Below are 72,089 nucleotides of genomic sequence, written 5' to 3'. Positions count from 1 at the left end.
TTTCCACTAAATAAATGTCAAGCTTATTTACGTTTTGGGGGGCATATTTTCAGTTAGCAGATGGTACTGTTTGAATCGCGATTCAATCTTCTACTGCCGGTAAAGTCGTAGAATAATCTTCAAAGGGGGTTCTTTATTCATGAATGAATGCAATATGAGTAGGCTAAATGCTTGAAAATATCACGAGAAGGGAAAAACTTAAAAGGACGTTTAAGTCATAGAGATTAGGTCAATTTTTACACCGGTCTGCCAAATTTATTCGTTTTGATTCAACGATGAGGCTGCCTCTTGCAGGGGAAATGAGAAGACATCTATTTCATTCTACACTTCACTCGTATTTTCAGTTGTAAATGAGCAGCAAAAAAAAATGCTTTTAAATCTATGTAATCTTTATAAATAATAAGTATGCATTTTTATATGACATATACAGAAATATCAGTTGTAAAAATGTCATTCAAAAACGGACCCCTGTGCAACCGACGCAAGCAAGCACACCCTACAATTTCCCCAGAAATTGTACCCTCTCTAGTTATGTTTATTTTACCGATTTTATTTTACCGAATTCTGCATTAGCAAAACACAAAAGAAGTGGCTTCGTCCCAATATCTCTACAGACGATGCATCTAATATCATGCTCAACACTTGAACGGGGCTTATTACTTGAAAGAGGAATTATTTACTGTGTCATCTCAGTTACACTATCAGGGCTTTGAAATACTGTGACTTGCTCAAGTAAGCAAATGGCTAGTAGAGCATAACATTTCATAATAATTCCAGTAAATCAAGCAGTGCTGTAAGACCCAGTGAAATGTTATACAGATAACAAACTAACATTAGCTAGCATCACTACGACATTGGCTAACTCTACTTCGGTAGGCTATCCTCAGTATTTGCAAGCTAGCTAAATTTATACTGTATCTAAAATAAGATAAATAGCCCCGAGACGAGCTTTCACGGGTGTTTGCGCGTCTATTTGCTTCACTCCTTTGTGCCTGTGCCTCGTCCATTACTGTTTACAACATTAGCAGGACTACTTGGTTGGCGTTGCCTTCTTAGCATGAGAAGTACAAGGTTTGACGTGAGAGCGTGTGAACTGGTTGAATTGTGTGTCTCAAGGCCAATGCGTGAGCGTTGGCAGCCCTGTATTAAAAGGTGTATAGCCTACTTTACAGTTGAATATGTGCTGATATTTAACTATGTAGACATTTAACCGATACAAATGCTGCTAATGCTTGCTAGGTACACAGCTGCCGACGCTAGCTAGCTACAAAACGTCAACACAATGTTTTTTTTAAAAATACAATTATAAATCTTTACCCGGACAAGTGACTTTTGTGCATGGACAAGTGAAACATTAATGTACTTGTCCAAAGGACAAGTGCCTCAAAAAGTTAATGTCGAGCTCTGGCTCTGGCACGTGAAATTGATGAAACATTTCTCTATATCACACAAGAGAGCTATCTGATGCTGTCTGAACCGTAGGAGGACACCGGTGAGGTTGTTTATCATATCTGGCCCTGGAAGGAGGTGTTCGTTGAGGCTTGTGCCACCACACTTCGCAGAGCCGTCAAATACAACACGCAACTTGTCTGCTTCTTAGGGTGGTATATGCCGTGATGGGGAATGTACCATTGTTCTCCTGGAATTCCATCTTCTTGCACCTCTTCCACATCACCTCTCTCTATGATTTCCTTCATGTATGTTGTGTAATCCTTTTTGTATTTCTCATCTCTGTAAAACTTCTTCCTCAAGTGATTCAGTCTGGTTTCAGCGATGTTCCTGTTGTCAGGTAAGTGTGTCCGTTGCCTAAAGGGTAATGGCATCTCATAATGTCTGTTCATTTTGTTTTATGCCTTCTTTCAGTTTGTTCTGGAAAATTAGATCTTCTTGTGACACTGTTTTGTCATGTCCTTTAAAGATCCTGTAAAGTGGAATTAAAAACGAGTTTCAAGTTTACCACACCACAGAATTATGTGTTATTAACTACCCATCCAAATTCGAATGAAAAAAATACACCGACAAGTATGTTGAATTAGGTTTTGAAATCGTAAGAAAATCAGCAGTTTTCTCTGTTCGAGACTGGGGGGCGTGTCGCATGCCTGAAGGAGCTGAAGCTCGGCCCCCTCGCTGGAAGGCGCCGCCTCTCTCAAGTAAGCTACCTACGAACCTAATGGACGCTATGTCAAGCCGAACAAAACAGTATAGAATTAGAATGTATTTGTTCAATGAGTGAAACATACAGATGCATATAAATGAAATATTCCCCTGAGCTGTAACACAAGAGTAAACATTTACAGCAGAGACAGCAGACAGTGAGCTCTCCAACTACTTCTAGCACATTAGCTACCATTTCACCAAAATACCATCATTCTACACAGAGTAGCCTAATATCAAGTTAGCGGTTTGCACTAATTATAGCAGAGATACCTCTGGAAAAGTTATGTAGTATAATTATAACAAGCACACAGAACTGAGTGATGAACTGCAGGTGGCGGTGGATGGTCCAGGTGCGACCGGAGGATGAACGGCCGGGGGGGGCGATGCTCGGTACGGCTCCGCGCTGCAAGAGAAGCCGTGCGTTGGTGAACCCCGTCTGTCTCTGGTCCATGTTAAAACTGTCCGCCGTGAAATGGTCAGTGGCGCAGAGGCGGCTGTTAGAGTTTATCCGAAGCTTTCCATGAGCGTGGCCTTCACAAAATCTATCCACCTATTTTTCCTTTCATTATCAACAGGGAACCTAAATGGCGTTGCAGCGCAGCTGGAGTTCTTGCATCCAGGGAAGATGCAGTTGCGGGTGGTGGGAGACATCCTGAAGCTAGCTAGCTAGCTGATGTAAGCTACAATAACAGTACAGCAGGAGGAGACATTCAGTGATCTGATGTAGATGGGGCGAAATGACGTAGATAGGGCATTTTTTGGCTCCGCCCATTAAAACCTGATCTGAAAACGGAAGAGAAACTGTTCTTCGGTCTAACTCCACATTTCAGTGCGACAAAGTTTTAGCGCTTTGCACATGCTTTCAGGAACTAATTTCACACGTATATAATGTACTAAGAAGCAAAACATGGAATTTACTTTACAGGATCTTTAATGTCCTTGAAGTCTGACTCGAGGGTGCTGATTACATCCATGGGCGTTACTGGAGGGAGTTCCTTTACAGAGACTTTGTTACACAGGCTGGTGTCTGTTATGTCTAGGGTTGATGTCGAGCAGCTTACAACACTCCATCCTAAATCTGTACGAATGGCGTAGGGCTCGTCGTCTTTTCCTGTGATTACCTGTCGGGGTGTCAATGCTCTGAGACAGTTGTATCCAATCAGAAGCCCAACTTCACAGGTAAGGAGGGGGGCGACTTCGTCTGCGATGGATCTTAAGTGAGACCATCTTCTAGCTGTTTCTTGAGTGGATATATGATCATGGTTCCCCGGAATACAGTCCCCAGTATATGCAGGGGGGAGGTCATTGTGGATGTATGAGTTGTAGCCTCTCACTCTAAGTCCAGACACCCTTTCACATTTCACAATCACGTTCTTTCCAAGCATAGTGGTGAGTTTCAGCTTCACAGGTTGGGTATGTGCTTGCAGCTCATTGCTCACTTCATTGTCGATGAAGGTGCTGTCGCTTTGAGTGTCCAGTAATGCATATAAAAGCTGTTCTTTAGATGGATCCGTGGCCACGGACACCCACACAGGAACGACTATGGATGTGCTGCGTGATTGGCCCCCTCTAGTGACGTTGAGTGCCGTGGCTTCATTTGGAGTGCTTGAAGGTGTGGATTCTTGGCCTTCTCGCCTTCCACGTCCTATATAATTCTCATCATGGAGACAGGTTGGATGCTTTCCCTTGCATGCGTCACAGGTGTGGCGGTGACGGCATTCTTTGGCGTTGTGACCTAGTTTGAGACACCCATAACAAAGCCTGTTCTCCTTCACGTGCTTCTGTCTATCATTTAATGACTGTTCCATAACTTTTTGACATTGAGGAAGTTGGTGATTGTCATTTTTGCACCACATGCATGGAGGTTTGAATTTTCATTTCTTGTGGCTGTTTGGATGCTGAAGACGTCGGCTTTATTTCCCTTAAATTCGTTTGTGCCTTTCCTTTCGTAGGAAGGGTGAAGAGCATGTGGTGAAGTGATGGGATTACATGCTATCTCTGCTTCTAGAGACACAACGTTTGTAAAGTCCTTGAAGGTGGGAAAATCTTTACCGTCCATGAGAGCCACTGTGACCTGGTGGTTCCAACAGGATGCCAGCCAATCAGGAACCTTAAGCATCAGCTTTTGATTTTCCTCGCAATCATTTAATATTTCCAGGCCTCTCACATGGGGCATAGCCTGTGAGCAGGCATTCAGGAAATCCAAGAATGTTAGCCCCTCTGCATCCTTGGGTTGTATTTTCGGCCATTTTGATATCTTGTCTCTGAATGCTTGTTGAGTTATAAATGGCTGTCCATATTTTTTGTTGAGTTTTATCCATGCATCTCTGTATGCTTCCTCATCACTTCTGAAGAAAGTGCCTTCAAGACAATTTTGAGCAGCACCACTGACATATTTCTTTAAGTGATAAAGTTTATCAGCAGAGGAAATATTATTTTGGTCTATAAGAGACTGGAATGAGGATCTCCATTCGATGTAGTGGATTGGGTCGCCACTAAAGATGGTGGGTGTTGGCATTGGGAGTCTACTTGTGGCTATACTCTCTTGAATAGCTTGGGCCAGATAAAAGACATCAGTAGGGGTGCTGGCATGTCAGAATGAGGATATCGGTCATTTACAGGTGCATTGAAGGTAAACTGTCTATCGTTCAGTTGCATAGGATGATGCTCATGTTCTTGTTTGAATTCCCGATCATATTTTTTAAACCTAGCACGGGCCACCTCAATGTCTTTTTCTGCTTGCAGATGTTCCAATTGCGTTATTTTGTACAGAGCCTCTTTAGCAGCAAGATCTGCGGCTGCCTCAGTTCGTTTTGCCGCTACTTAGGGTGTCAGAGTGTTGGCTGGCTTGCGACTGAGAGGCAATACTGCCATATAGAGTGAGCGTAGTCATGGGGTGGTAGCTGATGAAGACGGTGCCTTTCATTTTCCTCATTGAATTCTCCATATGCTTCTGTTATACGCTCTGTAATAATTTTTACAATGTCTTTCGATACAGCCTCACACGAATCAATTCTCCTTCTAAGTACAGCGAATGGTGTCACTCTCTCTTAGTTCATCATAAAGTTTCCGTATTTCATTCAGTCCGTTTTCAATTCCATCTGCCATAGCAGCCAGTTCACACTCGGATATATCTTTTTCTGATTTTAATTTTCCATTGTTCATACAAGCTGAGCAAACGTCTTTCCCTCTATTTACTTCCTCCATCTGATATGCTAGCTTTTTCTCCATAGGTTTGAGAGGGCGGTCTGTACGACGGGGCAAAACTACCTCCTCATCGTCATCATCCATTTCGTCTTTAAAATCAGATTCTAATTCCTGCCGCGCTAGACATGGTTTCACAGTCGCCTTGGTTTAGTAAGTCTCCTTTTCCTTTTTTTCCATTTGTAGAGTCTTTATAAATACATTGACTTCATCCATTTCATTTAGCGGTAAGCTTTTCTTACCGTCTTCGTTGACCATCATTTACATTTACATTTTTTCATTAGCAGACGCTTTTATCCAAAGCGACTTCCAAGAGAGAGCTTTACAAAGTGCATAGGTCACTGATCATAACAACAAGATAGCCACAAAAACATTGCCAGTAGCCAAAACATGAAGCACACATTGTGAACAACCAAAGTAAGTGCCAAAGGGAAGAACCATAAGAGCATGTAGTTAAACAAGTTACAATTAAACAACATGAACCGCTATAAGTGCAGGTGTACCTGTGGAAAAAACAAGCAACAATAATAAAAACTATATATCACAGCGAGTACAAAAAGTTTAAATCAGCTACCACTAACCACAAGAGCAACAAGTCTCTAAGCAAGAGTCATTGTGATCCTTGAGGAAACTAACATTGGGTCAAGCGAACCATTCCTAAGTACCGTTGTACTCCTGGAACTCCTGGAGAGACATTCAGTGTCTCTGATGGAGGTGGGGAGTTGATTCCACCACTGGGGGGCCAGACAGGAGAAGAGCTTGTGTTGGGACCGGGCGGTCTTGAGCGGTGGGACCACCAGGCGGTTGTCTGAAGAAGACCGTAGGTGACGGGTGGGGGTGTAAGGCTGCATGAGAGACTTGATGTAGACGGGTGCAGTCCCGTTCACTGCTCGGAAGGTCAGTACCAGGGTCTTGAATCTGATACGGGCCATGATAGGTAGCCAGTGGAGAGAGATGAGGAGCGGGGTAACATGGGAGCGTCTGGGTAGATTGTAGACCAGGCGGGCCGCCGCGTTCTGAATCCTCTGAAGAGGGCGGGTTGCACATGCTGGGAGACCAGCGAGCAGCGAGTTGCAATAGTCCAACTTGGAGAGGACAAGTGCTTGGACTAGCAGCTGGGTGGAGTGCTCAGACAGGTATCTCCTGATCTTCCGGATGTTGTAGAGGGTGAATCTACACGACCGGGAGACTGCAGCAATGTGGGCCGTGAGGGAGAGCTCGTCGTCCATGGTAACCCCAAGGTTCCTGGCAGAGGATGAAGGGTTCACCGTCGCAGATCCCAGGGTGATTGAGAGATCGTGGGAGATGGAGGGTTTAGCCGGGATGATGAGAAGTTCTGTTTTGGCGAGGTTCAGCTGGAGGTGGTGCTCGGTCATCCAGGCGGAGATGTCTGTGAGGCAGGCCTCAATCGTAGCTGAGATCCCCGGATCGGTCGGGGGGAACGACAGGTACAGCTGCGCGTCGTCAGCGTAGCAGTGGTAGGAGAAGCCATGGGAGGTGATGATTGGTCCAAGTGAGGTGGTGTACAGAGAGAAGAGGAGGGGTCCAAGGACGGAGCCCTGTGGGACACCAGTGGAGAGCTGGCGAGGGCCTGACAGTTTGCCTCCCCAGGAGACCTGGTAGGATCTTCCCGACAGGTAGGATGAGATCCACTGGAGTGCAGTGCCAGTGATGCCCATCTCAGAAAGTCTGGAGAGCAGGATCTGGTGGTTAACCGTATCAAACGCTGCAGAAAGGTCCAGCAGAATGATGACGGATGACCTCGAAGCCGCTCTGGCAGACTGGAGGGCAGTGGTGACTGAAAGGAGGGCAGTCTCTGTGGAGTGGCCAGTCTTGAAGCCCGATTGGTTGGGGTCAAGCAGGTTGTTCTGAGAGAGAAAGTTTGACAGTTGGTTAGACAAGCCTTGCTACAACTCACTGGTGCTCTCCCTGTACCGTTGTTGGATCGCAGGCAGCTTGATGAAGCAGGTGCAGGTAAAGTTTTTACTGTAGCTTCCCCCCGATATATGGTCCAGTCTTGAACAGATGTTTTTCTGTTTATTTGTAATCCTTCTTTCTTAGTACATAAACATCCATAAACACCGTAAAAACTTGTGCCTCATCGGACAGTGCTAAAAACAGTAACCCTTTACCGTTACATTCTAACAGTTTTTTAAACATTCCATATATATACACGTATATGATCTTGCGCGAGCAAGGAACTCAGTTAAACAATAACTGTTTCTAAAACCAAATCAAAGAACAATACGGGGCAAAATCAACCAATAACAAAAACAAACACAATGACAACTGTAGAACCTTTATAGAGGTTGGGTCAGTTACAACAAGTGTTTGGAGCTTAGACCCCATGGGAAATAAATTATCGAAAGGGCGTCTGCCCCGCATCCGAAGAGAAATCCTCCACGGAGTCCACACTGGTGGTGGTGGCGGTAGCCTTCGACCCAGGGAGCCGAACAGGTGTTGTGCCGAAATCTCACTCCCTGACAGAATTCCACTCCCCTACGCGTGAACGTGCGCACTGCCTACTACAACATAATTCACATATTACCTTATTCCGAAGATAGAACAGTGCAGCACAACATCAACAGCGTTTCTCAAGTGCAGCTCAACATCACATCATTTTGGTGAAACAATCATTCAGATTTACATGTAGCACGACATACAAATATATATTTAAATGAAACTTGAATAAAATATCCTACTGACAGTTTTCTCAAAGCCTAAGATGAGGGAACCAAGGTTGTACAGTTTACTCGTAACAATCGCCTCAGTTTGCAAATCTATACATAGCAATAGCCTACGCTAGGAAGGCAGTGCGCTGTTCACACATATGGGAGTGGAATTCTGGCAGGGAGTGAGATTTCGGCACAACACCGGAACGAAGTCAACCTAATCGATTGCCTACTGAAACCCATATGAAAGCCCGACATGAGAAGAGGGAAAGAAGAGAGCGTTCATAGCGGAGAGGGTGAATAGTGGAACATATCGTGTGAGCCCGAATGCAGGGTTCGGTCTTGCCTGACTGAACTTGCGCTAAGCTTCATAATTGTTTTTTAATTTTCTGTATGCAGAATTGACATTAGAAATGCGAAAATGATTTCCTATGTATTTTCATGCATTGATGCAGCTGATTTTACTTGCTTTCCATGCGTCTGTTATAACGGTCCCTAGCATGCCTCATCTGATGTGGAGATGATGATCCTCGGTAACAAATGTGACATGACTGAAAGGAGACAGGTGTCTAAAGATAGAGGAGAGAAGGTGAATCTGACTGCATTACTAATGAGATTTTATTTGATTGTGTAATGCACTATCATCTGTATATCTCAGTATAATATCCCTGATTTGTTTATTTGGTGTCCCCAGGTAGCAATTGATTTTGGAGTAAAATTCTTGGAAACGAGTGCTAAGTCAAGTTTAAATGTTAAAGAGGTAAGGAGTATAAAATGTTAGGTAGGCATACACAGTAGCCTACCTAAGTTGTAATTTAGAGCTATGCACTGAACTGTGAGCATGTTGACAATTGACTGCTGTTTTTCCCCTCAGGCTTTTTATACCCTAGGCAGAGACATCATGCATAACCTCAACACTAAAATAGTAAGTTATGGACATAATAAAAGTTAGCTTCAGTATACAGTGACAAATATACTCTCTACCTCTCTCTATATGTATACATACACACACACATACTGTATATACTATCAATACAATATTTCACAACAAAGTTTGTTATGGAGCATATAACTTCCATTTCATGTTATTTTCCTTGTGTCAAACATACTTCCCCTCCTTTTTTTGTCAGACGGACAGCAATCCACCGGGAGGTAGTGGTCCTGTCAAAATCACAGAGAAGAAGTCAAAGAGAATCAAATTCTTCAAATGTACGCTGCTCTAGAGTTTCCTGTCAGTCTTAAAAGCAGCTGTGCTTAGTGTAATTGAGAAGTCCTAATGGTAGAGGCTCAGGGATCTAGCGGTGGTCTCCCAGATTGGATGGTCGTGATCCCATCATAAGTCCCAAACTGCAGAGGAGTTCAAGCTGCTCACACCGTAATGACCTTCACATAGACTCAACTACCAACCCATGGAAGGCTATGATTTGTGTTAACATTGAGTGGTATCATTACTGTCTCTGTGCTTGCAAAATTATCTCTGTGCTCTTGTACAGTTTTCAACTCAAAAGGTCATCATACTTATTTGTTTTTGCATAACTTGGTATTTGACTCAGAGGCGGAGGTTTCATTATACATGTCCCACATGTAAACGACAAATCTGTCCTCCGCACTTTTTATTAAGGAAATTACGTTTAATGGCTGCATCCAAAAAACTGTCCCACGGACATTTGGAAACAAACCTATGCCCCTGGTTTGACTTAAATCAGGCTATATTCAGTACTACAGTAGCTATCAGGGTTGTGCACCCATAATAATGTGCATGTGAATGTATATTCAAGTGTTCTAACAAAGTGTTATGCAGGACTCACGCATTTGCTGTGAGACTCATGCATTTCAACCAGTTCACACACTCTCACGCAACACCTTGGATATCTCACGCAGAGATATATATATAATTAATGTACGAGGCAAAGGCATACGGAGTTAAGTTTTCTGCCGAGTTGATAGCTTTCTCGAGTTATACAGAGTTAAATGCCACCTATCAACCCCCTCCCCCGGTCTCCCATATTTTAGTACCCAAACGTTGACAGTTTACATAACATTTTACATTTATTTATTTGATTCAAAGCGACTTCCAAGAGAGAGCTTTACAAAAAGTGCATAGGTCAATGCTCATAAACAACGAGATAGCCCCAAAAACATTGCGGGTAGCCAAAACATGAAGCATACATTGTGAAAAGCAAATAAGTACCAATGGAAAGAACCAGAAGAGCATGTAGTCAAACAAATTACATTTAAACCACATGAACCCCGAAAAAGCTAGTGTAGCTGGAGGAAAGCAAGCAACAATAATATAATTCACAGCGAGCACAAGTAGTTCAATCAGTTACAACTAACCAACAAGTTACAACTTGCTTACAACTATCTCATGCCAAACCTTTGAAAAAACTTGAGTGCCCTGGGTATGTTTCCATGAAGAGCGACGTAGCTACACAGTTACATTTACATTTATGCATTTAGCAGACGCTTTTATCCAAAGCGACTTCCAAGAGAGAGCTTTACAAAAGAGCATAGGTCACTGATCATAACAACGAGATAGCCCCAAACATTGCGAGCAGCCAAAACATGAAACATACATGGTGGAAAACCAAATAAGTGCCAAAGGGAAGAACCATAAGAGCATGCAGTTAAACAAGTTACAATTGAACAACATGAAACTCCCCACAAGAGTGCAAGAGTATACCTGTAGAAAAAACAATCAACAGTAAAATATTTCACAGCGAGTACAAGAATTTGAAACCGTTAACAACTAACCAACAAGAGAAACAAGTCTCTCAATACGAGTCATTGTGATCCTGGAGGAAACTAACATCAGGTCCAGTTTCAGCTCCTATAGCGAAATGTCAGTTTTTGGGGGACACCATCCTAATCGTTAAAAGTGGCTAATCCATTGTCATACTGTGTTACAGTCACAATTGCACATCTACTTTAAGTTGTGCATACTTGGAGGTCACTAGGTCAAGTTCACAGTCGGTGCGTTAGTTTTAGGGTCTATTTAATGATCTGCAGTGATCTCAAACCCCTTTTCAACCAACAAAGAATGGGTACTGTTCCTGTTATAGCACAACATTTTGAAACATCTGGGGCATTTTGACCAAAAATAAATAGGTTCGGAAAAAATAAATAGGTAATTTTTTCCCATCTGGAACCCAAAAATTGCAGGTTTTTAATAGTGCAAACAATGGTTATGGAGATGAATCCAGTTCTGTGATTGGAGCGGAGCCCCATAGGGGTTTACACCTATTGGTTTACTCCTCTACATACTCGTAGCCAAACACTGAAAGACAAAATGTATCCACCGCCAGGTGCCCCCTATATAAGAGGGCGTCAGCCCGCCATTCATTCTCCCAAAACTAACTTATGTATTCAGCCTGGTTGAACAAAGGTGAGCTGGGAAGGTTCTTTGCTCTATAACCATTGTTCTATGTCGTGGAGCTCCGCCCCATAGGGGCTCTGCTCCTATTGGTTTAGGTGGAGCGAGCGAGGCCAGATATACACCCAGCGAGTCCTGGTCAAAGAACACAGAAACTCAACAGTATCTCCAACAGGCACGTTTTGTATTACTATGCCAAGGTTAGTACCTGTATAGAGACAGCATCACACACATTTTGCTAGCTAGCCTATAACATTTCACTGGGTCTTGCAGCTGTTTGATTAACTGAAATTATTATGAAATACTTTAGCAAGTCACTGTATTTCCAAGCCCTGTAACTGAGACGACACAGTAAATAATTCCCCTTTCAAGTAATAAGCCCCCGTTCAAGTGTTGAGCATTAAATTAGCTGCATGGTCTGTAGAGCTCTTGAGACGGTGACAAAGCCACTTTTTTGTTCTAAAACCGGACTATAAACCGCTTCAAAATGTAAGCCGCACAAGAAAACTGTAAAATCGGAGTACAAGCCGCGGCTTATTTTCCGTAAAATACGGTAGTTGGTGTTGAAGTGGCTGTTTGTCTGCTGCTGCTAGCAATAGCTAAACTTGGCCCAGCAGCACTTGAAATATTATCAAAAATGTCTTCATCTTCCACGGACGCATTCTTTGATTGGAAAAACTGCGTTAGCTTAGGTAATTTCTCCCTCAACTTCTCCCTTTTCTTATTTCTTTTTTCACTGCCACTTTGAAATCGTTTAAAGGTGACATGACATGCTGCTTTTGGATGCTTTTATATAGGCCTTAGTGGTACTGTATCAGAAGTCTCTTTCCCGAAATTCAGCCTTGGTGCAGAATTACAGCCACTACTAGCAGTCCCACAAGGAGCTTTCCTCAGAACGCGCTGTTTTAGTGTCTGTAGCTTTAAATGCTAATGAGGAGCGGAGGGGCGGCCTCATGCGCTAATGTTTACAATGGATGTAGCCCCGTTCCTGTAAGATGCCTCAAATTTGACCATTCTCATCTGATAACCCTGGTTTGCAGAGGTACACACTCAGTCATTTCAATGAGGGGAAAGGCGGATATCGCGCGCGCCATAACACCAACAGCAGAAAGGTTATCCAAATAACAAAGAAGTGTACAACACTCACGTTACAGCATGTATTCACACACATACTTGATGCTATCTACCTTTCCATTAGCGACAGTAACTCCGCTGTTAGCTGCAGAGCTAATGTTACAGCCACATTCTAAGGGTAGCAAGCTAGGTAACCATATACAGTAAAGCTACAAAATTATATAGCGTTAGTTAACTTACTTGTCCGAGGTTAGTAGCTGGACGAAGGAGAGTTAGTACTGATCCAGAATTTAATTTCAGCAAGGCCAGTTTTGTATTAGCTCAAGTTGAGGAAACAGTCGTGGCTGAAGTGTTTGGCGCAGACATACAAAACAAATGCGCCTACAACAGAAGTTGTGTAGGCGCATTTCCAGAGAAAAAATTAAGACACTGGGTCTTCAGAGGCTCGGATGAAGGAACTGTAAAAATATTTTTTTTTCCTTTGTACATCCAAACTGAGCAAATGTAATGCTTCGTTCGTTTGCAAGCCATGATGTCTCTCGAGGATAAAAACACTTGCACGGTCGTAGCTCAGTTTCTTATGGGCGGGCCAGATTCTCTGGGCCGGCCATGCAGAGAGAGGGGAGGTAACCTTCCTCCTTGTGACGTCACAAGGAGGAGGTTTTCAAACAGAGCAATTGAGCCTTCATTTTATCAAAGGCGGAGAAGAACACCCAGGGCTTGGTTTACACCTATCGAAAATTCTAGCCACTGGGGGACCAAAGGCAGGCTAGGGGAACTCATATTAATGTTAAATAACCTCCTAAAGGGAAGTTTTCATGTCATGTCACCTTTAATGTTTCCGCGATCATACACACTCCACCACACGACAAATTATCCTGACAGAAACGTCATGACCTGAATCATATGTTCCATGATGAATTTAAGATAAAATGTAGCTATAAAGAATAGAATTAAAGAATTGTGTTTTCATGCTTAATTTGAATTGTCATTCGTTTGCAATGACAAGTGATTTATTTTAATTATTAAAAATATAAATTGTAAATACGACGAGGCCCCCCTGGTGGCCAAGGCCCTGGGCAACTGCCCGACTTGCCCAATGGAACGCACCGCCCCTGCTGGGAGGGACCGGACGCAGAGCAGGAGGTTGGGACCAGCCCTGGATGCAGGGCATGAGGTTGGGACCAGCACTGGATGCAGAGCAGGAGGGTGGGACCAGCACTGGATGCAGAGCAGGTGAAAGAGCAAGGAGGTAGAAGGCAGCAGCAAGCAGTCACCAGGTGGGATCTGATTCTCAAGCCATCCCTTGCAACAGCAGGAAGCACACTCAGGGTACCAGGGCTTGTGGACCTGAAAGGCAGGCTAAGAAATAGCTGTTCTGCTTTGAGATTTGTGGATGGTATAGTCATAATAAACACTGATAAACATTGGATATGTCCAAGCATGTATTACAAATGTTTACAGATGTTTACATTTATTCATTTAGCAGACGCTTTTATCCAAAGAGAGAGCTTTACAAAAAGTGCATAGGTCAATGATCTTAAACAACGAGATAGCCACAAAAAAACATTGCGGGAAGGCAAAACATGAGCATACACTGTGATAAGCAACCAAGTGCCAGTTGGAAAAAACATAAGAGCAAGTAGTTAAACAAGTTACAAATTAAACAACATGAACCTCAAAAGTGCAAGAGTGTATCTGTAGGAAAGCAAACAACTATAATATAATCTACAGCGAGTACAAGTAGTTAACTCAGTTACAACTAACCAACAAGTGCAACAAGTCCCTCAGTAAGTGTCATTCATTCCTGGAGGAAATAAACTAACATCGGATCCAACAAATCTTTCTTAGTACCGTTGTACTCCCGGAACAAGTGCGTCTTTAGCCTTTTCTTGAAGGTGGGGAGACAGTCAGTATCTCTGATGGAGGTGGGCAGATGATTCCACCATTGGGGGGACATACAGGAGAAGAGCTTGGGTTAGGAGCGGGCGCTCTTGAGAGGTGGGACCACCAGACGGTAGTCAGAAGAAGACCGTAGGTGGCGGGTGCTGGTGTAAGGCTGAAGGAGAGACTGGATGTAGGCAGGTGCATTCCCATTCACTGCTCGGAAGGTCAGTACCAGGGTCTTAAATCTGATACGGGCTGTGATGGGTAGCCAGTGAAGGGAGATGAGGAGCGGGTGACATGGTAGCGTCTGGGTAGGTTGGAGACCAGGCGGGCTGCTGCATTTTGAATCCTCTGGAGAGGGCGGGTTGCACATGTTCCTACATGTAACTGAATGCAAAAAAGTAACAACCCACTAGCTAACAAAATAGGAGAATTCTGACGGCCTTATCACTCATTAATTAACAACTTGTAAACAAATTGCTTGGCAAAAAACGTTTGACTTTAAAAACGAAAAAATTATAGTAATAAAATGTATATATTTTGACAAAGCTTGCTACATAAAGTACCTGTTTTGTTTGATGCCGGCTCACACATTTCCGATTTGCGCGATTGTATATTTCTGAATGCCATGGAAACGCTCAAACCAATGACAATCGATTTAAAGAGCCGAAGTTACACAGACTCTTTTCATTCGGGTACGTCCTGATTTTCTATCCAGTGGTGTCCCAAGAACCGTTATTACTCGCATGGCAAGATACTGGCTCTGCCGGAACTTGAAAGATGGCGCGTTTGTCCGGATGGTCCGTTTCCTTTTTTGTCGTTTTTATTGCAGAATTTAAAAACAAACAAGGCAACATATAATCCACAACTTAAGTATGAGGATATATAGAAAAGAGTCAGAGGAAACAGCTGTTAATAACATGAATAATAATAAGTAATACTAAAAATACAATAAAATTAAATGATTAATAACCCATAAGACATTGTCGTACAAGGGGAGAATTAATTCTAAGTTCAGTAATTTACTTCAGTCAGGAAGTGTTGGATGTAGGATGCCGTATAATTTTTGTTCCTTTGGACCTTTTAGATTTTTTATTTCAAATACAATTAAAATGCATTACAAAAAATACAAACTTGGGGGATGATTTTATAGTTCTACACTTGTGGATAAAACAATTTGCTAGACACAGAATTGTATTGTATTGAACAGAGTTCATTGTCTTTGCTTTGCAATATCAAAGCAAATGTTATGTAGTTTCTGGAAATAGAAGTAGGGAATTAAGAGATATTTTGTTGTATCCAATTGTATATATCACACCAAAATAGATGTGTTGTATAAGAAAAGATTATGGTCTGTAGTTTCAACTCATTTTCACAAAATGTGCATGCATTATCATCAATACCAAAGCAGAGTCTAAGCGAGTCTTTAGAGGGGTAAATGTTGCTCATAACTGCAAGTAAATGAAGTGTGTTTCTTTCATGGGGGGGGGGGGTATAGGAAGTGTTAAATACATTGTTCTTTGTTTAGTTATTACATTTTTATCAAATGTATGCAGGATGGTATTTGTGTTGGGATTTTCAGGGTAAATGTTTTTAGTGAAACAACTTCTAATAAAAAGATTATTGAACTTTTTATCAAAAATTAAAATCCCTTTAATTGATAGTGGAGCCAGTCGTGGCTATATAATCTGGTATGCTCATATACATTTCTTTAGAAAGACTTAATTCTTTGGGAAGTGCTTTATGTAATTTAGTGAAATCTGATTGTGAGGGTTTGAAATTATGTTTAGTGCAAAAATGATCATAGTTTAAAAGATTGCCACTGGCATCCATTAAGTCAGTTATGGACCATATATTCCTCCCAAACCAATCTTCACAAAACTAAGATCTGTTGCTAACCCATACATATCTATTATTCCAGAGTACAGAGGTGTGTGGTGAAAAGTTATGTACATATAACATTTTCCAATATAACAGTATTTTTTGTGGAACTCTGATAATGATATAGGTAATTTGTCAATATTAAAGTCTGCCCTTAACAGAAAAGCCAGACTGACAACTTTTTTGAATAAGTGCTCTGGGATACAGTACCAAAATGAACCGCTGTGTTTGAACCAGGACTACCATTTAATTTTTGAGGTTGCATTATCCCTTTCCAGCCTGAGCCAAAATTCTGAAAATTCCACTTGCTGCTAGAATATGATATTAATATGCATATTCATATTTACATTAATTTTCATATTAAATCATACACCTGAACTGTTTATATGACATTGAAGAAAAGAACTAGGGCTTTCTAATGATATAAATAAATGTATGATTATTTAAGGCAAATCATCCTTTATCAAGGAGATTTCACGCATACATTTTTTTTTTACAAAAATCTTCTCCGTCCACCATATTTCATCAGACAACTTCATTTTTAACCATTTTAATTACAAGATAGAGGAAAACGTAGAGTTGGCCAAACAAGGTATATATATTTAGCTTAAAGGGTACATAATCTAGATAGTTTTTTGTTTGTAAACACATATTAACAAACTTGTCTTTACTCAAAATATCGTCTCCTAGCGACTAGCTGTTAGGCTGCATAGAAGGGAAGCGTATGAAAAAATTGCCAGAAAACGGAATAGCAGTCTAGCCTATCTATTGAAAGAACTGGAGAAGCACCTGTGGTCTTTTGTTAGCAAGCTAGTTTACAGACTACAGTAGGTAGTCTGTTTTCGCTATCTAGCTGTTCTTTCAGCTATCTTCCTTGCAAATCAGCGTTAATAAAAAGCAGATGAGATAGAGCTAGCTAGTCTAACTAACATTGACATTTGCTCGTTGCTTAATTGGTGATCTAGAAGACTGTTCTAGTACTGTTCAAACTATTTAAGAACATTTAATGTAGCGAACTAACACGTTAGCATCCTAGCACGGCTAGCCTAGAATACCGTATTTCTTCGATTAAACGCTGCCCTCAAATAAACACCGCCCTCGAATAAACGGCGCAACAAAAATGATGGAAAAAATTATGTGTAATAAATTTAATAGAAGAAATACGGTATTTAAGAAAAAATATATATAATTGGCGAGGGGCCCCCAAATAAATTCTGTTTAAGGCCTCATAAAGGCTCGCATGGGTCAGAGTTTGCGTGGAGGGGGCCACACATTCTCCCGTCAAGTTTGTTTTTTAAGTCACAACCTTTCCATGGGAACTGGCGTACGCACATTTTCATTTCCGTTTTGTGCGTACGCCACATTTATATATGAGACCCCTGGTCAAGACGGGTGTATCCCTTGTGCCAAAACAGACGTCACAACTTCAAAATTATTTTTAATGTCTTTCTAAGATAATATAGTGGTGACGACTCGCAAGCAAACTTTTTATGTCCTTATAAGTAAGTCCAAGGTGGATACAGCTATATATACAGCTCAACTAAGCCTCTTTCTGTAATTTCCACGTATGAAAACAGCAGATCTAATGCACGCTTCTGTGCATTTCTCGTGCGCACCAGAAAGTTTCTCGTGCGCACCAGAATTTTTTCCCCCCCATGTCCCTTTAGGGGCTCCGTGCAATAATGAAAATCAATTCAACAAACTAATTTCCATATAATAACCCTGTTAACATATAGTCTATTGTGTAGAATAGAATTTTTTCCCCCCCATGTCCCTTTAGGGGCTCCGTGCAATAATGAAAATCAATTCAACAAACTAATTTCCATATAATAACCCTGTTAACATATAGTCTATTGTGTACAGTTGCATTGCTGCACCTGTCAAAGTCTCTCCACTGGACCCTGTCACCACAAAATTCTTTTTTTTTAAGACAAAAAACATGTTTTGCATATTTAGATGAGTGCCTTTTTCTTGTGGCCATTTATTTTCCTCCATTTAAAATATATAGCCTATATATTGGCTAACAGTGATACCAAATGTATAATGTTTTATATATTTTTTTATTTGCACAATTCAAGCAATACAATTACAAAATAAACAAACATAATAGAGATAAATTAATATCACTGTGCAGGAAGAGGCAAAAAGCCAACTGGGCTTATTTGAAGCCTCCACCTATATAATATTAAAATATTTTAGAAAATTACAAACATAAAATGAAATATGCATAAAATAGACAACAAAATAAAATAATATAATTGCGTTGTGTTATGGCTGTTTTTGACATAGTTACAATATCTATGTTTCTTTAAGCGGTAAAAAGTAAGTTCCTTTGTTATAGACAGATGAATGTAAGAAAGTGAGGCTCTGTGGTGTGGTTTACTCTGTAGAATGGACACTCAGATTGTCTTAAGGTATTTATGATACCTAACTAAGGTCTGGAGGTTGGGGGGATTCTTGAGTTCCCGTGGCCTAAAGGGAGAAGATGAACTGATCAAGCTGCTCTGACCCTTCCTGTTGCATGGGTGGTGTTAATTAAATACTTGTTTGAAGATGTCCACACAAAGGGCAGTTGACCATTTGACTGGTGAACTCCTGTGGCTTTAGTATCTACTGGTTTGGGGAGAGATGCCACATCAAAGAACTGTGGGACAAATGGTATGGAGATGTATTGTTTCAAACTGTCACTGAGTTGAGTTAGCCAATCACAGAGTTTGCTACATTGATTGATTGACCTTATAGAATGCCATTTGATTTAAAGTTTATATAAGGCAGGGTTTTAGGGTTGTTCTTCATCACTCTTGCGAACGATCTGTGGCTAGCACCTCCTTCGTTATGACTGATCAGAAAGTACTTTGTTAATTCTTAATTTGTACAAGCTAAATAAATTATATTGAAACCGCCATCTCTACACAGTGCCACTAGAATTCTTCCATTGCAGTTGAGTGTGTGTGAGTGCATGTGTGTGCATGTGAAAGTAAACTCGACTTGTGTTTGTTCAGGGATGTTGGATTATACCCCTGTGGTATTTCCTAAGCAATGGGAATTTCTTTTAGGCACTTTTTCAAACAATTTATCGAGGAATTCTTTTTTGTTATGTGGGAAAAATCATTCCATAATTTGGTTCACCTAAATCTGATATAAAATTGACCTCTGCTTGTCAGTAATTTAGCAGGATGAAGATGTGAAGATTGACGAGTGGAGTATGAGTGAATCTGTGAATTGACTTTGAAGTAGGTCTTGAAATGGTGAGGAATATTTCCATCCCCTAAAAGTATCTTATACATAAAAATGCAAGTTAGAGAAATATTAATATCATAAATAGTAAGAATCTGCAGTTTCTGAAACAAAGGAGCAGCTGAGATGTGTGACTGTGATCCTGTGGCAATCCTAACAAAACGTTTCTGGAGGACCAGCATTTTTTGCAGAGAAGTAGGAAAAGTAATTGCCCAGACTATATTACAATATGAAAGATAAGGAAAAATTAAACTTTTAGAAAAATTTAAACAATATGGTTTGGATATTTGAATTTTCTAGATGTCTAAAATGCAGCTGCTTGCACCTGACGCCTCTGGTACTGCCACATCTTCGGGCTGCAGACTCTTCCTCACTTAGCTTGGCTTTTGGCGGTCTAAACATTTGTTCAATATTTTTTCATTTTGCAGCATTTGCTAGGAGTTCCTGTTGTTTTTTGTCTCTTGCTTTTTCCGCGCCACCCTTTTCTCCTTTTCTTTTCCTTTCAATTTCTTTGCAAAAGAAACAATGTTTTTAGCGATAGCTAAATATGACTCGTTTGAAAACAACTTTTAACCCTTGTGCTGCCTTCGGGTCACATGACCCAAAGGTTCATAACGAACCATCGTTGTGTTTGCCTAATTTTACCCAATACAAAAACAAATAAAAATACTTTTCTTTTAACCTTTGCAATGTGGGGGGTCTGAGACAGCCCAACGGTTAAAAGAAAATGCTTCACTTTGTTTTTTTATGCGGTAAAGTTGTCGCAATATGACGGTGGGTCACAATGACTGATGGGTCAGAATGACCCGAAGATAACACAAGTGTTAAATGTCCCATGACATGTACACTTCACTTTAGGAGGTTATTTAACATGAATATGAGTTCCCCTAGTCTGCCTTTGGTCCCCCAGTGACTAGAAATTTTGATAGGTGTAAACCAAGCCCTGGGTATTCTTCTCCGCCTTTGAGAAAATTAAAGCTCAAACGTTCGGTTTTGAAAATCCTCTCCTTGTGACGTCACAAGGAAGAAGGTTACCTCCCCTTTCTGTGGCCCGCCCATGAGAATCTGAGCTATGACCATGCCAGTGCGATATCGGTTTTTCCTGGAGAGACATCATGGCTTGCAAACGAACGAAGCATAACAGTTGCTCAGTGTTTGAATGTACAAATGAAAACAACATTATTTTTACAGTTCCTTCATCCAAGCCTCTGAAGAACCAGTGTTTGCGCCAAGCATTTCAGCCACAACTGTTTCCTCAACTTGGGCCAATACAAAGCTGGCCTTGCTGACCGTCTAAAATTAAATTCTGGATCAGTACGAACTCTCCTTGGTCCGGCTACAAACCTCGGATAAGTAAGTCAACTAAGGCTCATTTTGTTGCTTTACTGTATATGGTTACCTAGCTTGCTACCCTTCATCATGTCAGAATGTCACCTTCAGAATGTGGCTGTAAAACAGCTAACAGCAAATAGCTCAGTTACTGTCGCTAATGTAAAGGTAGATAGCATCAAGTATGTGTGTGAATACACACACTGTAACGCGAGTGTTTTACACTTCTTTGTTATTTGGATAACCGTTCTGCTGTTGGTGTTATGGCGTGCGCGATATCCGCCTTTCCCCTCATTGAAATGACTATGAGTGTGCACCTCTGCAAACCAGTGTGATCAGATGAGAATGGGCAAATTCGAGGCATCTTACAGCAACGGGGCAACGAGCCATTGCGATACATCCACTGTAAACATTGGTGCCGCCTCTCTCCTTCTCATTAGCATTTAAAGCAACAGACACCATTAACATGGCCCTCCACTTCACCCTACAGCACCTGGACTCCCCAGCATCCTATGCCAGGATCCTGTTTGTGGACTTCAGCTCTGCCTTCAACACCATCATCCCCGCCCTGCTTCAGGACAAGCTCTCCCAGCTGAACGTGCCTGACTCCACCTGCAGGTGGATCACAGACTTCCTGTCTGACAGGAAGCAGTGCGTTAAGCTAGGAACACAAGTCTCTGACTCCCGGTCCATCAGCACCGGAGCTCCTCAAGGCTGAGTCCTTTCCCCTCTGCTCTTCTCCCTGTACACCAACAGCTGCACCTCCAGTCATCCGTCTGTCAAACTTCTGAAGTTTGCGGACGACACAACCCTCATTGGGCTCATCTCTGACGGAGATGAGTCTGACTATAGGTGGGAAGCTGACAACCTGGTGACCTTGTGTAGCCAGAACAACTTAGAGCTCAATGCTCTTAAGACAGTGGATATGGTTGTGGACTTCAGGAAGAATACAGCCCCACTCACCCCCATCACCCTGTGCGACTCCCCAGTCAACACTGTGGAGTCTTTCCGCTTCCTGGGCACCATCCTCTCCCAGGACCTCAAGTGGGAACTGAACATCAGCTCCCTCACCAAAAAAGCACAACAGAGGATGTACTTCCTACGGCAGCTGAAGAAATTCAACCTGCCAAAGACAATTATGGTGCACTTCTACACAGCCATCCATCCTCACCTCTTCCATCACCAAGGACAAGAGAAGACTGCATCGTATCATCCGCACTGCTGAGAACGTGATCAGCTGCAATCTGCCTACCCTCAAGGACCTGCACACCTCAAGGACCCTGAGGCGTGCGAGGAAGATTGTGGCCGACCCCTCCCACTTTAGTCACTCCCTGTTCCAGCTACTCCCCTCTGGCAGAAGGCTGCGGTCCATCAGGACCAAAACCTCACACCATAAGAACAGTTTCTTTCCATCTGCTACTGGCCTCTTCAACAAGGCGAAGGACTCCCATTGACATTCATTCACTTATTTAACTATTATAAGTCCATCTAATGGCAATTCAGTATGCATAAGCCACCTTATCTCAGTATCCGATTGCAGTATGTTGACCACTCACGCTGCTCATTCTATTCTTATTTTTATATATATTTTATTTTTAAATTGTTGTATTCTTAGATTGTTTAGTTCTTATAAATAGTTAAAGATCCTGTAACGTAAATTCCATGTTTTGCTTCTAAGTACATTATATACGTGTGAAATGAGTTCCTGAAAGCATGTGCAAAGCGCTAAAACTTTGTCACACTGAAATGTGGAGTTAGACCGAAGAACAGTTTCTCTTCCGTTTTCAGATCAGGTTTTAATAGGCGGAGCCAAAAAATGCCCTATCTACGTCATTTCGCCCTATCTATGTCAGATCACTCAATGGCTCCTCCTGCTGTACTGTTATTGTAGCCTACATCAGCTAGCTAGCTAGCTTCAGGATGTCTCCCACCACCCGCAACTGCATCTTCCCTGGATGCAAGAACTCCAGCTGCGATGCAACGCCATTTAAGTTCCCTATTGATAATGAAAGGAAAAATAGGTGGATAGATTTTGTGAAGAGACACGCTCATGGAAAGCTTCGGATAAACTCCAACAGCCGCCTCTGCACTGACCATTTCACGGCGGACAGTTTTAACGTGGACCAGAGACAGACGGGGTTCACCAACACACGGCTTCTCTTGCAGCGCGGAGCCGTACCGAGCATCGCCCCTCCGGTGTTGTCGCCCAACTGGTTTCCACGCTAACTGGTTCCCCAGCTGTGTGTTCACATATCAGTCTTCCTCTATCACCTGATTCGTCACAAATTCACAAACATATTACCGGCGATTTTCAAGTCGGATCGCATATTTGCTGCGGCGAATATGACAGTATGAAAGTATAGGCTACGTGCGCACTACATTACAACCGTTCACGACAAAATAAATGGATATAAATCCAGTATAAATCGGCCTTAAGGTGCTATCAGAGCTAGCCCGTCTACGGAGAGCCTGTCCACTCCCTATTAAGCCCCATGTACCAAATTTGGTTGCAGTTCTACAATAATTCCACTGGGTGTGATCGCGAGCGAGTGCAAAATGAATGGGAGTCTATGGAGCTAAACGACTAAATTTGTCTCTTTCGCCTGATTGTTGTTGAGAAATCTCAGATTTGATTGTAGTTTTTGCAGGTTCAACATGGATTATAGGTCGAAAGTTGAATGAAAGAGTACTTATGTTTTTTATTTATTTGTTTATTTGTCAGGGACAATGCAGCGCACATTATTACATACATAGATAATGTTGTAGATATGTTGAATAAAAGGTTTTTAGCCAATAGCCTAATTTGCAACCCCAGTCCCTGGTCAGACCTTTCTAAAAAGTTAGGCAAATACAATTTACTGCATAGTGTGAGTTACACAATCATGCAGCAGATGCAATGTATTAGTATATCAACATTTCACAGATTCGTGACCACATTACACACAACAGCACATCACGTAACAACACAATACATTACAACAGGGACGTAACAACACAATACATTACAACAGTGTAGCGGGGTTTGCTCGTTTAAAGATAGAAATACTTAATTTATCATCAAGTTTGGGGCACCACCCTAATATTGGTTTAGGACATTAGGGAATCCTATGTTTAATATGTAATAATCAGTCTCATCTTTAGGAATGAATTCGTTCTAAGTGTAGAGCCAATCGTAACATCAGTGAACACGCACGTCAAAATATCTTTACAATGAATTTATTCAAGTAAGGTAAACAGATCTTATGAACAAGTTGGATTATGGGTTTGATATGAGAGATTGGTTTCAATGAACAGAATGAAATGGTCTAACTTAAAGAAAGACAGAAATTGTACAGTCAATGATTACATCCTTACAAATCATAAACAGAGCTCACGCCAATGCCATGTCGAGGAGGAAAGAGCGTTAGCCATAGTTACGTTTGATCAGGGGTTGATCAATGATGTTGAGGGCGGTTTGCGCCAAAGGTCCATTTGAAGAATCTGAAGTCAAAGCGCGGCTGCGCTGGGTCATGTGACTGAGTCTGCGGGATCTCAGTGAAGTCGCATTTGGAATTGCGTTTTTGGTTCTTCTGTTGAAACGTCCAGATAGTGACGCGTTCACTATGAAGTTGAATCTCAGGAGAAGCTTGGCGACGTCCTTTGGAACGCCAATCCTGATGGCGTTCATGCCATGGTCGGTTTCGCTGGAGTCAGAGATTGATGGTCATCTTAGGGCTTTATACAGTTCGAGAGAGGACCCGTCTGGGGTCAGATGTGGATTGGGGGAAGCTGGGTTCTCAACTCCCCCCTCCTTCCTTCACACCTACCAAAGGTGTGATCTGATCTCTGGCTGGTTCATTCGATGGTTCAAATATTGTTCTGGACATCTTGGTACAGTTACAAAATATAGTTGAATGATTGTTTTATTATGATAGCTTCGTGTAGATACCAAGAATGACGTGGTTATCTTTCAGGAAGAAAGAGTTGTTACTAGAATCAAGATTTCAGTGAACACAACATTAAAACAAAGTAACAAACATAACACAAATATCCCTCTCATAATTCTCCACCTTGTACTCTTGTGGTAAAGGTGAAGTCTCAAGAACTTTCCTCAAACGTTCTGATCAAGGTATGTTCTTTGTTCAAATCGCCGCCGAAACGGATAGCAAATGGTCGCTGGAGACGTGTTGTCTAAATCAGGCCCTTTGAAGCTTGCAAGCTAGCAGGAGGGCTGATTAGGTAGATTGGGGAGGTCCCCCCCCAATTCTATGGTTCCTTTGCATCGGCGTTTGGTGGGTAATCAGCATACTGAGGGTGTCACAAGGGCTGATTATGTTTGTCTGATGTGATTGAATCACTCTTCAGGTGTGGCAAGATGTTGGCTCCGTGTGGTCTTGCGGACCTCACTACAACAGGGACAACAGAGACACACTGTGTGCTTCTGCCTTTATGACTGACTTAGTGGCTACATGTTTGGTTTTCTTTCAGCCAGTGTTTCACCTTTCTATTAAATGTTTTCAGTTCGGTTTGTGTTTTTATTTCAGTCCATGTCCTTTCAATTTCTAAATAGGGTGAGTCGTTTTTGCCCATAACACGCTAGCATTCTGCTAATGAATGCTGATTGGTTAGTGAAGGACTGATTACGACCAGAGATCCCGCTTGATGGCGGAACCAGAATGTCAGAGCATTAGCAACATTAGCAACATTAGCAACAACATTAGAAAACCCAAAACTTTCTTGCATGTGTATTGACAGAGAGAGCCTAACCTGTCAGCTGTGTTGTCAATGCCTCGAGAGAAAAAAGGAAGTGACCAGAGCTTTCCGTAAAGCAGTATCTCTGGTCATACGATGTGTATGACTTAATTTAAATTTTTTAAGTCTTTTTAGGAAAATCTAACACCCAGCAGGTTTTTTTGCCTCCCCTTTCGAATTCAATGTTCAAATTACTAGACAAAAAATGATATCCTGAGAAAAGTGTATTTTGAGGGGTATAGCTCCATAGCCTGGTCCTAACCAGACTCTCGTACATTTCATTTGTACAGAGAGTCTGGCCTCGCTCCATGGACAAGCGTTGACTTCCTTGTAGGCGGGTACTCTGTTGAAGTTTTAAACTATTGGATCTGCCCAGAGCCACTCTGATCTGCCATAACCAATCGCTAGCCTTCACCTTAGCCAATTCCTTCACCACTACTGTAACAGAGCTAGCTGCCGTAGCTGGAAAATCAAACTGTTTCCGAACCCCGTGGGGAGTAGGGCCACAACATCATGGCCACCAACAAAACTCAACAAAGATTGTTCTTGCTCTGGCTTTAGCTTATGGATATTCGGCAGCGTTGCCACAACGGACCGAATGGCTTCACTTGCATCTTTCTCCGCCGCCATTACGGAACTACAACACAAACTAGCGCACAACATCAACGTCATCGTTCTCAGCCACTCCGGTCACTCCTCTCAGCCGGTTGAAAATCAACCTGAAAAATCTGACTTACGTACCGAATGGCCAGACCTAGTATGGAAGCAAAATCAAAATTGAGAGGAAGTATGTAGGAGGGCAGAGCCAGGCTAATAGCTTCATAGACCTCCATACACTCTGCACTCGCCCATTAGCGCCCTCATGGAACAAGAGTGTAACTGCAACCAGTTCAGAACCCGAAAGTTTCCCGAGAGTGGCAGTTCTCCCCATATTAGACATTCTCTGGTGCTATTGAAGCAGCTGTTTGACCTTTTGCTTTTCTGTTTCATTGTTTGTATTAATTAATTATTGTTTGAAAAGGACCCCACAAAGGAGAGTTGACCACTTTGGATGGTCAACTCCTGTAGTTTTATGACCACATAACTTGGAGACAGTTGGTCTGGATACAATGTTGATTGAATGATTGTATTGTTTTAAGGAGTGAGCCAATCACAGAAGAGACATGGGACAGTTACATTGATTGATTGATTGGTGTATAGAATGACCATATGTTATAAGTTTATATAAGACTGTGAATTGTGAAGGCTACCACTCTGTCAAACGACTCTCTCATACAGGTCCTCCGGTAGGACTGGTCACAGAGTGCTCTGTTACGTGCTTTATACGAATAAAGAATGTATATCTATTCGGCAGTCATCATATCAATCTAGAAATACAGTGCCGTCGGAAAACTTCCTTTACACACTTTTCTCCTCTTCCTCTCTTTTGTCCTCTGCTTCGCTTTTCTTTGCTTCTGTCCTTTCTTCTGCCTCTTTCTTTTCTTCTGCCTCTCTCTTATGCTTATCTTCTTCCCTGCTCTTCTTGTCAGGCTTTCTCTTGTTCTCTGCTTCTCTTTTCTGTTCTGCTTCTGTTTTCTCTTTGGTGTCCCCCCTCTTCTCTAGATCTCTCTCCCCATCTTCCTCTCACTCCTCATCTGCCTCTTTTTCATCCTCTTTTGGCACATTAACTGAGCCTTCACAAACCCTAACAATGTTTCTCTCACTACTGGCAGCTCTGGTCATCTCCATGCTCTCTCTCAAGCTTTTTGCCTTTCTCTGACTGGTGTCCCAGCTCTTTGGCCTGTGGAAAAACCTTTCCTCATCCACACACAGGAGGCCTTTTTCGGCAGTGTCATCCAGACCTTTATGCATTAAGGCTGTGTCCTCCATCTTTATGTGGTCTTCCTCAGTCTCTCTGGTGGGAAGAATCAGCACAGCCTGAGCAGGACTCTGCCCAGTCTGGGATTCCTGCTGTTCAGCCACTGTAGAGACGGTGGGCAGGTCAGGTTGCAAAACAGGAGACATTAATATAGACACATTAGGTGTCTGACCAAGAGGACTGGGATGGATCTTATATCTAAAGAAGGCTGGCCACTGACTTGGATTCTTGGTTAAATGGTCCATTAGAGAGCTGTAGTCAAAAGTTGAGAGGGCTTCATTTGATTCATCAGCTGGATTGTAGAGAATACCACTCATTGTTTTCCTCTCAGAGTAAGGAGAGGTGACAGTGCCTTCATGAGGATAGCTTTTCAAAGAACTGGACCTCTCTAAAGGGTAGGAGGAAGAAGTTTCAAGGTTGGCTCTTCCCAAATGTAGACCTTTTTTTAGGGGATTGCCAATGTCTACAAATGCCTCTGTAGATGTGTCTGTTATAGTCTCTCCATCACCTCCCTCAGAGGTAGGCTTCTGGTCACATGGGGATATCAGGATGTCCACACATGAGCTGTGCCGCATCCTGTCCCCTGCATCCACATCTAAGGTGTTACCGTACTCCTTGACACTGAGGGCAGAGACGTTGGTGGATTGTCGAAGACTCCTCTGTTGCTCAAGACCTGAATGAGCCATCTTGTCTGCCTCCCTCTGTTCTTCCATATCCAGGTGGAAGCGGTAGAGGCTGTAGCCATCAGAACTGTTGATGCTGCTGTTGCGGAACAAGCTAGATGGGTCGCGCACGGATGAGGCTTGGGAGAGCGTGCAGGTCAGGTCTGACCTGTCTACCCCAGCCAGCTTTTCCAGGGCTGTTGTCATGCGCCCATGGATGTCCTCCAGCTGGGCCAAACGAAGGTCCACTGTCTGCAGGGAGGCCTTCATGGTATTCTCTCTCTCGTTTACCTCCTCCAGGCGCATGGACATGTTTTCAACCCTGAGTCCAACAAAAAGAAGAGGAACTTTAAGAAAAGGTACTTGTAAAAATTCCCCCAGGAATTGGATTCAGGCGTGTTACCTCTCTGTGGTAACTTTGACACGCTCATCTGTGGAGGACTGCTGCTCATCTTCCTTCTCACGGAAATACTCCTCCACACACTGTTCCTCAAACTCATACAGGTTTCTCAGCTCATCTGGAGTGAGCCTCAGCTCTGTGAAAAACATCAGTATTGCTTTAGGAATCCTCAGGAAAGTGCTTCATTCAGAGGAATACAATTTACACTTCAATTTATGTGTTACAAAGACTTCTAATTGCCCTAGCAAATGGCTCATGTATCCTTTAAAAAATAAATACAATCGAAACACTTCTTTTTGTTTTGTTAGATGATTGACCTAACCTATAGCTTAGATGTTAGAACTGTGAAAACGAACTCACTGAGTCCTCTGTCCTTCTCATCCAGCTCCCCTTCCTGTTTCTTTTTGGCGCAGTGACGGAACAGCCTGTTGAAGATGATGTAGAGGTGGCTGAAGATGATGAGAGGGGGAGGCAGAATGGGCCGGTCATGGAAGGTCATGATCAGCTGATATCTCTGGAACTTCCACACCTGGTTGGAGATGGACTTCACTTCGAAGAATGTGTTACTGTGGGAAAGAAAGGTGTCCAGCTAAATTGAAATCTAGGATAGGCCAAACCAGTTGTTATTTCAAATTAAATGGATAATTGCAAACTTACTTGAAGACAGCAATGAGCAGATTGACCAGCAGGATATTGGCCACCAGCAGGTAGCAAGCCATGAGTGCAGGGGTTAGCCAGGCTCCAGGAATGCATGGCGGCAGCTTCTTCCCATCCTCATCATAAACATTTTCCCCACATGGAGCTAAGAGAAGAAGACATACACTGTTTTGACGCGGCAAACTTCCACATACCTCATTATTCCTTTATGTACTATTATCTGTATCAGACAAATACTCACGGTTGATTTCCATTGCATAGACTTCAAGTATTTCCACAGCAATGGATAGAAACAAAAATGTAATGATGTGATGAGAAATAAACAGAGGCTACACATCAAACTCTGTCTAAGTCAAGACAAAATGCAAGTTCAATTTGTGCTGAAACTTTGTGCCTAATAATAATATTTTTATACTTAGGTGATTTGTGTAACTTTTGTCTTATTAATAGCTTGGCTTCACCGTGACAAAAGACACAGTTCCGTGTAGTAAACTATAGGGTAGATTATCCTATATATTGTGCAAAGGCATTGGCACCTGATCAGCTCCTTCTAGGTGCACAATGCAGGTGAGAGATCTATAATGTTGACAGACCAAAGGTCCTCAAGACAAGTGCCTGCATGTTTGCTAACAGGTCAACAGAGAGAGCCATGATCATTGTTGAATTGGAACAAACAAGCCTACTGTGAATAAGCATGAGACTGAATCCGCCCTGGAATCAGGAAACAGGAATCTTACTATGAATTCTAGCCTTACGGTCTATCGAGTCCGCAAACACTTCTCCATAGATCATCCAGTAGGGCATGTAGAAGATGTTCCTGGCCAGGCGCCAGGTGGGCTCCTCGTCAGGGTGTAGAATGGCCTGCCGGGCCACGCCGAAGCTCATCAACACCACCAGCATGATTACCACAAAGTACATCATGTCAATCATCTGGAAGCCAACCAAGAACAGCAGGGGAGTCATCTGTTAAACTAAACATTTATTTCCCAATCACAATGAAAAAAGTTACATGATTGTCTACAGTTAATCGCTGAACAAAGACATTGATGGTTCAGTCAAAGTCATTACCATTTTACCGATCATCATGACATAGGGTCCCAGGTATTTGTTCACTCCGAAGATGTCAAGCACGCGAATATACCAGAAGATGATGTCGATGCAGTAGATTACCCGACCCCAGCCCATGTAGGGCTCGCTCTGCAGACGTAGCATAAGCCCAAGCAGGAAGGTGGTGATGGCCGCTAGGTCTGTGATGTTCCAGTACTCCTCCAGCCACACGTTTATCTTCTGTTTCAGCTTCCCTGGCTCCGACATCAAGATCTGAATAGCAAGGCAAACAATGAACCTCTCCATATTATCTATCATTGTGAGTGTCTTGAGCTAATTCTTTTTGAGTACACTGTGTTTGATTGTACATACTGAGTAGTTACTTACACAGTAACTGATTTAATCACACCAGCAGTCTGTCTTTTTACCTGTCTGATTTTCTCAAAGCCTAGTGTGAGGATGTAGGAGATGACGGTCCACTCGTGTATAGATGGCCAGGGCTCCATCTTCACCAAGATGATGTAGTTGTATAACATCAAGTAGCTCAAGTAGGAGATCTGTCAGAAAGATTGCATTGTCAACACACTTTTCATCACCTAATTTTGCAGAATGGGACTGACTGTATGTGGTAGATCACTTACAGTGTTAAACCAGAACTTGGTGAAAGGAGCATTATAGAACTCATAGATCTTTTTCCCGATGGGAACCTTGTGAAATTTGGTGTTTCCTTCTTCCTCATCTCCCTTCCTGGATGTAGCATCACCACTGGCATCCTGGAGAAGCATGATGCTCACAGCACTCATTGTTACAATAATCTTGTCTCTCAGTCTCTCTTTGAACCACCAATCAGCATTATATAAAAAGGAGCACAGTCATGCTTTACTAAAGAAATCTACTCTGCATGTTGCATAGATGAGCTGTTTGGGTTGAACTGAACCTTGCTGGATTTGTTGTCGTCATTCTTGTCTTTGCTTTGGTCAACCTCTCCAGAGCCTTGAGAGGACATCTCATCTCCTAGACGGAAGTCCAGCAGCAGAATCAGGGGTGGGAAGATGATGCCTAGGATCACCTAGGAGGACACAGAGATACATTTACATGTGTTCCGTACTAAGTTGATTGCTTCTGTTTAAAATGTTGTTGTGTACACGTGTATGTGATGAGTATACGATCTTGCTACCTTAATACCAGGACTTTTGCCCATTCTCAGGCAACCCATCCACATGTCTGTGAGCAACATCTGACTGCATGTGTGAGCAATGAAGTCACGTTGCTTAGCAGCCACAGCCAACTTGAGACAGGTCGAGTTACTCCAGTTGGTCAGCTCATAGGTAAGGAGCTTCATGGCGACCTGCTCATCATGCTTATAGGACTGATCCAGGAGCTCATAGGCTAGCTGGCCAAATTCCCTGTGAAATGTAGACAATTATCCTTTTTGACTTATTAGGCATGTGTTTCATCTTTAAAACATGTATTTCAAAAGTACAAATCCATTAGGAAGTCATATCAAATTTCTCAGTTTTCATTGTTATGGCACAATACTGTGATTTTACACTCAGTTTAACCCACTTGGAGTTGTTCTCCAGGTCCTGGGAGATGTCGTCAACCAACTCGCTCTCTGAGGACTCGTGGGCCATGGCCTTATAGAGCTTACATGCTACCAGTGCTTTGGCCATGGCCTCCTCCCCTCTCTGCCATAGAAACAGTGCCATCTTCTGGCGTTTCATCAATACTGCCCATACCATGAGCTCATGGAACGGATACTTGAAGCGACAAACCTCAGGGTCGTCAATGTCAATTTCTACCTCCTCCTCTTTCTTTTTCTTTTTCTTTCCTTTAGGTCTTGGGTCATCATCCTAGTATGATGTAATTGGTAATATAGGTATGAGCATTATTTATTTTCAAGCATTTTACAATCTCATAAATTGAGTGAGATAGTTAAGAAATGGTACATTTCATTTCTCCAAGTCATCTTACCTCCATTCCCAAGAGTTTCAGGGCTTTTGGCTGCAAATAAATCCCAATAAAATAAAATATTGTCAAACATTCTTACTATCATTATCAGACATGTCTTGTGTTTCTTTGGAGATGTGTGCCTTTCCTCTCACCCTCTTTAGTCCATACAGGTTGTTGTAGAGATTACGGAAGGTCTTCCTGGTGTAATTGCAGCGGTAAGCCCCACCCATGAGGTGTTCCATCACCAACCCAATGTCTATCATGGTGATGTTATAATCTGGGGGGAGGTTTCCCTACAAAAGCACAAGAGCACAGCTTGCACAAGTTATTTGCCATGGCACAGGAAACAGTATTCTGACACAAAGGTTCCCCATGTGTGAGTTTGAAGCATGATCTACCACCAAGAATGAAGGACATCAAATTACCTTCTTGACTTCCCTCACCACAACGTGCAAGGTGTTCGCAGGACCTAGTTTCTGTGGGATGGAGAAAATGTTAAACAAAAAGACACAAATAAGAAACACCCATGCAGGGGGCATACAAGTCGCCACTAACTCCCCAGATGAACATGTTCTGTCTTCCAGCTAACCGTGTTATACAGCTCCTCCAGATGGGGGATGGTGAGGAAGTGGTGTATGTTCACACCATTCTCTATTAGCAGTTTGACAAAGTCCACCCTGTCCAGCACTAAGGCGTCCATCATGGCCTGCTCCAGAGAATTCACCTGGAGAGGGGTACCCATGGCCATGACTCAACTCATCTCTTTTCCTGTGTTCAAATGTCATCAGTAGTCAGAAACTCCAGATTCTAGGTTCTTACCCATCTAATGAGCTCCAGCTTCCTGGGATCCGTCTCCTCTGGAGGTTCGGGCTTGACTTTCCCCCCCTTGCCTTTCTTGCCCTTGGCCTTGTTTCGTGTGCCGCTGGCAGGGCTCTTCTGCCTCTCCTGGGTGGGGGCAGCGGTGGTGGTAATACCTGTTGTATTGGGTAGAGCACTGGCAGGCTGTGGGGGTAGGCAGTGGTACTCATTATGGTTATTTGATTGAAATTTACAATGACATTTAAAAACATAATATGGCAACTGCTTGACAATATGTATGTGAGGTGGAGAATACTCACAGGTAAATAGTGTCCATAGACAAATATCTGATTGCGAGCAATGTCCACTCTGTTCCATGCCAGAGCCAGGCTCAGCTGGTCTGGTGCAGATGCATTGGTGCCTGACAGCACAAAAACGCACGCACACACACACACACACACACACACACAAATAGGGTGACCCCTTCATGTATCACTGGTGAAAACATTACCAAAGGTATTAACCTTTAACCTTAAGAAAAAAGTATTTTTTACTTTTGTTTCAGAGACAAAGGGTCTTGTATCATTTATTACCTTTCAGTAAAGCAGTCAAAATAGACATTTCAATATCTTGCTGTCCCTCTGAACCCATTCGAAAAACTGTTATCTATTTTTGAGAAAAGAAGAGAGGGAGAGGAAATTCTGAGTGAGTGTGAATGAGTGAACATACTTCAAGGCAGAACTGATGGATGAACAGGTTAGAACAGAACAGGTTTAGCAAGGCGGTGAGGGAGGCTAAACGACTGTACTCAGAGAGGCTAAAACACCAATTCTCTGCAAACGACTCTGCTTCTGTCTGGAGAGGGCTCAGGCAAATTACCAACTACAAGCCCAGAGCCCCCCACTCCACTAACGACTCCCGCCTGGCCAACGACCTGAATGAGTTCTACTGCAGATTTGAAAGACAATTGGACAGTCTTGAACTACCCCTTCCCACCCAGGAGGCCTCCCACCTCCCCCCCTCTACAGTGACGACTCTCTCCATTCAGGAGGGTGAAGTTAACAGACTTTTCAAGAGGCAGAATCCCCGCAAAGCAGCTGGGCCGGACTCTGTCTCTCCAGCCACCCTCAAGCACTGCGCTGACCAGCTGTCTCCGGTGTTTACCTACATCTTTAACACCTCCCTTGAGACATGCCATGTGCCAGCCTGTCTCAAGTCCTCCACCATCATCCCTGTGCCCAAAAAGCCAAGGCCAACAGGACATAATGACTACAGACCCGTCGCCCTGACCTCTGTGGTAATGAAGTCTTTCGAGCGCCTGGTGCTGGCACACCTTAAATCCATCACTGACCCTCTACTGGACCCCCTGCAGTTTGCCTACAGAGCCAACAGGTCTGTGGACGATGCAGTTAACATGGCCCTCCACTTCACCCTACAGCACCTGGACTCCCCAGCATCCTATGCCAGGATCCTGTTTGTGGACTTCAGCTCTGCCTTCAATACCATCATCCCCGCCCTGCTTCAGGACAAGCTCTCCCAGCTGAACGTGCCTGATTCCACCTGCAGGTGGATCACAGACTTCCTGTCTGACAGGAAGCAGTGCGTTAAGCTGGGAACACAAGTCTCTGACTCCCGGTCCATCAGCACCGGATCACCTCAGGGCTGCGTCCTTTCTCCTCTGCTCTTCTCCCTGTACACCAACAGTTGCACCTCCAGTCATCCGTCCGTCAAACTCCTGAAGTTTGCGGACGACACCACCCTTATTGGGCTCATCTCTGGTGGAGACGAGTCTGATTATAGGTGGGAAGCGGCCAACCTGGTGACCTGGTGCAGCCAGAACAACTTAGAGCTCAATGCTCTTAAGACAGTGGAGATGGTTGTGGACTTCAGGAGGAACACAGCCCCACTCACCCCCATCACCCTGTGTGACTCCCCAGTCAACACTGTGGAGTCCTTCCGCTTCCTGGGCACTATCCTCTCCCAGGACCTCAAGTGGGAACTGAACATCAGCTCCCTCATCAAGAAAGCACAACAGAGGATGTACTTCCTTCGGCAGCTGAAGAAGTTCAACCTGCCAATGACAATGATGGTGCACTTCTACTCAGCCATCATTGAGTCCATCCTCACCTCCTCCATCACCGTCTGGTACGCTGCTGCCACTGCCAAGGACAAGAGCAGACTGCAGCGTATTATCCGTACTGCTGAGAAGGTGATTGGCTGCAATCTGCCTACCCTCGAGGACCTGCACACCTCGAGGACCCTGAGGCGAGCGAGGAAGATTGTGGCCGACTCCTCCCACCCTGGACACTCCCTGTTTCAGTCACTCCCCTCCGGCAGAAGGCTGCGGTCTATCAGGACCAATACCTCACGCCACAAAAACAGTTTCTTCCCTTCCGCTGTTGGCCTCTTCAACAAGGCCAAGGGACCACACTGACTCAAATGACTTCTTGCTTAAAACACTCCACTCTGCTTTTGCACTGCACCACAACATGGTATCTTGTACATTTGTATTTTTTGTAATATTTGTATTTTTGAATTTTTATATTGTAATTTACAGCAACTTATATTTTATTGTATATTTAATTCTATTTTGATCCCATTTAGTACTGCTAGTTTATGTACCCTTAGTATAGTTAGTCCACATATTTAAATTTTAGGTATATGTTTATTGTATGCACCTTCCTGCCAAAGCAAATTCCTTGTCTGTGCAAACTTTCATGGCGAATAAATCCCTTTCTGATTCTGATTCTGAAGAGAAAAAAGAGGGATGTATGAATCTCTGGGAAATAAAACTGTTATGAGGTAAAGGTTTATGATACAGTACGACAAGAGCCATGTGGGTAGGATTCCATGCTTGGAAAGAATGTAATTCTCCAAAGACTTCATACTTTGCTTCTACCTGGTGTAATCAGGCTCTGGCTAATATGATTGATAATGTTAGCTTTGTTGCTACAAGACTACGTCAAATAGATTAGCCTGTGGGGCTTGTCACATGTGCAGCCATGGTAAATGGGATTAGGTTGGCTGAATATATAGCCACCGGCCAAAGATCTCCCAGAGTTGGTCTCGGGACGCGTTGATAATAAGTGTGAGTGCGTCAGTGCAGGGCTGTAAGATTCAAACCTTGTGGGCCTCTTTGAGGAAAGAAGTTGTTAAACTTTGGCTATATTTTTTCCAAATAGTGAGACTTGTCTATTCATGAAGCCTGTTATTGAGTTTAGATTAGATGCCACGTGATCTGCCTCTACCATTTGGTTTGAACAGCATAACAGCAGTCATCTAGGTCATTGAAATCGGCCTTGGGTTATGAATCAAATATTTACTTATCAGAGCTGAATTCTCTCCGGGCACTAGGCTGTCTAATTCATGAGAAATTCAGACATTCTGGTGGAATGATATCACTTTGGGCACTGAAAAGCACCAAAATTAGCATGAGGAGAGAGACCTGGCGGAGGATTAAAGAGATGGATCCTCTCCTCCATCTGTGTCCTGTGGCGGAATGGAGTGAGAGAGGCGCTTTAACAGGTGGCTGTGTGCACTGATCTCCACAGCCCAGATGTATGGAGTATGCAGATTATCTCCTCCGGGTATTACAAACTACTAATCACATCACTTACCCACCCAGAAATCTGCTGTGGTTGCATAAATAGTGCTGCCGTTGACCTATTAGGCTGTCCAGCGAGTACTCTGAGAGACCCTTTGAAGGTGTAATCTGCCAACTGAAGACACTTAAAAGGTTGCTGCTTCTCTCCAGAACATCTCTATACACTGATTAAACATCTGTCTGTGTTTTAAGTATCCATCCATAGCTGTCTTTGATCCTCACATAAGGCCTAGTGATGATGGGATGCATTCTGGGATGAAGCTACTGCAAGGCTCTGGACAGCTAGGACTGGGATAAGACACACATGACCAGCCTGTTACAATTGAGGGAGGTTGATGGGGGGGGGGGGGGGGGGGGGGTGTAGTATTGATTCACATAGTACATGATGGAGGAAGACAGATGAGTGGAAGAATGAATGACATGTATGCTTTACCAAGAACAGTTTATTAACACTTATACCAACTTAAATACATTACTTGCATATCATATTTTTATTTGACATTTGTAAGTATTCAAGTTGAATACTTCTTATTGATGGTATCTGTCTGTATACTGTACATCCTTTAGTTATTCTTCTACTCACCAGTTCCTTCTTCTTCATACACTCCATGATCAGCAGTTGGATTTGCTGGGACTGACTCTTGCTGTAGTTAAATGTTTTTTGAATGGTCACCAAGAGCTGGTCCCTCACATCCTCATTGATCAGTCTAGAAAAAAAACAATACAGGGTTCAATGAAAAACCAGTAGGCCATTATTCTCGGTGAGTGCCAGAAACTAATAACAGTGTTGAGTAGTGGATGCCACAATTGATATTGTCTCACCCCCCTTCCTCTGTGAATTTGTGTGCGAAGGACATGATATCTGCGGCGCGCCCGCTGCCATCACACACCACCACAGGGACGGGGGGGTCGTCCCTAAGGCTCTCCAGCGCTATGGAGATGACATTGGGACCCCCTTCTACTATCAGACACACCACAGGGACTCCCTGACCCAGGCCTGAAACACACCATGAAACATTTACTCAGTAATCATTTTGACTCAAGGTGGAGCAAACGGATGGGCAACATGAAATGTGTCCCAGTCTACATGACAGTTCCCAGCATATGCAGTCTTTGTGTGGGGGAGGTCAGTGGTGACAGCTGAGCATCCCTTTGCTGTCCCTGCCTTATAACGAGCTTCAGGCATAGGATGACAAAGGGAAACCCACAGGTCACAGAAACACTCTCCATCCATCAGTCCATTAGTACTGCATGACAACAGGGAGTTCAGCAGGACTATGGTTCCAACTGCTGAGGGAATCAATGTTATGAAATGTTGTCATTAAATGTTTTCCTGACTTACGGGTATTGATCTTCTGCAGGGAGATGTGCTTCTCCAGCTGCCGGCGGAGTTTAACTTCAGCTCCGTACTTCCCACATGTGCCATTGTCTGACAGGATGAAATGGGAGTGGCTGTTGTTGAGCACAGACAGCTTGCTTAGAGGGTTGGACATGGTTTGGTAGGGTCTGGTCACCTGAAATGAACAGAACCACAAAGTGTCATTCTGAGAAAGTATAAGTAGCATATGGGACAGACTAATTGAATGAGTCTTTCTGGGAAGTGCTGCACAAATAAAACAGAATCACGTTGTACTCACATCTCTCCCTATAAGGTCCTCTTTGTTCTCAACAATCCCCCATGGAGCAATCCCTATGGCACACACCTTCCCTCTGGACTTGGAGGAGTGATCCTTCAGTGCATCCCCCACATGGCGGATTACCCCTGAGAAGACAGGAGTCGAAGACAGCAGGATTAGTAATCCTAGTTTTGCTATCAAATTGGACATAAACACTAAATCCTGGTTAATACTTCTGCGTCTGCGTTCTTAATGTCATGTGCAGGCAGGGCTCTCAAGTTTTATAAAAAGTTTGGTGAGAGATTCCCATACCTATCAATGTTTGGGTAAAAATGTGCTTAAAGTATTTGCTTAAACTTAATTAGAAACAGAGACAGAAGACGCAACTTGGCTTTTGAATATGTCTCAAGCAGATAAGGGATAATAAAGTATTCCATTTAGAGACAACCCTGTTCACACATGCAAAGGTGGCACTGTATAAAAAAGTTTTTTTTCCATATGCTCATACTTGGTTGTACTCCTTCAGACTCTTAAACTTTCTCATACAGTCATATTTTGCAGTCAGTTCATCCCAGTAAAAGCTCTCATGAGTATTGACTACGGCAGCAGATTAATGTGTCCTCTGGCACTGTGTAAGCCATGTTTCTCTATGAAAGTGGTAGAATAGATGACAGCTTAGAGGATTGCCATAACAATATCAAACTGGTTTGCCACTGGCTTCAGAAGTGAGTCCGCAGTACTTGTCTGGCAGTCCTGCTAGACTGGCACTCACCAGTGCTTATTCCACTGGTGAAGATCCAGGCTCCCGTGGTGACTGCAGCTTTGATCAGTCCCTTCCCAAACACCTGCTTAAGTTTGGGTGGCAAGTCAAAGTTTTGGAGGCCTCCATGGACTGAGATGAGCAAGGTGGGCAGTTCCAGCTGCCAGTCCTTCACCATCAGGTGTAACAGGTTGTCAGGCTTGGTGTCATTAGACACTCGGATATACTGGAGAAGGAAAAGGAAAACCAGTCAACTCTGCATCTGTGAACCCTAGGGGCATGTATGACAGTAGTTAGATGTTAGGTGTACCATTGCCTTGTTGATGAAGCCACCACCCTGGAACTCAATGGTGCCGAAGGCATCGGTGGCAGAGGTCTGGGTGTGTTTGAGCACAGACCACCTTTCCTGGGGAGCATCGATCTGTACCAACTGGTGGTTCTCCCCCAAGGGCTTGTTGGTGATTGCACCAGGGGGGTTGGCCACGTGCTGGGTCGTTAGCTGACCACAGGCACATCTAGGTGGAAGATACAGCACACATCAAACATACATGACGTTCTAAAGAATCAGTATGAAAGATTACAAGGCATTTCCTCTGTTATCCACCCCAAATAATTTGAAGTTAGGCTTGCCTACAATGTTTGACTTATTTCCTGTTAGGTTATGTGCTAATGATGTCTAACAGGTCATTATCAATGCAGAAGCTAGAGAAAAGTGGGTTTATGTAATGTTCTTTTGTTAGTAAATCTGTGTGCCTGCTGTAAAGTGTTCTATGGTTTGCTAATTCCTGGCGAACTAGCTGTGAATGAAGATCAGAGAATCATTTTTGGCTCATTTGCAGACGCTGTCTCCTGTCCTTGTTACCCAGATTGTGACGAGGCTCTTTAATGTCAGTAGCCATCTCTGGTTGATACGTGCCTGTATGCACACAGACCTGTTTTTTCTGGCAGCTCTTTGCTTGTCTGTGTCTGTGTTATGTGACAGAGAGGCCTTTATAAGGAGCAGGCAGACTCGTCTTCATGAGTGATGTATATCTTCAAAGCTGTCTTTGTTTCTCTCCACCTATTGTTGTTTACTCAAAAGACCATGCATCACAATGGGTACAATTACTGTATGTGAAGTGTATGTAGATTATTTTACCGGGCTGGGTCTTTGCTCGGAAATTTGTGAATACATTCTCTTTTCTGGAAGGTCCTCTCTATCCAACCTTTATGTGCCTACAAAGGTTTAAAAAAAGAAAGAAAAGGAAATTAGCCCCGCCACTCCATATAATAATTTCTTATAACTAGAAGGGCCTGGGTCCTTCCTGTCTTTATGCTGGAGGATGTTTGAAACTGTTTAACCAGCAGACACATTTGAGCAATTCTTATTAACACAAAAGTGCATCTTTTGTCAGAAATGAAACATTACATTTATTTTAATCCTGACCAAAAGGTGAGACATGAGCATTTAAATCAACATGGTACAAAATGTGCCATGATTAACACTTAAGTTTATTATTAAACTAAGTGATTGTTGAATGGTTTGAAAGGGTAGATTGAGCTCCAATGAAAAAAAGAGGGTTAAGATTTTAAGATACGCCATTAGTTTCATCCAGAGCATGTCTTGTTATGCTTGGAGTTATTAGTGCATGGCAAATTGAATAATAGGTCTGCTGTGAGTTGTCATTGTTCTTCTGTTCGATTCTGAGAAAGAGACAATGAAAATGTTCAAACAAAAGTAGCATTCCCACTAGATATATCAAGTTCTGCTTTAATTGTTGAGTGATCTAGCTCAAGTGCTGGGCAAAAATAGTATGGTTCACAGCAGTGCCAGTCTGGGCAAGTTGATGGTGTATTCCTAATTAAATGTTTTGAGATTATTATTCATCACAATGTACATTCAAAGGAGACAGCATGTCTCATGCTTTCAAAATATTTGGATCCACTACAAGTCCACAATTGTAGGAATTTATCTATTTTAGTTTGAAAATACAATAGAAATCATGAATTCTAGTTATATTCAGTTTGTCTCATAATGTAACTGGTAACAGCTAGACACAGAAATCTTCAGACTACCATATTGAATAATTTGATTTCAATAATAATATGTCATGCAATATACAATTTCAACAAAACAGTATTCATGGGACTTCTTACATTCTTACCCTTCTTGAGAAAGATGTGATCAGTAGAAAGAGTACAAAACAATAATAATAATAATAAAAAGTCTTATTGAGAAAAGTCCATCACCTATCGTCAAACTGCTGTCTATGGTCTCTATTTAAAAACGTGATACATTGTTCAAACCCTAACTTCAACATAGTCCAAAATCATCAATGACAAAGGATGTAGATCTATCATACCATTCACTGCCATATGTAGCTTTTGAGAAATGTAGATCCGCTTACAGTGTACGTGGTCTTCCATGACCCCCAGAAAGTCTTTCTTCTGAGGACTAAAGGATTGTGAACCAGGGTGGGTCAAAGAAAAGTTTAAAGTCTGCATGCTCAGTCAGACTCTATGGCTGGTTTTCTTTTGGCGCTGCCCTACTGGTGCTCTTTCCCAGTCTGCTGGTCTCACTGAATCCCACAGGACATGAACCTCCATCACTTTATGAGGGGCCGTTCATATGATGAGCATGTGAGCAGGCTCTTTGTTTGGCTAAGTCTCATGACTCCAGTTCAAGGTAATCCTTTTGGAAGTCCCATGACCCCTCTCTCCTTGCCCACAGGGTGTTTTCATCCCTTGCTTGAACAAGGCACAATAAATCGACTATAAATCGCCATCCCCTAATCTCCAACTTGTTGAAACCCCTTTTCACTTCCCAGTGAGGATATTTCTTGTGTAGGAAGATTGGGATGGAGATATGGTAAGAGTGTCCCATTCCTGGACATGGAGGAGGAGAGGCAGACAGGAGGCAATCCCCAACTTTTAATCTGAAAATGTCCACCCCCTCAAACCACTTTGATTTAATCTTAATTTGCATAATTGGGAGAATTGGATCGAGGCATTCTTTTGAAAGGGTCCTTTTTAAGACATGACTCGTCTTCAGTTAGGGGCAAGGTCATTTAATGCTAATTGCTATTAATATCTTGAATCTATTTCCTCACAGACTTTGGTTGAAAAAAACCATTAACACTTGGAAGTAGGACTACCATAGTAACACCTTATGTTAATGTTGATCTGCAATTCTCCATCTTTTCCTGCTACTAGTGAACTCTCTTGGGCAGTCTTTTCCTACATGAAAGTGGACGCATGTAGAGAAAGGATTTTAGAATTACGCACACACACGCAAAATTAACACACAAATTTCCTTTCAGAATACTCCTTTTATGGTTGGAACAGTTTAAGCCTGTCTATAAGTCGAGGTAAGAAAGACAGGGTTGGTTGCTTGCCTGCCTGCCTGCTTGTCTGTCTGTCTGCCTGCCTGGGAGGAAGAAAGCTAGGATCTCCCTCCCCCCTCTTTCTCACCCACACACATGGACTGCTGTTAATTACAGCTGTAGAAAACAAAGAGCACTTCCAGAGAAGTTTGTCCATTATGACGCATCTATTTTAGCTTACTTAAACTCATTATCCACACCAATTAAAACCAAAATTTTGTCAGCAACCAGCAGTCTTCTTAAAGTGCCCATTGAACACTTAGTAAAACCTGCAAGAAGTAGAATTGGATTGGGTTTGGGTTGGGATTCGACCAAACTCTGCAAATTAATAGAATTTATGGCAAGCTTGACAACAATAAACAGCATTCATTTGTTACGTTAGATACAAAAGACAATTGTACAAGTTGCAAATTAAAACTGCATGTTCAGCATTTGGATTGTCAAGATATACTGGACAATAATAGATTATCTTAATTATTTTTTGCCACACTTACCAAGCAAAAATATATATACTTAAAGTACACTTACAAAGTACAAATATACATACATGTACTCAAGTTCAAAGTCAATTAGAGTGTGAATATACAAAATCTGTATTTGTTAGTATACTTCCAAATACGTAGAAAACGGGTAAATAAAAGGAAAATGTATGAAGCTCTCAAATACATTTACATTTGATTCAGGTAAACTCTTTGTCTGCTTGGGTTGACAGTCATATATGGTAAAAAAATAAATAATTCTAAATCTTGAGACATAGATTACTTTTGAAACTGTTTTCTCACTCTTCCTACAATTGTAATAATGAGAAATGTTTCTAATATTTCAGTGTTTTAAAGACAGCATAATATAGCTGTTTATAGGTGTATGTTGTACCCCAAACTATTTCACATGGAATCAGCAGACTTTGCCTGCTGACCCACAGCACCTCTTTGTTTCAGAGCTCAAGAAACTGCTGGGGCTGTCGAGCTGCCTGTGTGGCAACATAGACTCGAGTGATGTGTATGACAAGCTTCTCTTTCAATCTGTTAAGGGTTTTCTGAAAAAATATAATTCAAATGTTAAATATTTTTGATACAGATCTTTCAGATAATCAAAAATTATTTATTCTAGTCTTCATGGTCTGGTCTATGTAACAAGGAATGTGCTGTGGCAGACATGTGCAATCATGTATTAAACATATTAAAACTGGGTTCCACATTCTGGCATTAAGCAAAAGAACAGCCAGACAACAATGAAAGTGAAATGGATCAGAATTGATTGGGGGGACCTGTGTGGAATGTGATGTCACCAAGGGTGAAGATAAAAGCTACTAATTGCTGAGCTGTTGGGATGAATGGAATGCCCAGAGTCAGAGCTTAATGCTATGTGACAGAGGGGAAACCCAGAGATTTCTTTAATGCTGAAGAATGTTGCATCTGATTCCCCTCCCTCAATCATTCTCAGGGTAGCTAGCAAGGAAGAGTTTATTGCTTTTCAATATTTCGCAAAAAATACATAAGAAACATACTGTAAGAGAACGTTAGTCTGCTAAGTTAATTAATTGTATTTAACCTTTTGAAAATAACCCTTTTTCTCTATCTGTTTGTAAAGGCACTCATTGTTTTCCATTGAGTCTGAAAATTCAGTTAGCCATCACATGAGTACAACATGCCTCTTATTAGTCATATGATTTGAGGCAGTCATAAGATGTGTTTTAACACTAGTGTGTCTTTATTTACCGTATTTCTTCGATTAAACGCTGCCCTCAAATAAACGCCGCCCTCGAATAAACGCTGCCCCAAAAAATGAACATCATGTAATAAACGCCACCCTCGATTAAACGCTGCACCAAGAAAATAGGTAGCCGACTTCGCCACTAACGAATTCGCCTTTCATCAACCCCATGTTGCGTGCTACAGATCTGTTGCTGCTGGTGAGTACTTTCTGCACAGCTTTCTGTTTGAAAGCTAAAGTGTAACGTTTCTGCATGCTGCTTCTGATTTCTACACAATGTAGAACACTTGAATTTGAGACAGTTAAAGTACTACCCACGCACACCTAATTGATAGCCGCCCTCGAATAAACGCAGCACCAAAAATGAACATTGTGTAATAAACGCCACAGCGTTTGATTTTGAAGAAATACAGGACTGTATTTCTTCGAATAAACGCCGCCCTCGAATATACGCCGCACCAAAAATGAACGTTGTGTAATAAACGCCGCCCTCGAATAAACGCCGCACCAAAAATGAACGTTGTGTAATAAACGCCGCCCTCGAATAAACGCCGCACCAAAAAAAATCTGAAAACGATTATTTAATTGGTTAAATTCAACCCCAGTATTTATTACACATGTACATAACTTTCTACACAGCTTTCTGTTTGAAAGCTAACGTGTATGAACGTTAAGGCATGCTGCTTCAGATTTCTACACAATGTAGAACACTTGTATTTGAGACAGTTGTATTACCAACGCACACCTAATTGATGACCTAAATGCAATAAACTTAGCACTCCAGACTCAACTATAAACTTGTTTTCACTAATAAACAATTGACAGAATTGACTATTTTGACTGAATTCATCTATTGCAGGCTGTATTCTCATTGCAACTGTATGTGAGCTGGCAATCAATAGATTGATTTGTCCTCTAGTTGTTCCTTGTTTGTTTCCTTGAACACAAATATCCATCATTTGACCAAATAAGTCAGCATGAGACTGTGCAGTGTGATACGTCATATTTCCTACAATATGCATAATATACAATTCATAATAATAGTTTTTGTTGCTTCAATCATATTCACATCCTAATTAATTGTCAAAGCCTGATTCGTATTTGTTCTACTTATATGCGTTGATTTTTCTGTAAAAATTTCTGATGAACCTCAAGTTTATGAGATCATTATTAATCTGAATGTCATAACAACCCAGTGTAAATCCTGCAGCTCAGACAATGTTTTATCAAATTAAATCCTGGATGAGAGGTTACATGTCAATGTGCAAAAATGATTTGCAGTTTAGTAATGTCTTCTTTTGTCCTCTATTTTGTTAAAATAAATAAATAAATTGCACCAGCCTTTTCTTCATCGAGGAATAGATAATGGAAATGGAATAACTCAATATTTCACGTAAACTCCTGATGTCAATGACTTTTTCTGTCACAGAAACAGGCTACATGTTACAATAGAATTATGACTAAGAATATGAACACTATGGACTCTACTTAATCCCATAATATAATGCTTAATACTTCCCATTTAGAAGCAACAAGCCCTAGTCTGTTTATTTAAATATTATGTCATGTGTAAAAGCCCAGACCCATTATAAAAGTCCTGCAGTTTCCCAACTCCGTATTCATGTTGGGCTGCTGAAATGGTCTCTGAATCGTTATCATCTTCAAAATCCTCAATTTCCAATTTGCCCCATATCTTTTAGGGACTAGTGGTCTGATCACTTTTCTCCTGATACAAATTATAGAACTGAAGCATCTGTGATGCCTTAAATAGTTACTCGTTCTTGCTTGCTTTCAAATGACATATTTAGTAAGAGTATGTTAATCACATGAAAGCAGACATTAGAAAGAATAAAGATCCCTAATCTGGCACAGCTGCTGGATGGTACCCATACTGGGCCATTATAAGGGATTACTCTACAGTACTGGACAAAATGGCTCTTCCATTGATTCCATTGAGACAGCTCTTGGTCATTCTGGGCTGAGAGGGCAAGCAAACATGTTTTGGAGCTCCAGTTTGACATGTGCCGTTCTTACACACTTCCCTGCCCACTCTGCCTTGCTTTGCTCCCATACACTCACTAGCTATGACACCCAGTAATGGGTTGACTCTGTTTGTAAGGTTGGTAATAAGTCTCATGGGGCTATCTAACACCAACACTATTGGTAGACTCTGTCACTGGAACTTCTTTGCACAAATATTTCATTTTCCATTCAGTTCCAGTTTTAAATGTGTGTGTGCACAGTATTGCATGATACAACATACATCTCCACAAGAAAGATGCTAGAAGGGATAAGAATGGCAGAAAAGTATTAAACAAAAAGGTGAATTGTAATAACTATTCTTCAATATCTCAAACTGACTCCGTTAATCTCACAGGGTCACCTGTTGAATGTGAAGCTTTGGTGCACATGTATCTCAACAAGCTAGGCTTCCTCTTACCTTCTGGGAGCCGGACACAGAGCGCTTGATGGAGCCCCGCTTAAAGGAGCCACTTGCTGGTTTTCCCCCTGTCCTCATGCTCTCCATGTTCAAGTCCAAGTCTCTAGGGTTTCCTCACATCAGCGTGTCAGCGCAAGGGAGATTGTCCGTGTGCAGACCAGTGGTCAGCAGTAACAGCTACTACAAATGACACAACGTCCAGTTAGAGCCTCTGTACTGTACAGCCTCTTGTTGAAAAGTTTGGAGAAGTTCCGCTGTGGGTGAGGATCGTAGCTTTCCTTTGGCCTCTCCGCGATTCACTGACAACTGACAAGATATGGTCACCAGCAGGGGATATAAATCACTCAATGACACACTTGGACACATAGACCCTTTTGCTCTGTCTGGCATCCCATAATCGGGCTTAACGCGGTCAGCTCTTGGAAGCTGCAGAGTCTAATGGATGGAGATTTAATAAATGGTTATTGAAGGTAAATCTACTTTGCCACACCATGGCCCCAAACAAGGCTCAGAACAGCCGTGCAAGCTGAGAGGGCAGCACTCACCCCGTGAGACAGGACTGAGTGTCTGGAACAGAAAGCATGGGGCCTCTAAATGTGGCTGTGAGAGGCAGAGAAGCAAAGCAATGTCTGAAAGACAGGCACTACGAATGCATAGAAAGCCATGGAAGAGACTAGATAAATAGAGAAATACTGGATGGACTAACCTCACCTACCCAGAGAATATGTGCCTGGTGGAAAATGTGCACCTGCACATTTTTTCTTTGGTAAAATTTGTTCAAACTGAACCCTTACAGTAAGAGGCTCAGCTAACTGCATTACAACTAATGAGAGGACCATTGACTAATAATTGTACTTAAAACCTTTGTGTTGGAATATAGAATCCACACATTTAGCAATGATGTGGGTAATGAACTTGATTTTGTTCAGTCTCATATTTACATTTAGTCATTTAGCAGACGCTCTTATCCAGAGCGACTTACAGTAAGTACAGGGACATTCCCCCGAGGCAAGTAGGGTGAAGTGCCTTGCCCAAGGACACAACGTCATGTTGGCACAGCCAGGAATCAAACTAGCAACCTTCAGATTACTAGCCCGATTCCCTAACCGCTCCGCCACCTGACTCTCACGTAACATGTCAAACAACCCCCTCTACAGGCCACAACCTGTGACAGCCAAAGACAGACATTTAGTCAAGATAATTACTGAAATGTTTCCTTTTCTTGAACTCTGTACACTTATTACATAAAAAACTAGAGAGGGTAAAATTTCTGGGGAAATTGTAAGGTGTGCTTGCTTGCGTCGGTTGCACAGGGGTCCGTTTTTGAATGACATTTTTACAACTGATATTTCTGTATATTTTACATAAAAATGCATACTTATTATTAAATAAAGATTACATAGATTTAAAAGCATTTGCTGCTCATTTACAACTGAAAATACGAGTGAAGTGTAGAATGAAATAGATGTCTTCTCATTTCCACTGCAAGAGGCAGCCTCATCGTTGAATCAAAACGAATAAATTTGGCAGACCGGTGTAAACATTGACCTAATCTCTATGACTTAAACGTCCTTTTAAGTTTTTCCCTTCTCGTGATATTTTCAGGCATTTAGCCTACTCATTGCATTCATTCATTAATAAAGAACCCCCTTTGAAGATTATTCTACGACGTTACCGGCAGTAGAAGATGGAATCGCAATTCATACAGTACCATCTGCTAACTGAAAATATGCCCCCCAAAACGTAAATAAGCTTGACATTTTTTGTGTGGAAAATCGCTCATTCATAAAAAGCTCACTGGTAGCGATCATGTAACAACGCAAAATGCGATATAGCCCTGTGTGGAGAAGCTGCCCCGGTAAATTGTACTACTATGGTACAGTAGTAGACTACTGCTGTGTTCGTCTTGGTAGCGATTGTTGGTTGAATTGGATTTAACGTTCCGTTGTACGGTTTAGGATGAAATTAATTATTTTCATGAACAGATTGACAAAGTTTAGGCTGTGGCAATGAAGTTAAGGTTAGTAGTTACATAGACTTTTGATTTAATTAAGGGGAGTGCCGAACATGTTCTGTTGCCGTTTGACTTCTTAAACAGCTGTTTTTGTAGTGTCTCGCGTAGGCTACAGCGTTGCAGTGAGCTACACTGGTTTGAAACCACAGGTAATGATAATTTCACCCACAAATCGTTTACTTGTAATCCAATGTCATAATAAATCATACAACGAAAATGTATATGTGAGGAATGTTTATTTTAACGATTGAAAACAGATGCATCATAGACCACTGTAGTATGTGTTGCCCGGGCAACAGAGGCTAATGTCATGATGCTAATACTTCAGTGAAATAGTAGACTCAGAGCCTGTTTAAGGAGAGCCTGGCCACTCTCTATTAAGCCCCATTGTACCGACTTTTGTTGCAGTTCCACCACTTTACACTGGGAGTGATCGAATGAATATGGAGCTAAACGGCTAAATTTGTCTCTTTCACCTGATAATCAGGTGAAAGAGACACATCTGAGATTTGATTGTAGTTTTTGCATGTTCAACATGGATTACAGGTCGAAAGGTTGGATGAACGAGTACTTATGCCCTTTCGATTTCTTACAGGGTAAGTCGTTGTTGCCCATAACATGCTAGCATTCTGCTAACGAATGTTGATTGGTTAGTGAAGGACTGACTACGACCAGATATCCCACTTGATGGCATCCGAAGCAGAACCAGAATGTCAGAGTATTAGCAACATTAGCAACAACATTATCAAACCAAAACTCTTTCTAGCATGTGTATTGACAGGGAGAGCCTAACCTGTCAGCTGTGTTGTCGATGCCTCGAGAGAAAAGTGGAAGTAACCAGAGCTTGCCGTCAAGCAGTATTTCAGGCCGTACAATGTGTATGAAGTCAATGACATTTTAAAAGGCTTTTTAAAACAGAAAGGCGACTTAAAAAAAATCTATCACCCAGCGGTGTGTATTTTTTTGCCTCCCCTTTCGAATTCAGAATTCAAATTACTAGACAAAAAATGATATCCTGAGAAAAGTGGATTTTGAGGGGTATAGCTCCATAGACCTCCATTCATTCTGCACTCGACCGTTAGCGACCTCATATGGAACAAGAGTGGAACTGCAACCAGTTCAGAACCCAGAAGTTTCCCGAGAGTGGCAGTTCTCTCTTAGACATTCTCTGGTAGACTACTGTTTCCGAAAGTAGATGTACTTCCTTAATACATTTAGTCATTTAGCAGACGCTCTTACCCAGAGCGACAGTAATGTAAGTACAGGGACATTCTCCCCGAGGCAAGTAGGGTGAAGTGCCTTGCCCAAGGACACAACGTCATTTTGCACAGCCGGGAATCGAACGGGCAACCTTCAGATTACGTTTTCGTGACGTTAGTGACGTAAGTAGCGTCATTGTTGTGGCTACCTAGTTAGCCACCGTTAGCTTCACTTTTCGCCACAAAAACTTAATGTCTACTTAAACCGTGCAACGGAACGTAAATCCCAATAGAAGCAACTCAATCGTACGGGACATGGAGAGAAAAGAAATCTGGTGCGCACGAGAAACTTTCTGATACCGCATGCACAGAAGCGTGCATTAGATCGGCTGTTTTAATGCTTTGAAATGACAGAAAGAGGCTTAGTTGAACTGTATTTCCACCTTGGATTTACGTATAACGACATTAAAAGTTTGCTTGCGAGTCGTCACCACTATATTATCTCGGAAAGACATTTAAAACGAATTTTGAAGTTGTGTCGTCTGTTTCGGCGCAAGGGATACACTCATCTGGACCAGGTGATCACTTTCATTCATGAACATTTACAAGCATCTGGCCAACTGCTTGGGTATAGGTGGATGTTTACAAAATGCAAGGAGAATGGATTACATGTCAGAAAAGAAGACATCCGCTTAATTCTAAAATAACTGAACCCAAGGGGTGTTGAACTCAGAAGAAGCAGGCGTCTCCATCGCAGGAGCTATTTTGCGACAGGGCCCAATTATATTTGGCACTTAGATGCATATGACAAGCTAAAGCCATTTGGTATCTGTATAAGTGGGTGTATTGACGGCTTTTCGCTGAAAATCATCTGGTTGAACACATTTACTACAAGCAGTGACCCCAAAATCGTAGGAGGCTACTATATGGAGGCAGTGGCGAGAACAGGTGGCTGTCCACGGATTGCAAGAGGTGACCGGGGCACCGAGAATGTAAAAGTCAGAGACTTTCAGCGTTTTCTCCGTCGCAATATACACCATTGACAGCTACATTGAAGGAGCGAGTACAGCAAATCAGCGAATAGAAAGCTGGTGGGAGTCGATTGAGTTGATTGAGTTCTACATCTCTCTGTTTGTTGATCTGAAAGACCGTGGTTTGTTCGACGGCGGATATTTGGACAAAAGTCTAATTCAGTACTGCTTCATGGGTATCATCCAGGTGAGCTACAAATGTATTTTCATCTTGTTACCCTGGCCCACATAACCATAAATCACTCTGTAGTCATATTCTCCACATAGAAGACACTGTATGGGTGTGTTGGTGTTTAAACGTTAATGTAAAATGTTACAAGTGCATAATTCTTATTGATACAGTAGTTAATATATTTGGCATAGGCCTATTACCATAATTAAAACTCGATAAATGTCGCCTGGTTCCTTTGATGTCCAGCACGCATGTTTCTGTGTATTATATTGTATGTTCACTGATACATGATCAGTGGTAGCTGCTTTAGAAGAGAAAGAGAGGTCTGGGTTTTTGGTGGGAACGTTTAGAGAGACGGACCGGAGGCTATTTGATCCGTCCCTCTAAACTGTCCCACATTACAAGATAATATACACAGCAACATAAGTACGTGTTGGACATCGCATGAACCTGGAAAAATTCACGTAGTAATAGTTATTATGGTAATAAATGCCAAACATATTAATGTATCATTATAAATAAATAACGACACATGAACATGGCTGAATATTTACTGCTTGGACAAATACTGCTATTTGACATATTTGTTTGCCATCACATACAGTTTATCCTATGTCAAACTAATTAGAGTAGAAAGCATTTGTCATCAAACATTTAAATTGTTTCATTTCCAGCCCTCTCATAATTTATGAAAGGCTCACATGATAATACTGTTATTAGTGATATCAGTTAACTTGTTCTCCTATTTTCTATCATGTTGTTTCTCCAGGACGAGTTGGATGAGATGATCTGTGTGTGGGATTCGCATGTCATCAGACCATCAAAGAATGACAGAGTACCAAGTGGTCGACCCAGAATCATGTACATGTTCCCAGAGCTCTATGCAACTCATGACTGTGTTTCCTCAGTGGAAAGCGCTGATGTACAGCTGTGTCGGAGTAGCTGCACATTTCGACCAGCAATGCCATGTAACATAGACATCTACAACCTCTGCAATGTTCTGATGGTAGAGTCACAGTTGGTTCTCACAGCTGATGCTTACCAGGCCTTGGATTTGTACCTGCATTTGAGGAATACGATCATATCCTCTCTTTAATTTGAGATGGTACTACACATATCCAGATCTAAATTAATTATCGGTCCACTGTGCATTTTTCATTTTTTTTTTCCAGCTTCATCTTGCTTTCATCAGTGTGATATCTGTTTTTTTTCCATATCTGCTTTAGAATCAATATTTAATGAAGGCAAAATATTTGATTTGATAAAAAGTATCACAAAACATATGTTAATGTTAGACGTATTTATGGCTATCTGTATGTCATGACAATTGAACTATGAATTAGAAACATGAAAGAACCTCAGACACCACCCTAAATATAGGAAAATTATATGATGGTTTGCAGTGGAAGTAAACACTTACGTTTGTAGTGGATATCTGCCACAGAAGAGAAAAACAAGAAGGCATGTTATGAATGAAGAAATTACGTTTTTTTTATTTAACAATATTTTGTTATTGCTAGTTATTGTCAATTTCCCTTATGTGGCTCCAACCAAAATAGCCATCCCTTTCGAAATGGAATGTGCACTCACAGCCATTTTATCAAGTACAAGACATGTACAGTATTTCTTTTTGAGTAACTACTGCATAAAACATGCACATGAACATGTAACATTTGCACATGCCTGGTAAATTAATGCATACACATAAACACAGGTCTGACAGACTCATCAGTATGCTTAACCCTTGTGTTATCTTCGCGTCATTCTGACCCATCAGTCATTGTGAGCCGCCGTCGTATTGCAACAACTTTACTGCATACAAAAACAAAGTGAGGAATTTTCTTTTAACCGTCGGGCTGTCTCAGACCCCCCACATTGCGAAGGTTAAAAGAAAATGCTATTTATTGTTTTTGTATTGGGTAAAATTGGGTAAACACAACGATGGTTCGTTGTGAACCTTTGGGTCATGTGACCCGAAGGCAGCACAAGGGTTAAACAAAACTTGTATTTTGGACTTGAATACAGTTTCAAACTCCCAATAAACATAAAATTGGCAATACCATACCTTTTTTTCCAGTTTTTGTAAGTCGGTTACATCATCCGTCAGATGAGTTGTGTAACTCTTATTCATGTAATGCAATGTTTTCTTGGTGGTAATACTATGATCATAATGACAATAATCTGCTGTTTTGTTAGAGATTCTATAGGAACATCAGCTTAACCCTTGTGTTATCTTCGGGTCATTCTGACCCATCAGTCATTGTGACCCACCGTCGTATTGCGACAACTTTACCGCATACAAAAACAAAGTGAAGCATTTTCTTTTAACTGTCGGGCTGACTCAGACCCCCCACATTGGAATGGTTAAAAGAAAATTATTTTTATTTGTTTTTGTATTGGGTAAAATTGGGTAAACACAACAATGGTTCGTTATGAACCTTTGGGTCATGTGACCCGAAGGCAGGGGGTTAATACAAAAAAATATTTTCAGTACCTCTTTTTTTGTGCAAAATGAAATCATTGGTTCAAAACAAAATCATTGGTGCAAAACAAAATCACGGGTTTATCCCAAAAGAACCTCCAATAAAATAAAGGATGTCACCACACATTCTTTCACTTACTTATAGTGGGGTCTATAGATGTCGATGAAATATCAGTCACTTGCTCAAGTTTTGCAATTTCTATATGAAAGATTACTATTTTATGAATGAAACTTAGAAAGTAAGTATTCTTGTAATGACCTCTGCAGACAATTGTACTTGCGGCAATGACAGTGCTGACAATGTTGCACTAATAGCAATGGTCTATGCAAAGGATCCGGACACTGCCATCAGATACATAATGTAACTTAGAAGATGGACATAGAAGTGTGTAAGATCCCATCCATCCATTACAAAATATTAATTTCAAAGCAATTGCCAGACAGGATGCTGTCGAACTCTGCACGAAAGTCTGTGTATGAACTGTAGGTGCATGGTAATTCAAGAACTGCTCCACATGTGTGTGCCACAGGCCTGCGACTTAAACCACACAACCTGTTAAAAGTTACTTCGATTGTGTCTTTGCACAGTACTGTGGATCCTGTGCAGAAGCGCAAGAATATCTCAATTTTTTTTTGGTCAGTGCTTCTCACATACCGTAGCAGGTGGTTAAGTGCTGTCTGCTCCTGTTGATTCAGGTTCTCACTTGATGGCTTTATTATCTTGGCTACTTTCTTGTTTGTTGCCCTCTTAGATTCATAAAGTTCCATTATGCTGTCTCTTGTTATGGGCATGGGGACAGCATTGTGAATACAGTGAATACTGGAGTGGAAACAGTCAATTATGAACTTTGGCTCTTGAAGAAGAACTTTGTGTGCCATTGTTAAAATGGCAGGCCGGAGGTTGTCTTTAGAAGGCAGGACATGTGAGCCCATTCTTGAGAAAAGGTCAAGTAAGTCCTCCTCAGCAGTTTCATCCATGTTGCCCTGTAGTGCTTTTTCAACCGATGCTCGCTCAGACACTGAAAGCAACCTGGCAAATGACATCATCAAGAGTTCTTCATCCACTGAACTGACTCCTTGACAACAGGCAAGAATAAAAGCTGGTGACAGTCTGATTGGGAGGATGTTGTGGTCCAAATATCCTTTCAACCAAACTCTTCCAACAGCTTGCCATTCCTTCTCTGAATAGTCTGGTCGCAATCTGGGCACTCGCTCATCTTCCCCCTCACACTGTTCCAAGAAGTGTTCCCAGAACGCAGAGTACACCTCTCTTGATACACCGTCACTGTCCACCGCTTTCTCATTTTTTAACTCCATTTTTAGATTAACCGTGAGTACTTTGGGTTCCATGAAGACATTAAGCACATCTTGAACTATGCTTACTCGTCTTAATTTCACATACTGGACTTTTTTTTCTTTTTTTTCTGGTGATGCAGGAATACTGTTTATAAATACAGGTCCGTCGTTCAGTGATGAATGCTGCAACATTTTCACAAAAAATAAATTAGGTGTCATGACATTTCTTAAATGATTAGTTATTCATTATTCTCAAATGAAGATTATGCTATGGATTTACTACTTTTATTTTTTATAACAGATTTAATCTTTAAACAGCTTGGGCTGAAGGATCAAACTTAATAAAAAAATAACTTAATCATGACAGTTACTTTTTTGCAGCTTCATTAGAAACAACTCTTACAATATACCTGCGTAGTGAAGTCATGTGGATTCCAGGGAAGAGTGGAGTCTTGATCATCACCATCATAATCAGAAATGGGTCCAAATTGTACTTCAGAGTCTTCAAGAGTTTCCTGGATGTCAAAAGCGAGACGGAAATCGGAGTCTTCACAGGGCAACTTGAATCATTAGTCTTCTTCAGATCCAAGCCTACTCGTGGACTGGCCAGAATGAATCCCAACATCATCGTAAGATGGTGAGTTGAGGACCTCTGCGTTAGTCATCTGAGAAGGGGCTGGTCTTGAATGATTGCTTGGTTCTCCTGTCTGTTAAATGAGAGGCAGTTAGAACCGAAACTGTACTGTACTGTAGCTAGTGGTACGTGCCAGTGGAGCGAGTGGTACGTGACAGTGGCTAGTGGTACATGCCAGTGGAGCGAGTAGTACGTGCCAGTGCCTCTACTGACACCTAGCGGTACGTGCCAGTGGAGCTAGTGGTACGTGACAGTAGCTAGTGGTACGTGACAGCGCCTCTACTGGCACCTAGTGGTACGTGCCAGTGGAGCTAGTGGTACGTGACAGTAGCTAGTGGTACATGCCAGTGCCTCCGCTGGTACATGACAGTAGCTAGTGGTACCTGACAGCGCCTCCACTGGTACATGACAGTTACTATTCTGTTGATAGTGGTACGCAAGTGTCTCGTGGCAGTTGCATTGGGTGTTTTGCAGCTTTTGTTTACAGTCATGTAGCCTAACTGCCCCGCGGCCATTTTAGAATAGAATTTTGTAAGTATGTGTGGCGGCCTGCGGAAACCCATGGATGTCGCGGCCGCTCATTGTTGGCAATAAGCCATAAAAGATCGAAAATCGTTTGTCAAAATTGAGATTTTCAATGTTTTGTATACTTAACAGTGTTGCCACAGTTATTTTTAAAAAGTAACTTAGTTACATTACAGTTGATTTTAAAAGTAACTTAGTTACTTTACAAGTTACTTGATTTTAAAAGTAACTAAGTTAGATTACAAGTTACTTTATTAGTTACATTCAGCAGCTGCTGACAACAACCCAGCCGCCTCAACATAAAAATAGGTGCGTTCGACTTCATGCAGCGTCGCCGGTGCTGCATGAAGTCGAACACACCTATTGACAACCGTCTCTATAAGTTTGACTGTGCAGTGCTGCGACTCCAAATGTTTCTTCAAATTTGACGTCGTGTTTTTGTAGCTTGATAGCACTTTGTCGCCACCAGCACAGAGTGTTCAACGAACCTTGATAGTTCCATCTTTAGCTGACAAATACTCAAAATAGTGATTGTATTTCCAACTCGAAAATGCGCATTTCTCTCTCTCCTGCTACATTGTTGTTTGTTAGTGATGTGTCGTTTGTGAACGATTCGTTCATTTTGAACGAATACTTACAAGGACTCGGGAGTAACGAGTCATCTCAAAGAGTGATTCGTTCATTTTCTTGTGGCCGTGCATCGGGACTGTTGCATAGGCTCGTCCAAGTAAACATAAATGATTAGTTCATTTCCCAACTCGGTCTTCAGGTATGAGTATTTTGATTTTTCACATGACCTGCATAGGCTCTGTAGTGGTAGCTAGAGGAAACGAACGATTCGTTCATTTCCTGACTCGGTCTTTCTACGAGTCTTTGGATCATTTTTCACGTGACCTGCATAGGTTCTGTAGGCCTACTGGAGGAAACGAACGATTCGTTCATTTCCTGACTCGGTCTTTCTACGAGTCTTTGGATCCTTTTTTCACGTGACCCGCATTGTATTTTTTTGTAGGGGAAACAGTTTCCTCATTCCCTTTCGCGTGGCCGCTGTTTTAGTAAGACGTGAATGATATTCGCTCCAGTCATCATACTGACTGGTTTTGTTATTTTAACTTTACATTTACACTTACAGTTTAGTGCAGTGTAATTGTTTGCCGTGATAATTAAATGCTAGTGTGATAATAAATGAACAAATCATACAAACTGTCATGATACATTATTTTAATGCAGGAATTTCTTTTAAAATAGTATCTGCTGGTGCACATGTCATGCACTAACCTAGATGAGAATATGATACGTGTTTGCAGTGGACGGATAGCAAGATTTTCAAGCCATGTCAAATCAAATGCTTAGTTTGCCTGCTCTTTTGTGTGCTGCAGCAGCCCATAACAACTGATCAATGAAATAACTTGCTGAGAAGTTATTAATGTAGCCTATACTTAAACTGACATTTACATTCACAACGTCATTACGAACAAAAGGATTTTCTCCCATATCACTTTTTGACACAGGTCGACTTTAGAATTATGTAACTTCAGTTGTGATAAAGATATCTGAGTGATTTAAACAGATTTGTATCCAGGAGAGTTTGTAGTTTCCAATATGTATAATACCCAGAAAGTACATTTGCAATCATAGGGTGTCATTTTTTGACAAAGTTCTTCATATGAAAATAATGAACTATTATTAACAACTATATTTACTCAGAGTATCGAAATGCAAATGTAGGCTACCTATATTGACTTCAGTTATTACAATTAATGATATACGCCACTAGGAGGCGCTGATAACAACACAACGATGTGCATTAGAGACGAGAGTCTACAACGGTGGCTCATGTGCACGCTTAAATGCAGTTACTCTGAGTAAAATAATTTGTTACCAATTCATTACGTGTGTACAAGTCTGCTTTACATTACAGTCACACCATTACACTATGTAATATAATGTCTAAATCGACTACTTTGTATGGTGAGCTTGTAGTAAGACATCAAAAGTTTGGTTTGGAGTCTGTTAGCACGAACAGTTTAACTTATTTCTTTAAATAAAAGTTTATAGCCTGTTCTCCGATTCTAAAATGGCCACGGGGCAGTTACACGACAGTAAACAAAAGCTGCAAGACACCCAATGCAACTGCCACGAGACACTTGCGTACCACTATCAACAGAACAGTAACTGTCATGTACCAGTGGAAGCACTGTCACGTACCACTAGCTACTGTCATGTACCAGCGGAGGTACTGGCATGTACCACTAGCTACTGTCACGTACCACTAGCTCCACAGGCACGTACCACTAGGTGCCAGTAGAGGCACTGGCATGTACCACTAGCTACTGTCACGTACCAGTGGAGGCACTGGCACTTACCACTAGCCACTGTCACGTGCCAGTGGAGGCACTGGCATGTACCACTAGCTACTGTCACGTACCACTCGCTCCACTGTCACGTACCACTCGCTACAGTACAGTACAGTTTCGGTTCCGGTTCGCTACTGTGTTAAACATTAAATGTATATTTATACTGTATATGTGTGTTTATATACATATGCATAGCAGATTGGGCCTGTGAAAACTATTTCCATTGAAGCTTACTCTTTCATCGTTTCTCTCTGTTGAAACACTGGGTGCTGAATCGGAAGATCTCTGTAGATGATCCACCTGATGATCATTTCCAGTTTTCTCGGTATGGTATTTACTGGTTTTGTTCCTTAGAGATCGCCTCTGCACTTTCCTGGTCTACAAATAAATTAGCAAATTATACACTTGCACAGCTATGTTACCTTGTATGACGGGAGAGACACAAGTGAGATGAATATTATTAAATTGAATTTACAACTCATATGCTCCTGCAACACAACACTAAACTCAGATTGAGTACACAGCATTAATTGTTTTTTTGCAAGCTTACTCTTTCACATAGGTTGGATATTGACAGCTTTCTATCTGACTGCAAAAATCTCTGAGAAGAGCTGTGAATATGCAGCACAGTACATAGACTAACTAAGGCTACGGTGTGGAATGAGGTGGATCTTATTAAATGGGCTACCCTTTGAAAATAATACACTCTAATCAAATGCACAAATTTTTACATGACATAGTACTGTGTCATAATGCACCTGAGGTAGGTGTGACATGCAGACATAAGTAGTCTGCACCCATAGTGATTAATCCTTTTTTGTATGTTTAGGAACAACACAGAAATACAACATATGATTACATATTACTGGCAAAAAAAAACATGGTGTCTTTTTTGTTTACTAATGGACACTACAATTTAATGTGAACTACTAAACCTTTTAATGCATTCTCTTTTGTGTGCATTCAATTCATCATCAAACAGTTGCTTACATTTAAACCATCTTTCAATTAGTAAATTTTTGTGTCTAATGATTTCTATAGCAACATATTTAATAACAGAAATGTGACGGATAGGAATGTACCTTCATTGGACTGTCCTTTGTAGGCTCGAAGTCCGAAGATGTATCAGAAAGAAGTATTGAGACATCCTCAGGGTCAAGTTTATCCTTTTCCCGGGAGCAGGTATCGATGTGTAGCATTTCGTAGTTTAGTCTGGTCGTATAGCTGGCTCACCGTGTTCTCAAGGGGTACAGGGTTGTGACTGAAATCCCGGATATCAAATTTATGGTCTTCAACCAGTCCTTTCGAAGATTGTCCATTTGGAAAGAACAAGCCTTTGCCATTCTCCAGTAGCTCCTCCATAGTAATGTTTTTCTGAACAGTCAGGTGCCGTGTTCCACCTCCATGTCTTGTTCTGACCTGATGAAAATCCACTTTGTCGTAGTGGAGCCATCCCATTTCAATCCGCCGGTTGTCTTTGGTTGCATAGCTGTTGCCAACTCTACGGCTTGGGCCTGCTGCCGTGCCATTGTCGGCAGATGTTTTCAGTTGTTCCCGTTCCCTTAGTCTGTCTCTTACTCTCTGCATGAGACTGGGTTTCACTCCACTTTCGTTTGTCACAGTTCCTTGCCTACAAAATGCTCTTAGTGCGAGTCGGTCCCCATATCTCTCAATATACTGCTTTAACTCGTCATCAGTCATAACGTTTATGACGTTAATGTCGATCTGAAAACAGGAAGGCAAATTTGGTTTCTCGTTTTGACATAGGCTAATATTATGTCAAAACATTTGAAAAGCACCAAATGGCCAAAACGGTGGGAAAGGATCGTTAACTGCTAGCTAGCACAATTATCCTAACAACGTTACAGCTAACGTTATGTGGCTAAAGTTAAAGATCCTGTAAAGTGGACCTGGAAACAAGTTTTAAGTTCGCCACACCACAGAATAATGTGTTATTAACTACCCATCCAAATTCGAATGAAAAATAACACCGACAAGTATGTTAAATTAGGCTTTGAAATCGTGAAAAAATCAGCAGTCTTCTCTGCTTGAGACTGGGGAGGCGTGTCGCCTGAAGGAGCTGAAGCTCCGCCCCTCGCTGCCTAGTGCCTACCTCCAACCCAGATAATGGACGCTATGTCAAGCCAATTAGAATGTATTTGTTCAATGAGTGAAACATACAGATGCATATAAATTAAATGTTCCCCTGAGCTGTAACAGTAAAAATGGACACCAGAGACAGCAGACAGTGAGCTCTCCAACTAGGCTACTTCTAACACATACCATTTCACCAAAATACCATCATTCTACACCGAGTAGCCTAATATCAATTTAGCGGTTTGCACTAACTCATAGCAGAGATACCTCTGGAAATGTTATCTAGTATAATTATAACAAGCACACAGAACTGAGTGATGAACTGCTGGCGGCGGTGGATGGTCCAGGTGAGACCGGAGGATGAATGGCCGAAGGGGCGATGCTCAGGACGGCTCCGCGCTGCAAGTGAAGCCGTGTGTTGGTGAACCCTGTCTGTCTCTGGTCCATGTTAAAACTGTCTGCCGTGAAATGGTCAGTGAAGAGGCGACTGTTGGAGTTTATCCGAAGCTTTCCATGAGCGTGGCTCTTCACAAAATCCATCCACCTATTTTTCCTTTCATTATCAATAGTGAACTTAAATGGCGTTGCAGCGCAGCTGGAGTTCTTGCATCCAGGGAAGATGCAGTTGCGGGTGGTGGGAGACATCCTGAAGCTAGCTAGCTAGCTGATGTAGGCTACAATAACAGTACAGCAGGAGGAGCCATTCAGTGATCTGACGTAGATAGGGCGAAATGACATAGATAGGGCATTTTTTGGCTCCGCCCATTAAAACCTGATCTGAATACGTAAGAGAAACTGTTCTTCGGTTTAACTCTCCAAGCTCTCTAAAGCATGTGCAAAGCATGCGCTTTGCACATGCTTTCAGGAACTAATTTCACACGTATATAATGTACTTAGAAGCAAAACATGGAATTTAATTTACAGGATCTTTAATATTTCACATTCACAGCATGAAGTCGGTTAACGGTTAACGTTACCTTATCATCTTTAAGTTTGTTGATTACACTATCCGGTATATTTCGTTTATTTTTCAGGAAGATGAATACCTCCTCCTTGGCATCCATTCTCACCAGTCTTCTCCTGCGCACCAGAAAGTTTCTCGTGCGCACCAGAAAGTTTCTCGGGCGCACCAGAAAGTATCTTGTGCGCACCAGAAGGTTTCTCGTGCGCACCAGATTTTTTTTTCTTCTCCATGTCCCTTTAGGGGCTCCATACAATCATACAAGACGAAACTTTTGACACCTAGGTTGTCTATGTAGGCCAAATATTGACTGAGTTTTAGGGGGGCAAAAAGAATAATAATAATAATATATGTGAGAACAAAAGTTGTGCCCTTGCAGAAGGCAAAGCACACACAATAATAAGTATGCAGAATAACAACAGTGTTTTTGCTTGCAGCAAACACACTAATAATAAGTATGCAGAATAACAATAGTGGTTTTGCTTGCAGCAAACACACTAATAAGTATGCAGAATAACAATAGTGTTTTTGCTTGCAGCAAACACACTAATAATAATATATATGTGAGAGAAAAATGGTTGCGCCCTTGCCAAAGGCAAAGCACACCCAAATATGGATCTGGCAAATACTATAAGCTGTGTCACTCTGTGCAACAAAGAGGAAATGAATTGTTTCTTCACTATCAAATAAAATGATCAAACAGAGCCTAATCCTAAAACACGTGATGCTCACGTAAACAGGTGATGTATTGTAGAATTAAAGTAAATAAAACCCCTCCATATACTAACAGCACACCCTGATGTTAAACGATAACTCATCACGATGCCTTTCTTAGTTCTCAACTGCTGCATTAGAAATTATTCAAAGGAATGGCTGACTGCATTACCTGGTTTGAGCTAAGGACAAACTCAAATCTGATGGAATCCTTCAGCACTGCAACGGCCTCTCAAGTAGCAAGGTGTGAGCTCATCAGTAAAGAGGTGACTGAAGATGAGGACTCCCATTCTTAGGTTCCCTGCAGCAGTCTGGCTCCTCAGAGGAATGGATAATGAATTGTTTCCCCTTGTAAGCAGACACAAATAAGCTTTATCACCTGTGGCTGGCTTCACAGTTTCCTGTCTAAGAGATTATCAAAGGCCTACATGTACACTGGGTAATGTCCTCAGTTGAGCCCTGAAGGAGAAGGTCATACAGTTCAGTCTCAGGTCAGCTGCTCTGACAATGTAAACAAAAACAGCATATGTTTATAATTCCGTTTGATAATCACTGGGATAAATTATAGCATTTTTGTAATTAAGCAGGGTTCTTAGAAATATTGTCATATTTGGCATGGAAAGTTAATTTCTGCACTAGGAATCTGCAATTATATTTTGGCCTAAGAATTTGGAGTGGAATTATAATATATGAAACACATGTTCCGGAAGATGAAGAGTCTTTCAGGGAGAATAGGAATAAAGTAATCTTACATTTACATTTAGTAATTTAGCAGATGCTCTTATCCAGAGCGACTTACAGTAAGTACAGGGACATTCCCCCGAGGCAAGTAGGGTGAAGTGCCTTGCCCAAGGACACATTGTCATCTGGCACGGCCGGGAATCGAACTGGCAACCTTCTGATTACAAGCCCGCTTCCCTAACCGCTCAGCCACCTGACTCCCAAAATCTTATCTTGTTTTCCACAGTAGCTATTATTATTGTTATGGGTCGGAAATAACCACTTTTACTGTCCAAATTATTTTTTACACACAATGAGAGTTTCCATAATACTGTAGCTAGCATTTAAAATAGGGTTTATAATTTTCAGACCACAAGACCACAAAACCACAAGAGGGTACTCAAACACATTTAATTCAAAAAGTACATAAAGAATTCATTTAAAGAAATAATATTTCATTTGAATGATAACCAGTGTATGCTTTATATAGATATTTGTCTAACATTTAAGAGCATTACAACACTAAATAAGGGCTGAAACATGTTTGAACCCTATGGCCACAACAATACAGAGGGTGTGTCAATGAAAGCTTAAAGGTGCCATAGGTATGTATAGCATGATTAAATTAAATATGAGAAACAGCGTGTCCGATATTTGTCTGAACTGTCACGCTTTCCTCCAGCTTAATTGACTGGTTTCACAAAAATCATTTGATTTCCCGAAATCAACCAAGGAAGAAGACCCTTCTGACCGAAGGTGATTGGCTGGAACCAGATTGCTGGAACATAATTGGCTGGAAAGTAACGGGCCGGTCCTCTGACACAGATGTTCGTGTTGCTAAACTCAGACTATCATCCAACCTTTTGCTGAAATTAGTATGTATAGAATTATAGTATTAGTATATAAAAAACTATTATACATTTAATTCCAGTTAATTATTAACCTAATACAATGACATCATGTGTTGCACACATTGCACTGTTTGTAGAAAGTATACAGTTCTTTGATAACATTGTCATTAATACTCTTTTGTAAATGTAATGATAATAACAGATGAGCTCTGTGCTTTTAATTTACGAACGCTGTCTGCCTGTGACACATTTCAACACTTAAACCAGCTGTCAGGGTGTGAGGAGGGGTAGGACCCAAATGCACGAGAGATGCGAGGCATGGTTGAAATAAGGGTTTATTCTCAAACTGGGAACAGATAGGGTACTCACACGGACAGGTATGGTAAGGACAAGACAAAGACTGGACACAACAGAAACCTAAATACACAGAACCAAACGACACACAGGTGGACACAATAACGCTAACGAGAACAGGTGAATACAATGACAGGGAAACACTAGGGCAGGACAAAAAAACTGAAACCAGGGGGGCACGGCTGTGGCCGTGACAGTACCCCCTTCTCAAGGGACGTCACCGGACGTCCCACAAGGCCGGAGCAGGTCCGGAGGTCGGCCCGGAGGCAGGGCAGAGGGCCGGGGCAGGTCCGGGGGCCGACCCGGAGGCAGGGCAGAGGGCTGGCGCAGGTCCGGGGGCCGGCCCGGAGGCTGGGCAGATGGTCGGGGCAGGTCCGGGGGTCGACAAGGAGGCAGGGCAGAAGGCTGGCGGCCCGGAGGCTGGAGCAGGTCCAGGGAACCACCCGGGGGCACAGGGGACAGGAGGCGCCTGGGGGCGCGGACGAGGGGGCGCCTGGGAGCGCGGACGAGGGGGCGCCTGGGAGCGCGGACGAGGGGGCGCGGACGAGGGGGCGCCTGGGAGCGCGGACGAGGGGGCGCCTGGGAGCGCGGACGAGGGGGCGCGGACGAGGGGGCGCGGACGAGGGGGCAGGCTGCGGCCAGGAGTCCTCGGGCGGAGGAGGTGGGGACCAGGAGTCCTCGGGCGGAGGAGGATGCGGCCAGGAGTCCTCGGGAGGCGGAGGAGGATGCGGCCAGGAGTCCTCGGGAGGCGGAGGAGGTGGCCAGATGTCCTCTGGCGGAGGAGGCGGTGGCCGGGGCACAGGGCAGGAACGAGGCAGGGGCACAGGGCAGGACCGAGGCAGGGGCACAGGGCAGGAGTCGGGGTTCAGGCTGGGGCTGGAGCCGGGGTAGGAACCAGGACTTGGGGTGGGCCCTCCGCTGCAGGCTTCGGGGTCCACCAAAAGCAAGTCGGGTCCCTAGAAAAGGGTTCGGGGAACTCTCTGCTGGGTCCATTTGTGGTCTTGTCCTTCTGTCAGGGTGTGAGGAGGGGTAGGACCCAAATGCGCGAGAGATGCGAGGCATGTTTGAAACAAGGGTTTATTCTCAAAAACTGGGAACAGATAGGGTACTCACACGGACAGGTATGGTAAGGACAAGACAAAGACTGGACAGAAAACAGAAACCTAAATACACAGAACCAAACGACACACAGGTGGACACAATAACGCTAACGAGAACAGGTGAAGACAATGACAGGGAAACACTAGGGCAGGACAAAAAACTGAAACCGGGGGGGGGCACGGCTGTGGCCGTGACACCGGCAAAAATATATAAGGTCTGGCAGGCAGGTTTAAACTCAGATTACTACCATATGTGATAGTTGGGAGAGAACTGGAGGCAGCTTTTAGAGAAGCAGACATGTGATTAAGTACATTAACTGAGTTAATCCCTGTTTTGTCTTTTCCCCCAAAAAATTATATGCAAACCAGACAACAAAATTGTATGTAAAAATACATTAATAAATAGAACCGGAATGAAATCAAGCTGCACTGATAAATCAAATGCATAATCCGAGGGTTCCAGATACACCCCTACTCAATAAAACCATTATATTTGCTGCACTCGTATGCTCCACATTCTGAATATTTTAGACTCTTTTTTCCCCCACAGAGAGGTTGGATGGCAACAACAACATCAACAACAGCCGTTTCCCTAAATATCGCAGCAAATAAATTCCCACTTTGTAAGTCTCCCAGGGTTTACCATGGAGATTGATAACTCCCTCACCTGAGACTGTGAGCTACAGGTGCACCCAGTCCCCAGGTCCCTTTAGCATAGGACAACACACAGTGGGGGAGATTCAACCTTTTGCAGATAAAACAGCTGTTACACAGGAGTATTGCAGTTAGATGTGCTTGACAAAGTGAAGGAGAATTTGCATGGGTGAAGGGTGAAAACGCATGTTTGTGTGTGTGGAAGTGTGTGAGCGCTTGTGTCAATGGATGAAAACAAAACATAATGACTAAATTGATCGCTAGGAAAGCAACTCTACAGCAATATGAATCAAGAAAGGCATGTCAGAACATGCTATGACTGTGTTTTGCTTGAATTCTGTCGTCACCTTGAAAATAATGATGTGCATATTTTTGTTACACGTTTGTCATGTTCACTTACATATGTAACCAACAAAAACAATACAACATGTGCAAATTGATTATTTTTACAGTCAAATTACTGTGCTGTGCTTCCTGTGTCTATAAAAATTGTGTGTGGATGCAAAAAGAGAATCGTAGAGTAGGAACATCTACACAGCAAGTGTGAGACTGGCTAACGTAACTCTTTTCTGACACAATCAAGCTATTCCTGATTATAATACTTTAATGATCTATTAAGTACCTATTAATAACAATAAAACTGTTTAAAATAGACTGTTCAGGAAGTGAATGAGCAACAGCTGTTTCTATGAAGCTAAGTTCTAAAATAGCAATTAAATCATTGACATGTATTGAAAGATCTTCATGCATCCTGTGACTAAAAATGTGAAAATTACGTCTTATGAATCTCAAGGGAACCAGGAGACCTTCGAGTGTAATTACAGGAGGTTCACCAGAGATCTCTGTGTGTACAGTCTTAATAGTGTCCTAAGCACAGAGGTTTCAAACAAGAATAATGTGTTTTATTTGTATGCAGTCTTTTGTGAATATTTGTCTGCAACAAGCTTCGTTCACAGATACATTATTATTATATATTTAAGTAAAATGTATCTTCCCCACCAGCCAGCCTCATTGCCAGAAGAGAATCTATACATCAGAGTCGACGGACCGGCTTGAACAGTGAAACAAAAACATGGATGTTTACTAACTCTTTAAAGGTGAGGCCCTTGAGATGTATCTCTCAGAGCCGCAAGGAGGTTCACACACTGAAGTGGGGAGTTGGCTCCAGGGAGGGAGGAGGAAATGTGCTATTTATCTTTGAGGCTCAGGGAGAGGGAGGGAGAGGGGGGGAGGGAGTTGCCTCTGCAGAGACCTGTTGCAAGATCCATTTATCCTTCAGGGGTTCTGATTAGGATTTGAGAAGAGTAGAATGGGGGAATCCTATGAGCTATGTGCCTCTTGGGGGAAGCTTGGCCAGAATAAAGCCCAGTGGTGGGGGGAAGGACTCAGGCAGGGACTGTTGCTTAATCAGTCAGTCAGTCACCATATGGCCGGCCTGAGCACACAGCTGTTAGGCCTGGCCTGGATACTTGGACTGCCTAAGAGCACACCACTAAAGCAAACAGTTCCTACAACCTGGCCCCATGAAGGGAAAGACATTCCGTGAATCCTCAGCTCTGAACAGAATCTGGATGGCGAGAGCTGGTTGGCTATCATAACTTCTCTATAGACCTCCTCATATAGGTAATTTCACGGTCTGACCTGGACAGAAGCACAGGTTAAAAGGGAGTCCCCCCTGTGGCTCACAGGCTGTTAAAACAACTTCTTGACCCACTTGCCGTAAATTTGTAATTTACGGCAACTTATATTTTATTTTATTGTATATTTAACTCTATTCTAATCCCACTTAGTACTGCTAGTTTATGTACCCTTAGTATAGATAGTCCACATATTTAAATTTTAGGTATATGTTTATTGTATGCACCTTCCTGCCAAAGCAAATTCCTTGTCTGTGCAAACTTTCATGGCGAATAAATCCCATTCTGATTCTGACTCTGATTCTGACAGGAAGTCCATTCCAACGCCAAGCTCCATTTCACAACATGTCATACTTAACAAGGAGTGTTCTCCCCTTGGTGTGTATGGAATGCCGTGTTAGTCAATACATAAATAGGTAATTTGGCTATTGCCTCAAGACAACCCCAAATACGTGATTAGACTACACATTTGGGTATTTTCTGGTGTGCCCATGATGAACCCATACAAAATGTTGCCTGAATGCCAATAAATTCGTGACTGAAAGCTCCTTTTCTATGGAGAATTGTAGGGGCCAAAACTAACTAATAAAATGCATAAATAATTTAATAATTGAATGGCTAAATACTTGAATACATGACTAATGATATAATACAAAGCTTAAATAAATGACAAATTATATAATTTAAAGGGGTCATTGATTGCAGAACCGAATTTACCTTGTCACAGTTGAATAACCACAGTTCAGTCGATAAAATGGATATACAGTGAACCTCAAAGTCCATTGACAGCTCTTTTCTATGTAAATCTCACAATTAAAAAATGTAGCTGTAAAACAGTCGGTTTTGAAAAATTCCCTGTTGTGACGTCACAACGGGGCTCCACCTTTCTTGGCTCTGGTCTGTACCTTTGTCACGCCCCAACATTTTCTATGCGCTGCTCTGTGACCTTCCACAGAATTACAAAGAAGAACGTTTTTCTAGCATACTGACAATGGACTACGGTGGTAAATGCAGTGTTCCAGGCTGTACAGGGAATGCTGACACTTTTCAGAGTCTTCCTAAGGAACCAAACACTCAACAGGCTGTGATGTTTGTCTATGAGAAGATCCCTGTGCAGTTCGACCCTAAATTACACATTTGCTCGAACCATTTCACCGAGGACAGTTTTGAATGAAAACCTTGGACAATTTAAAGAAGGATTAGGGACACACTGGCTGCGATCTGCTGCGAAGCGCCTGGAAGTGCCGCCTTTTTTCTTTCGGCGCCCATGTTAGCAAATGGGACCGACCACACTGGCTGCGAAGGGCTGCGAAGCGCTGCGATCGCCTGCGATCTGCAGCGATCAATTCGGCAGCTGGTCAAATCTTTTCGCAAGACGCTTGCGAAATCGGCTGCAGGATGATGAAATACACCATATTAGTTGATATATTTGAATAAAAAACCATGTTATTAAGATTTTACTACATTAATTGTAGTCTATGGTGAACATTTTTAAATTGTAGACTTTATAATTACACAATGTTGGTAACGAATGGCTTTTACATGTGGTTACCCTTATGAAAACGAATGAAACTAGAGAGGGTACAATTTCTGGGAAATTGTAGTGTGTGCTTGCTTGCGTAGGTTGCACAGGGGTCCGTTTTTTAATGACATTTTTACAGCTGATATTTCTGTATATTTTAGGCTATATAAAAATGCATAGGGCCTACTTATTATTTATAAAGATTACATAGATTTAAAAGCATCTTTTTTTGCTGCTCATTTACAACTCAAAATACGAGTGAAGTGTAGAATGAAATATGATGTCTTTTCATTTCCCCTGCAATAGGCAGCCTCATAGCTGAATCAAAACAAATACATTTGGCAGACCGGTGTAAAAATTGACCTAATCTCTATGACTTAAACGTCCTTTTAAGTTTTCCCTTCTCGTGATATTTTCAGGCATTTAGCCTACTCATATTGCATTCATTCATTAATAAAGAACCCCCTTTGAAGATTATTCTACGACGTTACCGGCAGTGGAAGATGGAATCACGATTCAAACAGTACCATCTGCTAACTGAAAACATACCCCCAAAAACGTAAATAAGCTTGACATTTATTTTGTGGAATATCGCTCATTCATAAAAAGCTCACTGGTAGCGATCATTGTCAGTAACAACGCAAAATGCGATATAGCCCTGTGTGGAGAAACTGCCCCGGTAAATTGTACTACTACAGTACAGTACTAGCCTTTTAAGAATCCTGTTAAATTTGCCTGAAAACGCCTAAACAGCATACCCAAAGTAAATTGGAAGCTGTTCTTGAACCATTTGGAGTACATGCATGTAAATGATCTCTTTTGAAAGCTGACACTCTGACGTTATGTCCCCTGTTGTCAGGACCCCTGTCAGTCCTACTAGTGTTGAGTAATAGAAGCTTGAACACAAGGAAAGTGAAAATTTCTATTTCCGCCTAGATTTTGTTTTGAAAACAGAGGCCTGAAGAGGCCTAGAGGTGGTAGGTATTAGCTGGAAGACTAAATTGGACCACAGGTTGAAGCCTTACCCAATTCAAATCAAAAGTCAAACATAATACCACAATATATTCATATTTGACACATGTTTTTATAAGAGTACATCCATTCATTTTCTAAAAGGGCCTTTTGGAGACTCCAAAATGACCCTTTGTAACCAAGGTCAAATACTCAGGATAAAAGGTATTATTTTTCATAATTGTTATCTCTAATGAAAGGTGGTACTTAGAACTATCATATATAATAGCTAAATCCCTAATTAGTATTACTGAAACACAAAAATTGAAGCATGAACACATTGGAGTGCTTTATCTGATTCCCAGGATTGGCGCACAAAGAAAACTGATTCTTTCAACCCTATTGCGCAATCGACTTTTATTTTGACGGCTCCACAGACACATACAAATGAGGTATTGGCATTTTCAGCTAGCTTTCAGCTACAAGGCTAACGAGCTCATTTCAGAGCCAGTCGAAGCCAGTTCGAGAAATTTGTTTAGAAAGAGTGTGGGGGGGGGGGGGGGGCAGGACGCACACACCTAATTGGCTTTAGAGGGCTGTCAACGGGGCATGGAAGCTCCTATTGGGTCAAACAAGGTGTCAATCAAAAGGGGAGGGTTCAACGGACATTTTGATTCCTTCATATCGTAAATACTCCGTTGCTAACCGGAGAACAGAACACTTTTATGTGAACAAGTTGTTTCTTCCGTCGGCTAACTTGCATAATGAAACAAAGGATAATGGCTATTCATGAACGTAAAACATTGTATTTGGACGAATTACTTTACATGGTTAGATACTTTGAACCCTTGGGAATGTACGCAGATCAAGTTTTGATGTGTTGTTTGCATACCTGGACGACACAGAACCTTTGAGGGTAAGTAGAGATGTTTGGCTTTGTAAACAACACCAAAGTGGTGACTGGACAAAGACGTTGACTAAACTTGTTGTTGTGACTCGATCTTGAAATTGTTTACATATCTACAAGCACAAGAATCGTAGCTTTCCAATGATGTATAACATGTGTAGCGTCTAAAAAATATATTTGTTAGAATTTAGTGCGTCGTAACTGAGGAAGGGGGGGCAGCATTTTTGTAACGCGGGCGATACAGGAACATAAACAGGCTAGACTACTGCTGTGTTCGTCTTGGTAGCGATTGCGTTGGTTGAATTCGATTTAACGTTCCGTTGTACGGTTTAGGCTGAAATTTATTATTTTCATGAACAGATTGACAAAGTTTAGGCTGTGGCAATGATGTTCAGGTTAGTAGTCAGATAGTTTCACCTATTGAAATACTTTTGATTTAAGTTTGACTTCCTAAACAGCTGTGTAGATGTCTTTGTAGTGTGTCTCGCGTAGGCTACAGTGTTGCAGTGAGCAACACTGGTTTGAAACCACAGGTGATGATAATTTCACCAACAAATCGTTTACTTGTAATGTAATGTCATAATAAATCCTACAACGAAAATGTATTTGTGAGGAATGTTTATTTTAACGATTGAAAACAGATGCATCATAGACCACTGTAGTATGTGTTGCCCGGGCAACAGAGGCTAATGTCATGCTAATGCTTCAGTGAAATAGTAGACTACCATTTCCAAAAGTAGATGGGGGCCTACTTCCTTAATAATATTGAAGGATTCAAAATCTTTGTGTCTATTCCAATATGTAAATATAGCTGCAAGCAGCGATGCGGGTTCCTCCCCAAAATGGCAAAATATTATAAACATGTACACTGTAGAAGATCGAGACTTGGACAACAAGAGAGCAAAACTACTTCATGTTTGGCCAACAACAATAGGCTGAACGGGGATTTGAACTCAGAGCATAAGGTTACTAGTAAGTCTCTCTAGCCTCTCTGCTACACAACAACTGCTAAGATTTTATGATAAGTAAGGGCTGAGTATTAACTTTTTATAGGATACAGAAAATGTTCTTGAGTTGATCTCTTTCCAGACTCTCAGTCAATGCATATCTAACAATAGTCATGTGGGCAACTGGGCTAGGGCAGCACTCATATTCAGCTCCTTGCGAGAATAGCCTGTGACAGTAGAGCAGCCGACTCTCTGGTCCAAATAAACTACACAACATGCACAATCAGGGTTACCAACAAGATTATATTAACTAACAAACAATAACATTACAAACATCTAACTGAACGAACACAACAACTGAAATCCCTCGCACGGCTATTGTAACCAAACTATTTTCCACAAGTCTTTGAGTTTTTTGACATGCTGCACTGCATGCTGGGTACCCAAGGGTGCTGACGCTGATTATCTAGCTGTGCTCCGACTGCGTGATATGAGTATTAGTTTTTGGTCAGTTTTGGGACAAAGGTTAAGAAACGGTTGACATTTCAA

The 72,089-nt window shown here is 42.0% G+C and overlaps 2 protein-coding genes across 2 annotated transcripts in view; one reads left to right on the top strand and one right to left on the bottom strand.

The window, feature by feature from the left end:
* The window catches only part of LOC136941551 (ras-related protein Rab-8B-like), a 21,125-nt gene extending 11,503 nt beyond the window's left edge, over positions 1-9,622 (top strand). Inside the window, exons 5-8 of the mRNA XM_067234084.1 lie at positions 8,533-8,622; positions 8,728-8,793; positions 8,908-8,958; positions 9,164-9,622. Of these exons, the coding sequence (XP_067090185.1) occupies positions 8,533-8,622; positions 8,728-8,793; positions 8,908-8,958; positions 9,164-9,256 (300 nt within the window). The 3' untranslated portion in view covers positions 9,257-9,622. The remainder of the gene's footprint in view (positions 1-8,532; positions 8,623-8,727; positions 8,794-8,907; positions 8,959-9,163) is intronic.
* Positions 9,623-27,168: 17,546 nt separating this feature from the next.
* On the bottom strand, positions 27,169-46,502 carry LOC136941713 (transient receptor potential cation channel subfamily M member 1-like). Its single transcript, XM_067234270.1, has 27 exons — positions 46,416-46,502; positions 40,039-40,115; positions 39,211-39,415; positions 38,913-39,126; positions 38,162-38,286; positions 37,867-38,038; positions 37,347-37,521; positions 37,108-37,231; positions 33,514-33,586; positions 33,241-33,341; positions 32,942-33,124; positions 32,712-32,846; positions 32,548-32,598; positions 32,275-32,415; positions 32,144-32,173; positions 31,736-32,022; positions 31,347-31,575; positions 31,107-31,238; positions 30,811-30,942; positions 30,598-30,726; positions 30,191-30,442; positions 29,860-30,052; positions 29,364-29,384; positions 29,123-29,267; positions 28,826-29,031; positions 28,469-28,601; positions 27,169-28,387 (listed from the first exon to the last, which is right to left on the bottom strand). The coding sequence occupies exons 1-27, from the start codon at positions 46,500-46,502 to the stop codon at positions 27,169-27,171; spliced, it is 4,971 nt and encodes a 1,656-aa protein (XP_067090371.1).
* Between the last annotated feature and the right edge of the window lie 25,587 nt (positions 46,503-72,089).

This window comes from Osmerus mordax, chromosome 4, assembly GCF_038355195.1.
Source record: "Osmerus mordax isolate fOsmMor3 chromosome 4, fOsmMor3.pri, whole genome shotgun sequence".
NCBI classification, from domain to species: domain Eukaryota; kingdom Metazoa; phylum Chordata; class Actinopteri; order Osmeriformes; family Osmeridae; genus Osmerus; species Osmerus mordax.
This window is presented reverse-complemented; position numbering and strand designations above follow the sequence as displayed.

Coding starts and splice junctions, on each gene's coding strand:
- LOC136941713 (XM_067234270.1), bottom strand. CDS start 46,502: ATGGAGAGCATGAGGACAGGGGGAAAACCAGCAAGTGGCTCCTTTAAG. Junction 32,599..32,711: donor TGGAGGAGCTGTATAACACG/GTTAGCTGGAAG, acceptor TCCATCCCACAG/AAACTAGGTCCTGCGAACAC. Junction 30,443..30,597: donor GCTTTGAGAAAATCAGACAG/GTAAAAAGACAG, acceptor CTTGCTATTCAG/ATCTTGATGTCGGAGCCAGG.